The 50,982-nt window shown below is 49.3% G+C and overlaps 2 protein-coding genes across 7 annotated transcripts; one reads left to right on the top strand and one right to left on the bottom strand.

The window, feature by feature from the left end:
- Positions 1 to 11,094: 11,094 nt before the first annotated feature.
- On the top strand, positions 11,095 to 31,483 carry Adcy6 (adenylate cyclase 6). Of its 5 annotated transcripts, none has more exons than XM_041642555.1 (22): positions 11,095 to 11,118; positions 16,497 to 17,355; positions 20,099 to 20,248; positions 20,635 to 20,756; positions 20,852 to 20,963; positions 21,128 to 21,255; positions 21,864 to 22,021; positions 22,116 to 22,240; positions 22,352 to 22,480; positions 22,765 to 22,790; positions 23,001 to 23,148; positions 23,402 to 23,499; positions 23,613 to 23,700; positions 23,854 to 23,970; positions 24,195 to 24,353; positions 24,638 to 24,816; positions 26,198 to 26,233; positions 26,317 to 26,446; positions 26,766 to 27,029; positions 27,824 to 28,028; positions 28,742 to 28,866; positions 29,019 to 31,483. In XM_041642555.1, the coding sequence occupies exons 2-22, from the start codon at positions 16,498 to 16,500 to the stop codon at positions 29,142 to 29,144; spliced, it is 3,483 nt and encodes a 1,160-aa protein (XP_041498489.1). In that variant the 5' UTR covers positions 11,095 to 11,118; position 16,497; the 3' UTR covers positions 29,145 to 31,483. The 5 variants fall into 5 exon arrangements, with proteins under 5 accessions (XP_041498489.1, XP_041498488.1, XP_041498490.1 ...); XM_041642554.1 differs by having other exon boundaries at positions 11,096 to 11,118; positions 21,864 to 22,022; positions 22,099 to 22,240; XM_041642556.1 differs by lacking the exon at positions 11,095 to 11,118 and adding an exon at positions 11,541 to 11,933 and having other exon boundaries at positions 21,864 to 22,022; positions 22,099 to 22,240.
- A 1,048-nt stretch (positions 31,484 to 32,531) lies between these two features.
- Positions 32,532 to 50,024, bottom strand: Tex49 (testis expressed 49). Of its 2 annotated transcripts, none has more exons than XM_041642490.1 (4): positions 49,946 to 50,024; positions 36,151 to 36,273; positions 33,125 to 33,269; positions 32,532 to 32,580 (listed from the first exon to the last, which is right to left on the bottom strand). In XM_041642490.1, the coding sequence occupies exons 1-4, from the start codon at positions 50,022 to 50,024 to the stop codon at positions 32,532 to 32,534; spliced, it is 396 nt and encodes a 131-aa protein (XP_041498424.1). The 2 variants fall into 2 exon arrangements, with proteins under 2 accessions (XP_041498424.1, XP_041498425.1); XM_041642491.1 differs by lacking the exon at positions 49,946 to 50,024 and adding an exon at positions 41,075 to 41,122 and having other exon boundaries at positions 36,151 to 36,268.
- Positions 50,025 to 50,982: the final 958 nt, after the last annotated feature.

The raw sequence follows: 50,982 nt of genomic DNA, 5'->3' as shown, positions 1-50,982 counted from the left end.
CAGCAGTTAAGAGCATTGCGTGCTCTTCCAAAGGACCCAAGTTCGATTCCCAGCAATCACATGGTGGCTCACAACCATCTGTAATGAGGTCTGGTGTCCTCTTCTAGCCTGCAGGTATATATGCAAACAGAATATTGTATCCATAATAAATAAATATTAAAGTTCCAGGACAGGCTCCAAAACCACAGAGAAACCCTGTCTCGAAAAACCAAAAATAAATAAATAAATAAAATAGATAAATATTAAAAAAAACAAAGCCCATGCCAGGCCCCGTCTTTCTTCGTATTGCTCTCTGTTCTCTTTCTTTCTCTCTCTCTCTCTGCTTTCAAATCAGGATGTAAAGCTCTCAACTTCTCCCTTGCCACGCCTGTCTCCTTCCTGCCATGATAACCTCTGAAACTGTAAGCAAGGCCCCTAATTAAATGCTTCCTTTCCTAAGTTGCCTTGGTCATGGTGTCTCTTCACAGCAATAGAACACTTACTACAACAGGTTTAGATTTGGGAAGGACTTAAAAAGCTTCAAGGACTTCAGGGAGGAAATGAGATATTCATCTTTCCTCCTCCTCTTCCCTCTTCTTCTTAGATAAAGTCTTATATTTGTCTAGGCTACCCTCCAACCCCCAGTGATCCTCCTGTCTTAGCTTCCTGCGTACTAGGATCGCAGATGCCCCAACATGCTCATCTTGGAAAGAGCATTTTGAACAGGATCTGACCAGCGACTACAGTCCTTTCACTGGCAAGCAGACCAAGAGGCTGTAATGTCTCTCACATGCTGATGTCTTAGCCTTGTGTACTCATCTTTCCCTAGCAAGGCTGGCCTAGTGGCGAGCTTCAGACACGAGAATTCGTGGTGGCTCTTTGGTTAGTCTACAAGATTGTACTTTCTGTTTTGCTAGCATATGTCCCTTGCTGCCATGTTGGGGAGCCCTGTAGGGCAAGCACTACAGTCCAAACAGAATACAAAGAACTGAATCCTGGGCTCAGCAGTTAACAGTGATTAAGAGCACTGCCTGCTTTTCCAAAGGTCCTGAGTTCAATTCCCAGCAACCACATGGTGGTTCACAACCATCTGTAATGAGATCTGATGCCCTCTTCTGGCCTATAGGCAGAGTACTGAGAATTCTGTATACATAATAAATAAATAAATCTAAAAAAAAAAAAATTCTTAAAAAAAAAAAAGAGTGCTTGCTGTTCCTCCAGAGGCCCCAAGTTCAGTTCCCAGCGCTCATGTAGAGCCTGTACCTCGAGCTCCAAGGGACTTTGTGTCCTCCTTGGCCTCTGAGGGCCGAGCATTCATAACTAAAAAGGAGTCTCCATGTCATGATTTGGGAGCTGGTTGGTGGCCCAAAAGAAAAAGCCTGCTATGCACTCAGTCTAGCTTAGATTTGTTTCTGGCTAGCTCTTCTAATTTAAATTAACCCGTTTCTCTTGATCTACTTTAGGCCTTGGGCCTTTTTACTGCTCTTTCCTTCTGTTTATCTTACTTTCACTGCTTCTTGTGTCTGACTGGCTAGTGGCATCTTGCCCTGTGTGTCTCTGCATTCTCCCTCATTCTCTCCTCTTTCCTCTTGTTCTTCTCGAGCCTAGATTTCTCCTCCTATTTATTCTTTCTGCCTTCCAGCCCTGCCTATCCCTCTCCTGCCTAGATATTGGCTGTTGAGTTCTTATTAGACCAATCAGGTACCTTAGGCAGGCAAGGTGAAACCGCAACACGTCTTTTCACAATTAAACAAATGCAGCATAAACAAATGTAACACATCCTTGTTATGCTAAACAAACGCAACAGAAACAAACGTAACACACCTTTACACAGTTAAAATGATATTCCACCACCCTAAATCCTATCAGCCACCACCAGAGCATGATTGGACCTTCTAGTCACCGATGAGCTGGAACCCTCAACTCGCCCTTTGCTTTTAACTTTGTTTGTTTTAAAGATTTATTTATTTATTTATTTATTTATTTATTTATTTATTTATTATGTAGTCAGTGTTCTGCCTACATGTATCCCTACAGTAGAAGAGGGCACCAGATCTCATTACAGATGGTTGTGAGCCACCATGAGGAGGCTGGGAATTGAACTCAGGATCTCTGGAAGAGCAGCCAGTGCTCTTAACTGCTGAGCCATCTCTCTAGCCACTTTTAACTTTGTTACCCTAAAGCAGAGCATCCTAGTAAGTCATACTCTGTCTCCTGATGGGCAGAACCATTGAATTGTAGCTGTGTTTTCATACACTAAATTTGTGATTTTATGCACAGCGATACATAACTCACACCCTCATTTAACATCCTCGCACATGGAGGTCGCAGAGCCCCCTCTACGAAGGCACAGAGGCTTGCCTGATTGTCCAACATCCAGGCATCTTCTTGGCTGCAAAAATAGAAGCAGACTCCAACTAATGGGAGTACGGGGGACATTTGTCTGGATGATAGCCAGACACTCACCAAGCGCTTGGAAAAGCCAGAGGGTGCCAGGTTTTTGTTTTGTTTTGTTTTTTAGTGCCGTCGGCTTTGAAAACCAAGCAGGGACAGAATGATGGGAGCCTGTGACCAACGACACAGTGGGCTCTGACTGCCCTACTTGATGTCCTCAGCTCCACACTCATAGCCCTGGGTGGAAACATCCAAATAGCAGAGCTTGACTCTGAACATGTCCGTGACTGACTGAGACTAGCTGGCAACTGCTCAAAATGGTTTATGCAACTCATAGACAACAGGCGATTCTGACATCGCCTACTGAGTAGGTGGAGGGCTAGATCCTGCCTCCAGTTCTAGGAAACTGATGTAATCCTGTGCCCCAGTACAACGACATTCCAGCTCTTTGAGATTTTCCCTTACTGGCCTTCAAATGAACTTGTAACAGTGAAACTGAGTCAGCTCTGGGCAGCAGTGCCCACAATGTGCCACCAGGGGGCACAAGAGACCAACAGATCTACCAAGGAGATTGGTGGTGGAGGCGGGGGATGGGGAGAGGAAAAACCAATAGCGAAGATTGAGAAAATCTGGATTGAATGAGGCTCAGTCAGACTGTGGGAACTCAGAGAAGACAAAACAGCAGTGAGCAGCAAAAGGCTTCTCTGTTCTCTTGGTACTGACTGCATGCTCTCCTGATTGTGGGAGCTTGGGGCTCTCCTGCTGTGGGAATTTGGGGCTCTCCTGACTGTGGGAGCCTGGAGCTCTCCTGACTGACTGGGAGCTTGGGGCTCTCCTGACTGACTGTGGGAGTTTGGGGGCTCTCCTGATTGTGGGAGCTTGGGGCTCTCCTGCTGTGGGAGTTTGGGGCTCTCCTGACTGTGGGAGTTTGAGGCTCTCCTGATTGTGGGAGCTTGGGGCTCTCCTGATTGTGGAAGTTTGGGGCTCTCCTGACTGACTGTGGGAGCTTGGGGCTCTCCTGATCTTTGCTCTCAGATCTCTAGAGGACTTTGAACTCTCTTTTTATGGCATCAATTTTCGAACTGTAAACACCCCACTCCCCACCTCTGCCATCCAGCCCAGTTTAGTGCAGGAGTGCAGGGCAAGGATAGCAGGGTGAGGCAGGCTCCGCTCCTCCAGCCCTTGGGCAGAAGGAAATGGAGTACAGCTTCTCCTTTGCGACTGGTATTTCAGTTCTCTGTACGGTGCTTGGCACCGAGTAGGTGCCCGACAAGTGTCTGCTTGTTGATAATTATTTGACACGGATAAGTGTTACCAAAGGAAGCACAGCAGCTCTAGGGTGCTCCAATTCCACATTGCTTGCGTCTTTGTGCTTTCTCACAGCCACTATTGCTGTCCTTGTCGAAACCACTTTTTCCTGCTGGACCACTAGAATAGCTTTCTAAGTGGTCCACCTCCAATCCCTTCATCCCCCAGTTCATTTTGTGCCCAGCAGCCAGCACGATCTTTTAAAACCATAAATCAGAATGTGCCACTTCCAAGCTTAGCACCTCTGAAAGGCTTCTCATTACATCCTGAATGAAATCCAGACTCCTTTCCCTGGCCTGTGTGCTCCTGTACCAGCCAGGGCTCCCCTGCCTCTCTGACCTCAGCTACTTTCTTCGGCCTCACTGGCTTCCTTAGTCTTTCTAGAGCCCAACCAGTGGTCTCTTGCCTGAGGGCTTTTACATTAACTGTTCCTTCTGCCTGGAATGCTCTTTACAAAGACGCTCTGCAGGGAGGATTCCTGTTAATTTAGGTCGTCACGTAAATGTCACTTCCTCCAGGAGACAGCTCTTGACAATGCAACATAGGTTTCTTCCCAGTCACTTCATCAAAAACATTCCTTATTTACTGGTGGTCATAGCACTTAGTGCGTCTTCTTGTTTAGTTTTTGTTTACTTTTAAGATTTTTTCATTATGTATATGTGCGGGGGTTGTGCGTATAAATGCCGGTGTGCACGGAGGTCAAAGGCTTCGGAGTCCCTGGGAGTTGGAGTGGCAGGTGGTTGTGCCTCCTAACGTGTGAGTGCTGGGATCTGAACTCAGGTCCTCACGTGGACCTGCTGAGCCATCTCTCCAACCCCTTTGTTCGGTTTTGTTTGTTTGTTTTGTTTCGTTTAGGTTTTTTTTTTGTTTTGTTTTTTTTTTTTTGCTTTTTCGAGACAGGGTTTCTCTGTGGTTTTGGAGCCTGTCCTGGAACTAGCTCTTGTAGACCAGGCTGGTCTCGAACTCACAGAGATCCGCCTGCCTCTGCCTCCCGAGTGCTGGGATTAAAGGCGTGCGCCACCACTGCCAGGCTTTTTTTTTTTTTTTTCAAGACAGGACTAGGACACCTAGGACTCTGTTAACAGTCCTAGCTGCCTTGGAACTCACTCTGTAGACCAGGCTAGACTCAAATTCAGAGATCCGCCTGCCTCTGCCTTCCAAGTGCTGGGATAAAGGCGTGTGCCACCACGGCTCAGCTCCCTTTGTTGGGTTTTGACAGAGTCTTGCTTTACAGCCCAGGCTGATCTTCATCTTCCCACCCATTTGCCTCAGCCTCCTGTGTCCTGAGGTTACAGGAGTTTGTCAGTTCTCATTTGCTTCCAGAAAAGAAACTCCACAACAATCGTGACCTGGTCTGCTTAGTTCAATTACTCTATCCCCAGCATCTATTAGTAGAACAGTGCCCAGAGTTAGGTAGTGGTGGCGCACACCTTTAATCCCAGCACTTTGGAGGCAGAGGCAGGTGGATTTCTGTGAGTTCGAGGCCAGACTAGTCTACAGATGGAGTTCCAGGACGGCCAGGACTATGCAAAGAAACCGTGTCTTGAAAAACAAAAACAATACAAGACAAAAAAAAAAAATAAAACAAGTTTGCTTCAGACGCCTGCGTGGTGGGGTCTAGGTGGGTAAGGAAAAGACGCTCACATTTATTTAAAGCTGACAGCCGATCATTCTGTTCCCATGGATGTTGACTGTGGGACTGACTTTGGCCAAGATCTGCCCCAGTTCTGGGCACTAAAGGAAGCACTGAGCCTTTGACTGGTCATGGTTAGGGGTGGTGAAATGACCCCAGCACATCTGCTGGGTTGAATAAATGTGGTGTAGTTTATTTTTTCTCCTCCTCTTCCCCTCCTCTTCCACTTCCCACAGTGCCGGAGTGGAGCGCAAGGCCTGGTGCATGCTGGGAAATGCTCTACCACGGAGCCATTGTCCTGGCCCCTATATCTTTCGTACTTTCAAAAAATAAAGTGTGCAGAAACCTTAACTTCGATCCAGAACTGATAGAGAACAGCTGTTTACAGCGCCAGAGCTGGGCTGGCACCTGAATAAACCGGGGGAGTTGCAGAACAGCAGCCTTATCTGCGTTACTCTACCGAGTTTCCAACACTGTGTATTTAACGTTATCCAGGTACACTTGTAGCTGTACGGAGCTTCATTGGCATACAGGATACTCTCCAAGTAGGAGTTTCCTCTTTCAGAAAATTAGAGAGTAACTCCCTCTCATGTTATATGCCCAGAAGATGGCCGAGACTCAGCTGACCTGGGTGCATGAGTTACAGTTCAGCTAACCGCTCTCCTCTCCCAGGGTTAACTCTTCCCAGATGTTTTAGTTTTTGGCATGGTTTTTCTTACAAGACTCAGCAGAACCCGGGGTCCACAAGCTGTGTCACAGGGTTCTGCTGCGACTACGGAATAATAACAAATGAGTTCCAGTTCAGAGGAAAAGGAAGAGAACGTTCCCCATTTAAAACTTTCCCCACTATTTCCTAACATTGCTCTAGACTGCTGCCTGCTGTAGCACACATCTGTACTGGTTATTTCAGTATGTTAGTATTCTGTCATAGTCTACCTGAGGGTCCTGCATCTCAGAAGGGCTCAGGGTAAGCCTGGGAGCTAGGCTTAGAAGAGACCTTTTCTACCCAGCATTCTCCTGCAAACCTTTATAAACAGACTTTGTGCGTTTCAGAGACAGATAATTTGACCGAAACATGTCTGGAGCAGGCAGTCCTCTGTCATGGAAGGGCTTGGCAGAGGGCCCAGACTCTAACCTGCTGGTCTGAGGATTCTCTGCCTCTGAGGCTGGCTAACAGCAGCGGTTCCCACAGGGCTCTCTCTGGTCAGGGAGGCTGGCGGTCAGCAAGGGCCTTCTGCGGTACAACTCAATGTATTCCCCACAGCCAAATGGAGCCAATGCCACCTGACTTTCTGAGAAAACCTCAGAAAAGAGTTGGAATACTCCACGACTGTTGTATAGGGAAGAAACCATAGAAGGGAAGAAAGAAAAAAAAAGGCAGTGAGGGCTGGTGTCAGGGTGTGACTGACAGGCTCAGTGGTGAGGGCTGGTGACAGGCATGCTCAGTGGGAAAGGCCCTTGGTGTCAAGCTTGATGACCTGAGCCCAGTCCCTGGGATCCACATGATGGAGCTTGAGAACTGACTCCCAAAAACTGGCCTCTGCGTTTCACACAGGTGCCACGGCATGAGTGAACACCCTATACAGACACAGGTGCCACGGCATGAGTGAACACCCTGTACAGACACAGGTGCCACGGCATGAGTGAACACCCTGTACAGACACAGGTGCCACGGCATGAGTGAACACCCCGTACAGACACAGGTGCCATGGCATGAGTGAACACCCCGTACAGACACAGGTGCCATGGCATGAGTGAACACCCTGTACAGACACAGGTGCCACGGCATGAGTGAACACCCCGTACAGACACAGGTGCCATGGCATGAGTGAACACCCTATACAGACACACAGACTAACATAAAAAATTAAGAACCATTAAAAATAGCAACGAGCCGGGTGATGGTACACACCTTTAATCCCAGCACTCAGGAGGCAGAGACAGGCGGATCTCTGCGAGTTTGAGGCCAGTCTGGTCTACAGAGCAAGTTCCAGGACAGTCTCCAAAGCCACAGAGAAACCCTGTTTTGAAAAAACAAAAAACAAAACAAAACAAAAAGCAATGAATTGGAGCTAGTAGCTATGGGTTCTAGTCCTCCCTTCCCCAATGGGCCATGGCCTGGGCAAACTACCTTACCCCCGGGGCTTGGCTTTCTCTAACTAGTGTAGAACAGTAGTTGAGCCTTTCCCACATCCCTACTCCTAGCCTAGAGTCCTTATCTATGAAATGAGAGAATGGAATCAATCTGAAGGTCTCAGGGTTGTAGAATCCTAGAAATAGTCTTGGTGGTGGGAATCTGAGGAAGGTGTTCATGGTAGGCCCGCCCTTCAGACACAGAAAAGAGAGTTCAGGAGGCCATGTTAGCACACTGGCTGTCCTGCTAGGTAGAGACGCCAGTGGTGGCACTTATCCCAGAGAATCTTCAATTTTCTATTGGAGTCCAAATTCATTAATATATATATTATAGTTTCCTTTTATAACCACACAATTTTTCTTTCTCTTTAAAAAAAATATTGCCCAATGGTGGTGGTGCATGCTTTTAATCCCTGTACTCGGGAGGCAGAGGGAGGTAGATCGCTGAGTTAGAAGCCAGTCTGGTCTACAGAGTGAGTTTCACAACAGCCAGGGCTACACAGAGAAACCCTGTCTCAAAAAACAAAACCAAAAGAAATTCATTACATTTTATTCATTGTGTGTGTGTGTGTGTGTGTGTAAGAGAGAGAGAGAGAGAGAGAGAGAGAGAGAGAGAGAGATCGAGATCCTGTGGGCACCAGGGGACAACTTGAAGGAGTTGGCTCTTCTCCACTAGGAGGGTTTGGGGTGGAACTCAGGTCCTCAGACTCGGCAGCAGGTGCTTTTACTTGGTGAGCCAATCCTGTCTGTCTTCCTTCCTTCTCTCCCTCTTCTTTTTCTTTTTCTTTTGAGATAGGAGCCCACTAAGTTGTCTAGCCAAGGCTTGACCATGCAACATTTCTTCTCCAGTCTCCTGAGTAGCTGGGATTCACCAGTCCCAGTTCATACACTTTGCTTGTCTTATAGTATGTGTGTGTGTGAATGTCTGTGTGTCTGTGTATTATGTGTGTGTGTCTGTCTTTGTGAGTGTGTGTCTAAGTGTGAGTGTGTGTGTATGGGTTGTGTATACCACAGCACATGGTGTGTAAGTCAGGGGACAATCTGCAGTTGATTCTCTCTCTCTTCACCATGTGGGTTCTGGGGCTTGAACTCAGGTCATCAGGTCTGTTGGCCTCAGCCCCTCACTGCCTTTTTTGAGTCCAGCTTTCAATATATAGGCCTGGCTGGTTGGAACTCACTCTGCAGACAAGGTTGACTTAGAACTTGCTGTGATCTTCCTGCCTCTGCCTCCAGAGAGCTTGGGTTACAAGACTGCACCACCGTTCTAGATCACCTACCTTTCTTTCTGTTGAAAAACACTATTTTTTTATAATTTTATGTGTATGGCTGTTTTGCCTGCATGTATGTTCACATACCACATGTGTTCCTGGTGCCAAAAGTCAGAAGAAAGTGTTGGATCTCCTGGGACTGGAGTTAAAGATGGTTGTGAGCTGTCATACGGATGCTAGGAATCAATTTGGGTCCTCTGCAAGAGCAACAAATGCTCTTAGCCACTGAGGCGTCTCTTTAGCTTGTGACGTTTTTAATAATTAATTAATTAATTTTAATTATTTTGTGTGTGGTGACACACACCTTTAATTCTAGTACTTAGGAGGCAGAGGCAGGAGGATCTCTGTGAGTTCAAGGTTAGCCTATCTATATGGCAAGTTCCAGGGCAGTCTGGGCTGTATAGAGAGACCCTATCAAAACAAAGCAAAACAAAACATTATTTTATGTGTATGGGTGTTTTGCCTGCATGCCTGTCTCTAGCAAATGTGTGCCCGGTGCCCATCTGGCCCTCAGATCCTCTGGGAGAGGAGTTATGGTTGGTTGTGGCCTGCCATGTGGGTGCTAGGAAGCACGGCTGGAGCCTTTGGAAAAGCAGCAAGTGCTCTCTCAATTGCTCGTAAGTGCTGTCCAGCCTCCAGACCACCTTTCTCTATCTCAACTGCCTAGTGCATTTCCCCACATGATCCCAAACTACATTACTTTAAAAGGTGAGTAGTGGTTGCTCCTGACTAGGATGGAAAGGTCTCGACAGGGCTGGAAGAACCTGCTCCTTGAAGAGAGATGTCAGTCAGTTCAGTCCCTGACTGGATGGAAAGGGGTCTTGACAGTGCTGGAAGGACCTGCTCCTTGAAGAGAGATGTCAGTCAGTTCAGTCCCTGACTGGATGGAAAGGGGTCTTGACAGTGCTGGAAGGACCTGCTCCTTGAAGAGAGATGTCAGTCAGTTCAGTCCCTGACTGGATGGAAAGGGGTCTTGACAGTGCTGGAAGGACCTGCTCCTTGAAGAGAGATGTCAGTCAGTTCAGTCCCTGACTGGATGGAAAGGGGTCTTGACAGTGCTGGAAGGACCTGCTCCTTGAAGAGAGATGTCAGTCAGTTCAGTCCCTGACTGGCCAACTGAGAGCCACCTGTGGCAGAATAGACACCACTTTCTCATTAAAGTGTTCCAGGGCCTTGAAGCCAGAAGAGGGTGTGGGATCCCCTCGGAGCTGGAGTGAGTGCTGGGAACCAAATGCAGGAGGTATGAGAGGCAAGAGCTCTTAACTGACCCATCTCCAGCCAGGCCACTTTCTCATTTTCTCTTTCTTTCTTTCTTCTTGCTTTCATTTTTCTTTTCTTTTCTTTCTTTCTTTCTTTTCTTTTTTTTTTTTTTTTTTTTTTTTTTTTTGGTTTTTCGAGACAGGGTTTCTCTGTAGCTTTGGAGCCTGTCCTGGAACTAGCTCTTGTAGCCCAGGCTGGCCTCTAACTCACAGAGATCCATCTGCCTCTGCTTCCTGAGTTCTGGGATTAAAGGCCTGCGCCACCACCGCCCGGCTTCATTTTCATTTTCAAACATTACAACCGGCACTTTCCTATCTGAACCTGAGACTCCCGTGTGAAAGAGCAGAATTACACCCACTTATGGGTGAGGCGCCAAGATAGGAAGGGACGCTTTATCCACAGTAGTTTTTTTGTTTGTTTATTTTTTGAGACTGGGTTTCACTATGTAGCCCTGGCTGTCCTGGAACTCTCAATGTAGACCAGGCTAGCCTTGAACTCACAGTAATCCATCTGTCTCTGCCTCCTGCGCTGGGATTAAAGGTGTGTGTGTGTGTGTGTGTGTGTGTGTATGTGCTAATATGCCAGGCATCTGATAGATGTTGAATTAATGCAAGGACCTCTCCTTACCACAAATGTCTTTGGTTTAGGAAGCCCAGATAGGATCTGGAATGGTCCACAGTTAGGCCTTGAAGGATGAGAATGTAGGGAGAGATCGCCTGATTTTAGGGCAGCTACGGGTCTGGCTGAGGGATTGGTGAGGGGACTCAAAGGCAAGCTTAAACCAGATTCACCTACTGCCCAGGAATGGGCCGTTCTCTCCTTTCTGGTTCCACCACACCACGCCTCAAAGGGTTAAAGTGGCTTTCACATGATTTTCCCATCTCCCAGGTAACTTGGGCAGCTGCTTGCAAGGGAAATGAATAAACATCCCGGAACAATTTTTCAGTTCATGAACCTGGCAGTGCACCCCAGCTCCCCACATCAAAGAAGCACAACCCTTTGGGTAAAAGGTGTCGGGAGGGGGGGGGAGGGACTCTGCCAGTTGGCAGGTGCGGGGGAAGGGCTGCCCCAGAGAGCGTGGGGCCAGAGGGCGGCACCGAGAATGCCCCTGCCCGCGGCCCGGTCGGGTTCTGGGCACAGCAGGTTTGCGTCGGGCCCGGCGCCCCAGAGGGTTGGGGAAGCGGAAAGAAGTGGGGTGCGGGCGAGCGGGTGCCAGGCGCACACACCTGGCGCCTTGTGGAATGAAATCTTAATTAATTATTAAACTCAGCTCCCGCCGGAGGGAGCGGGGCCGCGGTGGGAAGGGAGGGCGAGCGGGCGCGGTGGGGGCTGGGGTTAGGAGGAAGGTGGGGTGAGGAGGGGGCGCAGGGAGGGAGTACAGGAAGGAAGGAAGCCGACCCTCTGGGCGGGGCGGGCATCTTCGCAGCCAGTGGGTGGCTTCGCCGGCCTCTGCGGACCCCCGGGTGAGGGCGGAGAGCACCCTGCAGGATGCCGCCCTGGGTGGAGGCGGGAGCGCGGGCGGGAGTACCGACCCTCCCGCGGGGTCTGAAGCCCAGAACAGTGGCTGCTTGTTCGGGGGAGACCCGGGGAAGACGCAGCGGACAGGGGCGGGGGCGCGCGGGACTCTGGCTTCGCTCACCCGACTCGGGTCCCGGGGAGGGGAGTGGGCAGCTGTGCCCCCGCCTCTGGGAGGGGGAGGGGGTGCCCAGACAAAAGGAGCTTGTGCCTTTAAGGCGGGGAGTCCGGGAGCCGGCGGGGAGGGGACTTCTGGATCCGGGGTAGAGGGCGGCTGCGCTGGACAACAAGGGAGGGGGCGAGGGCCGGAGGCTCTGCGGCGCGGCGGGCGGGACAGCACGGACGCGCGGGCACGGAGCAGGACGGCGGGACGGCCGGCCGGCCGGCCGGAGCCCGCGGGCGCGGCGGGGCGCCGACCCCGGGCGGGCGCCGACCCCGGGCAGGTGAGCGCGGGGGAGTGGGTTCCAGCGAGGACAGCGAAGCGAGGACAGGGTAGTCTGGACAGTTTGCGGGGCTCTGGGGAAGTGCTGGAGGAGCTGGGAACCCGGGGCTCCTCGGTCGGGCTGGAAGCTTCCACCCTCGTTCCACGCCACGAGCTTCTCTTCCTGCACTCCCGAGAGTTTCCAGGCTTGCCCAGAGAGGCTGGGAAGGCATGCACGAGGGGAGGAGATGCCCCTAGAGGTTGGCATCGGGGATGGGGGGTGGGTGGGTTTGGAGTGTTGAGACTACGCTGAGAGGCGAGGGAGGCCCCTTCCCTGCCCTCACCCTGAACCTTTGGAATGAAAGGGTAGTGTCAGTGCCTACTTCCCCAAGGCCTGTGGCGGGGTGGGCAGGGGTGGGGTGTGGTGTGGGCAGACTTTATTCAGAGTAGGCCCAGCGGCCTGACTGAAAAGCCAGAGATGGGATTAGGTGGTTGGAGAGCCTTTCCGTGTACCTGGGTCCCCAGAGTGTCTCTGTAACCAGAGGGGTGTTGTATGGTTGGAGCTGGCTATGGGAGCCTTTTTTTTTTTTTTTTTTTTTTTTGGTCCTTAAGGGAGAAGCAGGGCTGGGGTAGGCTGTGTTGAACCTACAGGCCCTGGGGAGGTTCTTCTACATCTGGAAGGGCCTGGAAATTGAGAGGGTTGGGTTCCAGCATGGTGAGTGTCGGGCCTCCCCCCTCGCCCTCCGCGGGCATCGTGAACTTTCTGAAATCCTTTAAGCCCTTTTGCCAACAAGGGCAGAGGCAGACAGACCCTGGGGATGAGGTGGCCGAGAGGTGGCCAGGAAGAGGGTTGGGCGAAAGTGTGGGCAGAGCCATTCTTGAGGCCAAGCCTTGGCTTCCAGACCCTGGGCTCAGGCTGAAGGAGCAGGATCTGGGAGGGACTTGAGGTCTGGGAGACACAGGGACTATGGGACTTGGCTCCGAATGGACATGACTTTGGCTGTGGGAGCTGATGGTGTGTGGAACATATCTGTGAGAGGGAGCCAAGGGACCAGGACTCAGGGGAGGAGGAGGTCAGACGCACAAGGCTCAAGAGCCTGAAGGCGGAAGAGGGACATGGTCTGCGCTTTTGGAATTCACGGTGAGGGGTCCCAGAACAGGGAGTTTGGGGGAACATATAGAGGAGTTTTGTGGCTTGTAACAATGCCTTCTGGTTTCCTGCTGTATACACTGAGCTGGCACCGAGGAGTGCCGCGAGCCCTACCAGCTCTCTAGGGTGGGATGGTTGCAATTGGCTGAACAGTTACAGAACTCTGAAGTGATCCCCTTGGGTAGTCAGCATGTTCTTCAAGGGTCATATGTTTCCCTGATAATGTCTGCCCCTTCCTCTGTGTGTATGAGCCAGATGCTGGGATGTGCTTCCAGGGGCTGGGAACATGGCCAGAAGCAGGTCCTTTGGGAACCTGGGCCAGTTGCGGGGAGGGAGATAAGAACGGGGAAGGGGACTGGGGAATGGGAGGAGGCGGAAGCAGAATGTCATGGCGTGTGGAGTCCAGGGGTGCATGGTGGGAACTGCACTCTGTGTTCTGTCTCCAGCAGCTCTGGAGACTGACAGCAGGGGACATAGGGCCTGATAGACGCAGGCATCTGATTGGCTGGAGGGATACATGTTCTTGCCTGACTGTTGTCTTTCCATCTCTTGGACTCTGGCAGAGTTTTGCATTCAAAGGTGTGTAAGGTGCAGAGAACTAATATCTGTAGTGTACAACATGGCAGGGACCTGTACACTCTCACTTTTCAGACGAAGAAACCGACAGTGGGGGCAGGTAGACAGCCTGTCCCAGCAGGATGGTAAATCACTTTAAGCTTTGAAATTTGGTCTTGTGCCAAAGATCGTGCTTCCAGTGAAGTGTTTGGAAGAGCCAGGGTTTCTTTGGTGACCTTTTCCAAATGCCAGCCTGACCAGAAGTCTTGTACTTCTGATTTGCCCTTCATGATGGTGCCATTGGCGTTAAGAAGCTGAAGGGCATGCTACCCTGTGGCTGTAGGAAGGACACTGGCAGAACTTTCTGAGGGAGACCCCCCCGATATGGAGTGCAGAGAAGTCCCTGGCTCATGTCTTGATTTGGGTCCCCCTGGCAGCTACTTGGAGAGTTGTTCTTCGAAGTGTCTGGTTGTGAGGCCTCCTGGGGCAGGTGGTGTGTTAGCTTCTGTCTAGTTCCCCAGTGAGTACAAATGTCAGTGCTGCCAGCTCAGTAGGTTTAAGTACAAGGGGCCCTTCAGGGTGCCCGGCAGGCATGGAGGACAGTGACCCTGGTGGTGGTGGCATCCATGGATGACCTGGCTCTGCCAGAACACATGGTAAGGTGGTTGTCATGGAGCCACCACTGCACTTCAAGGCTTGTCCTTCCCGCAAATCCCGGATCTAAGACTGATTTGGTTGTCCAGGGTCTCTACGTGGGTGAGTCATAGTCATCTGTCCTGGACATCACCTTTTGTTTTTCTCTTTCAAATGTGTCCTGTGTCCCCACTGCCTGTCCTCTGGGTCTTAGGACCAGCTTCACAGGCTTTTGGTGAAGAACAGATGAAATTAGGCCTGCGAAAGAATCTTGAAGGTTTACAGCGGAGAGAAACTACAGCTAACGGCCATCCATCACTCAGCCAGCATGTAGGAGTGGCAGACCCTACAGTATGAAAAATCCGCCCAAATCCTTGCCTTCATCAAGTTGGCATTCCAGTTAGGAGTGACAGACAATGAACAAATAAGAAAAGTTATAGAATGGCCGTTGCTGATAAGGGCCTCGGAGGGAGAAACATTATAAAGCTGGGAAGAGAGATAGGGAGCCCCAGGAAAGGGAGTTGCTATTTTAATAGGCTGGTGAGAGTCGCGCTGATAAGGGACTTGGGCTGTGACCTGAAGGAGCTCTTGTTCCACATGGGAACAGTGAGTCCCGGGTGCTAGTCTGCACTGTGCTCGGTGTACAGGGGAGCAGCAGACTAGCCAGTATGGCAGGTGTGCTGAGGAAGATGAGGACTGCCATTGTTAGCAGCACCTCATAGCGTCCATGCCTCCAGCTTCCTGCTGCCTCCCCGTCTGTCTGTCTGTCTGTCTGTCGTACTAAGCACGGACCCGGAGACTTTGTGCGTTCTAGACAAGCATTTTACTACCAAATTCTACTTCATGCCCATCCTCTTTTGTCTTTTTTTGTTGTACATTTATTGAGCACCTACTGTTAGCCAGACCCAGTACCTGGCTCTGGAGATAAAGTGCTGGCCAAAATATGTGTAATTTCTACTCTCGCAGAGCTTATAGTCCTAGGGGCAGAGGCACACATTAAACAAGGGATGCTTTAATTGAAAATTGTAGTAAGTACCATGGAGGAAATGAACAGAGGTGAAACTGGACCAGGCTTAGTCTAGGGGTGGGTCTGGGAGGTCTTCTGTGAGGAAGTAACACTCAGAGCTATGACCTGTGGGAGAAATCGAATTTAGCTTGCTGAAGTGTGTGTGTGTGTGTGTGTGTATGAGTGTATGTGTACATGTATATGCGTGTGTATGTATGTGTGCATGTATATATGTATTGCATGTATGTATGTGAATATGTGTGTACGTGCGTGATGAGGAAGGATGTGGAAAGAGAGTACCTTTTGTATAGAGGTCACCAATTGGCAGTTCACTTATTCTGTTGATAGGGTTTATTTGGCTTGTGTGTAGTATTGTAAAATATATATTAATTAATAACATTTAAAAATTGAGAGATGTTACATTGAAATGCAAGGTTTTCTTTGGCTTCTGCTGAAAAAAAAAATGGAAGTTCAGGCCTCAGTGGGGCACCAATGGCACTGGTCAACTGGTACTAGGTGTTCTTGGCCCCATGTCTCAGTCTGACATATGTGTTCTTCTCCTTTTCCTGTTTGTGGTGATGAAGAAACCTATACTAGCGGGTGGTGGTGGCTAACCCCTTTAATCCCAGATCTTGGGCAGCAGGGCTGGTGGATCTCTGGGAGTTTAGGGCTCAGCCTGGTCTACAGAGCAAGTTCCAGGACAGTCAGGCTACAGAAAGAAACACTGTCTCAAAAAACGAAACAAAACAAATAAGCAAGTTGGTATTAACATTAGGGAAGGATAATAGGGTAAATTATTAAGTGTACTGGTTTTGGGGCTCGGTCAAGCTTAGAATCTTTTTTTTTCTTAATTTTTAAAATTTACTTTTATGTGCATTGGTAGTGTGTCTATGTGAGGATGTCAGATCCTTTGGAACTCAGTTCTGACTGCCATGTGGGTGCTAGGAATTGAACCGGGGGTCCTTTGGAAGAGCAGCCACTGCTCTTAACCTCTGAACCATCTCTCCAGCCTTCAGACTCTTGGTTCTTTTCCTCGTATGGTTGCTGTGTCTTCTGTACCTCTCTACGTCCCAGATCCTTACCTGTTGAGTGGGGAAGCTACTGCCCCCCCCTCAGGGTAGTTTTATCAGATGTGGGAAGGAGAACAGAGCTGTAGGAAATGCTCAGGGAATAAGCGTCTATGGTGTGACTGTGGCCCCAGCAGTGGTATTAATACCACCCCATGCCCTTCCTCCCAGCAGCATGTCATGGTTTAGTGGCCTCCTGGTTCCCAAAGTGGATGAACGGAAGACAGCTTGGGGCGAACGCAATGGGCAGAAGCGCCCACGCCATGGGTCTCGGGCCAGTGGCTTCTGCGCACCTCGCTACATGAGCTGCCTTAAGGATGCCGAGCCACCCAGCCCCACTCCCGCGGCTCACACTCGGTGCCCCTGGCAGGATGAGGCCTTCATCAGGAGGGCTGGCCCAGGCAGGGGTATGGAGCTGGGGCTGCGGTCAGTGGCCTTGGGTTTCGAAGACACTGAAGTGACAAACCCAGTGGGGACAGCTGAAGTGGCACCTGATACGTCGCCCAGGAGCAGTCAGTCCTGCTGGCACCGTCTCGTGGAGGTTTTCCAGTCTAAGCAGTTCCGCTCCGCCAAGCTGGAGCGCCTGTACCAGCGGTACTTCTTCCAGATGAACCAGAGCAGCCTCACACTCCTCATGGCCGTGCTTGTGCTACTCGCGGCCGTGCTCTTGGCTTTCCATGCTGCACCCGCCCGGCCTCAGCCTGCTTATGTGGCCCTGCTCACCTGTGCCGCCACCCTTTTTGTGGCACTCATGGTAGTGTGTAACCGACATAGCTTCCGCCAGGACTCCATGTGGGTGGTAAGCTATGTGGTTCTGGGCATCCTAGCAGCCGTGCAAGTCGGAGGTGCCCTGGCAGCCAACCCACACAGCCCCTCGGCAGGCCTTTGGTGCCCGGTGTTCTTCGTCTACATCACCTACACGCTCCTTCCCATCCGCATGCGCGCAGCAGTACTCAGTGGCCTGGGCCTTTCCGCCTTGCATTTGATTTTGGCCTGGCAGCTCAACCGTGGTGACCCCTTCCTCTGGAAGCAGGTAGGTGCCGTGCGACTGCCGGGTGGGAGTGGGAAGGGGACTTGCTGAGTTGGGAGAGGGTATATGGATGTCTAGATCCATCAGGCTGGGGTCTCAGGGACTTGTATCAGTGGGTGAGTCCCAGGACCCAGTCTGTACTGTGTCAGAATCTCAGCTCTTTGGTCTAGGTCAGAAGAGGTGGTGTAGTCTGCAGACGTGCTCTGTGCAGGCCTTGCATCTCTGACCTCTTGTTGACCCCTGAGATTCAAGCTCTGTGTCAGCTCTGGGATGCCCCTGTAGGTGGTTATAAGAAGCTTCCTCAGGCAAGGCCCCTCCCTTCTCCTTGCCAGGGGCTGCAGCCCACCGTGGCCTCACCAACAGAAATTTGCCTGGGGCTCCAGGGTGAGAAGCTGGGTGCTTTGGCATGATGCCTTTCTTGGCCTGGAACAGAACATACCTTTTAAAAGTAACTTTATAGCTAGTTCGAGGTGCAGCAAGTGCCCACAGGGCAGTATCAGACCTCTTAAAGGGCCAGCCCTATCTGTGCTAGTTCCTAGGTTCTCTTCTTAGACTGTGAAGTGGGGGCTTGGAGAGAACTGCTCTTCTAGGGGAGAAGCTTAGGAGTGGGGCCTCCCTTCCCCCCTTCTGCCAGACTTGCCAGAAGGTGGGTGTGTGACTCTTCCCTGCTCTCTGCTGGCCTGGTGCCCAGGGCCCAGCCCAGTGCCTGATGGGGGAGGTTGAGCCTGGGAGGCCCGGGAACTGCCAGCCTCCTACCTCCCCGGGGTGCCTGGCTTCAGTTTCACCCCGTGGGGTCTCTGCAGATGCATTCCTGGGATGGTAGAGAAAATTGTGCTGCTTGTGTCCATCTGTGGGGCTGGGACTGCCCATTCAGCTTCTCGGAACTGACAACAATCTCACTTGCCCATTGAAGTTGTGTTTCTGCATGGAGTAGGGGCTTGTGGCCTCCTTGGGCGGCTCCTTCCCAGCTCTAGCCCCATTCACGGTCATAGGAAGAACTCTTCTCCCTGATCCACTCATTCAGACACACTGAGCAATGATGTTGGTTGGATTGGAGTGGCCCCCAGATCTCTGCTTCCATTTTTTTCTCACGGGAGATGGGATAAGTGTGTCGTGGGTTATTTCAGTCCCTCATCCCTCTTCCCCTTCCCTCCACTGTGACTCACGTTTTCCTCTGGGGCTCCTGGGGCCAGGAAGGGAAGTTGCCTGGATTGCCCCCCTCCTGTTCCCCCTCTGGGGGCTATTCTTAGAAGCCCCCAAGGGAGACGGAGTGCCCCCTCTTCACCCCTGCTCCTGAGAAGAGAGCTCTGCATGGGCCCTCTGGAAGCTGCCTGGACTGGGAAGGGCAGCGAAGGCCAGCGCTAGAGGGTCAGTGCTAGAGTCAGGAGCTGGGAGTTACAGGCCTCAGTTTTACACTGAGGAATCAAAGATTAAATGTCCTGTCCAAGTCTGCAGGGCTAGTTCTGGTTCAGGGCAGTTGGCGTGCATCCCCTCCCAGCTCCCTAACCATAGCCCTGCCCCAAGCAGCTCGGGTGGAGTCTCCAGCAGCTGTGAGGCAAGCTTCCCTTGCACTTGCCCTCAGTATCCAGTCCCAAATCACTGTCAGTACAACCACCATGTGCACTGACAGCGGAAACATAGGCTGGCTGTGCTGCGCGGCGTAGGCACGAGGCCTTGAAGAGGGGTGTGTGTGAGAGTTGGAGGGGGGAGAGGAAAGGGGGAGAATCACACTTTGTGGTAGGGGATTGCCGTGCGTTCTTTCTACTAGTAGAATTGATGGCTGCCGAGCCCGTGCTGAGACAGGCCTTCAAGAGCCGAGGATCAGTGGAGAAAGAACTTTCAGAAATCTGGGATATATTAGACAGCGGGGTTGGGACAAAGCTTTGGAGTCTGATTGTCCAGGATTCAAGTCTCACGCCAGCCATAACCAGCTGTGGGATCTCGGGCAAGTGACTGGGCCCCTTTGTGTTTGACTCACTCAGTTGTGAAGTGAGATGCTGTCACCTTCTCCGCAGACTCGTCAGTTAATGTCTGGAGTGCGTCCTTAGAGTCCTAGACATTGCAGGTGGCCAGCAAACGGGCTACTGTAGCAACAATCTATAATAGTAGCTTACATTATTTGGGAATCTGAGGCAGGAGGATCGCTGTGAGTTTGAGGCCAGCCTGGGTTACATAGTGAGACCCTATCTCAAAAATTCAGCCAACCAAACAACAGTAACAAACAAAACCCAATAGTGGTCGTTCTTGTTATTCAGTCTGCAGAGCCGTGTAGGGAAGGGGGAAGAACTGCCTTTAGAGATAGTATTCCTCCTGTATGAATAAAATGGAGGCCTAGAGAGAGGAAGTGACTTGTCCTGGTTCACCTGGTTTACCCAGAAGAGGATGGGAAGCTCAGACCTCCTTGGTGTTGCACTGTGAGGAGACCGCATGCAGAAGGAACACTTGTCTTTTGTTAGCATTGTTTGTGGGTGGGAGATTATAGGGTGCCGGGTCTGAGCCCATAACCTTTGTAGCTGTGGTCGGTGTTCCTGTTTCTGGTCACAGAATAATCCAGGCAGGCTGGGATCTAGAGTTCTGTGGGGAGGGACAGTGTATCACAGGAATGGCACAGCATGGGGTCCGACAGGGTGCAGGACTTTATTTCCTGCTCAAAGTATGTCGGAGAGCCCGGGAACTAGTGTGCGCGTGTGAGTGGATGTGCAGGTGCACAGGTGGTCACTCATCTGCCTGTGCCGCTCTCCTCCAGCTCGGTGCTAATGTGGTGCTCTTCCTCTGCACCAACGTCATCGGCATCTGCACACACTACCCTGCTGAAGTGTCTCAGCGCCAAGCCTTTCAGGAGACCCGAGGTTACATCCAGGCTCGCTTGCACCTGCAGCATGAGAATCGCCAGCAGGTGGGGGCCACTTCCCTTAGCTAGGACGTTCCTCTCTCTTCACCCCCAGTACCCCATGGATCAGACCTGCCGCCTTGCCCTTACCTATGCAACGCAGTGTGAGTGGTTACCGAGAACTGTGCATCGCAAAAGCTCTTGGGGGTCCCGTCCTGTTCAAGGGTGGGAGGGAGCATATAGGAGTACATGGCGGGGGGGGGGGGGGCGGGCTGTTGAATGGAGATTGGTCCGAGAGAGCTAGAAAGGGTGGCTTCCAAAAGCAGTGTCAGGCCGAGGTCCAGAAGGGACCCTCAGGTCACAGAGATATGGGAGGGCTCTGGGAATGTGGAAGAAACAAGAAGGATCAAAATGGAAAGCAAAGAGGATAGTGGTTGGAACCACTGGTCTAGGAACGGCTGCTGCTATCGGTGTTGCCCCAGCATGTTGCCATGGAAATGAAAGAAGACATCAACACGAAAAAAGAAGACATGATGTTCCATAAGATCTACATCCAGAAGCATGATAATGTCAGGTAGAATGGGACAGGGGACGATGCCAAGAGGGTCGCCGGTGTCAAGGAGTCCTTGAGGGCTAGGAGGCCCATCTCTCTTCTGCTGTTGTCCACAGCATCCTGTTTGCAGACATCGAGGGCTTCACCAGCCTGGCCTCCCAGTGCACTGCGCAGGAACTGGTCATGACCTTGAATGAGCTCTTTGCCCGGTTTGACAAGCTGGCTGCGGTGAGAGTGCTGGGGCTTAGGGATAGTGCCAACCGTGATGCCCACACAGCGTTGCTGGGAGCATTTGCGGGGGCCGTGGGGGAAGAGGTTGCATTGAAGGTGGTGGGCCAGGTGTGCCCAATGATCAGGAGGGTGATGGTGGTCCTCCACCTTCTCCCCTCCAGGAGAATCACTGTCTGAGGATCAAGATCCTAGGAGACTGTTACTACTGCGTGTCAGGGCTGCCCGAGGCCCGGGCAGACCACGCCCACTGCTGTGTGGAGATGGGAGTGGACATGATCGAGGCTATCTCGTGAGTAGTGTTCATCCCCAGGTCTTCTGGATCCATGGCTTCCCAGACTGTTCTTACTCGGTGTCTTTAGGAATTTCCCCCAGTCTTCATAGCTCTTTCTTGGATTTATCACTGGGGAGGGGAGTGAATCTTTCCCCAATCTGTGCGAAGACCTCTGTGCTCTTTCTGACCCTAGCCTGCTGGAGGGTGTAGAGAGCTGAAGCAGGAGGGGCTTGTGACTGCAGAGAATGCCAGCCAAGCTGGCTGGAGCTGGCAGTAGCTCAGCCCTACAGGACAGTGGCAGCCACTGTTGAACATAGTTCTCAAACCCTTGTCCTTGAGTCCTGGGTAGCTCCCTGCCCATGCGTAGTCAAAGCTGTGCCCATTTATTTATTTGCTCTATGTAAATGTGGATGGATGGATACACCCCCCATGGTGCATGTATGCTGGTCAGAGGATAACTTGGAGTTCATTTTCTCCTATTGTGTGGATCCCAGCGATCAAACTCAGGCAGTCAGGCTTGGTAGCAAGTGCCTTCACCACTGAGCCATCTTCCTGGCCTCAGCTTGGGTTCTTGACTAGAGGACGAGAAGACAGCTTGGAGCTGATCTGGAGTTACGTCTCCCCAGGCTGGTGCGTGAAGTGACAGGTGTAAATGTGAACATGCGTGTGGGCATCCACAGTGGACGCGTGCACTGCGGTGTCCTTGGCCTCCGGAAATGGCAGTTTGACGTGTGGTCCAATGATGTGACCCTGGCCAACCACATGGAGGCTGGGGGCCGGGCCGGGTGAGTGGAAGGCTCCGGTTGGTGGCTGGGGTGGGTGGCTGGGAGAGCCAGGGTCTTACCTCCTGGCCCCATACAGTCGTATCCACATCACTCGGGCCACACTGCAGTACCTGAATGGGGACTATGAAGTGGAACCAGGCCGTGGCGGTGAGCGCAACGCATACCTCAAGGAGCAATGCATCGAGACCTTCCTCATCCTTGGCGCCAGCCAGAAACGGGTCAGGGCAGGACTGCTGGGAGGGGCAGGGGGGAAGGAGCAAAGGGGGAGGTGCTAGCAAAGGCATTCTTGGGGTTCTACTTCTGAGCCTGCGTTTATGCTGCTTACGCAGAAAGAGGAGAAAGCCATGCTGGCCAAGCTGCAACGGACACGGGCCAACTCCATGGAAGGACTGATGCCACGATGGGCGCCTGACCGTGCCTTCTCCCGGACCAAGGACTCTAAGGCGTTCCGCCAGATGGTGAGGGCTCTCTGTACTATGACCTGGGTGGGTGGGGTGTCTCAGTTTTTGGTTTCCCTCAAAGTGAGGGAGTGTTCTGTCCCCCTTCTTCCTATAGCTGCCATCTCCATATATGTGTCCTAAAGTTGGAAGCAGGGGGAATAGTTTCACCCCAAGTCTCCCAAAGTGTGTGTGTGTGTGTGTGTGGAGGGGGACATCTTGGCCTAGAATTGGAATAGGGAAGGTACTGGAAGTGTTTGTGGTTAGCTCTTCTCCTCCTTCACACATTCTGTTTCTTTCTCCAGGGCATTGATGATTCCAGCAAAGACAAGTAAGTTGGTCTATGGGATGGGTGGGTCAGTGAGGGAGGGAGAAAGCATTTGCAGCCTGGGATGGGCTGTGGGAGCTGAGACCTCCCGTACCTTGGGTACCACATACATAGCTCACATAGCTTTCTTTGGCTGCTGCCCAAGCGGTGCCCTTCTCATTGCTTATCATGTCATTATTCATGCACATGGTGAAACCTGGGTCCTATTATCAGCCGTGGTGCCCAAGATGCTCTGAACCCTGAAGATGAGGTGGATGAGTTCCTGGGCCGTGCCATTGATGCCCGTAGCATCGACCAACTGCGTAAGGACCATGTGCGCCGGTTCCTGCTCACCTTCCAGAGACAGGATCTTGAGAAGAAGGTTTGGGGGATACAAGGGCAAAAGAATGAGGGCTGGGGGGAGGGAGGGCCTGACTGGGAGGCTAAACACAGCTGAAGGAGCAGGAGGACGTGTTGGGAATGGGAAGCAACCACTGCACAGGTGGGAGCTCGTCTAAATCAGGCCAACTGCGCCTGTTCTCCCGCAAGGCCCCGGGATTGCCCTGTTCTTGCTGTCCATGCCATTCGTGCCAGGGGAGGACCCAGCACCCAGCTCATTACCTTTCTTCCCACAGTATTCACGGAAGGTAGATCCTCGCTTTGGAGCCTATGTCGCCTGTGCCCTTTTGGTTTTTTGCTTCATCTGTTTCATCCACCTCCTCATATTTCCACAGTGAGTCCTGTCCCTTTCACTACATCCTGAACTTTCCCTAACTGCCTGTGCAAGCCATGGGGATGAGGCAAGTATGCTCAGATTTCCCTCACTTCCCCCTTATCCTGCTCCAGCTCCACCCTGATAATGGGGATCTATGCTGGTATCTTCCTGTTGTTGCTGGCCACCGTACTGATCTGTGCTGTATGCTCCTGTGGTTCTGTAAGTAGGGGGACTTCCCTGAGACTGTTGGGGAAGGAGGGGGTTCCCATGGAAAAGAGAGGAGGAGGACATGCCCCTTGTTAGATCCCTGTTCTTGGCCGCTCTTCCTTCTAGCAAATGTCACTTCCAACTCTTGGTCTCTTGCTGTCACAGCTCTTCCCCAAGGCCCTGCACCGTCTGTCCCGCAGTATCGTCCGCTCACGGGTGCACAGCACAGCGGTTGGCATCTTTTCAGTTCTGCTTGTGTTCGTCTCCGCCGTTGCCAACATGGTAATTCTCCTTTCTCTACCCTATGCCAGGCACTCTCTGAGAACTGAGTGTGTCCGGCTTTTGGAGAACCTGCTGTCCCGGTGGGTGGGGGTCACACTTGTCTTTGTTTCTCCTTCCTTTTGTCATCCCTGAGAATTTTAGTCTATGACGTGTAAGGCCCCTGGGTATGGCCCTTGTAACCACTTCCCTCATTGGTTACCCTAATATACACCCAACTTTTGCAGTTCACCTGTAATCACACCCCCATAAGGACCTGTGCAGCCCGGATGCTGAACTTAACACCAGCTGAAGTCACCGCCTGCCACCTACAACAGCTCAATTACTCTCTGGGACTGGATGCTCCCCTGTGTGAGGGCACCGCACCCACCTGCAGCTTCCCTGAGGTGTCCGAGCAGTGTTCAGACAGTGGGGGTTTTTTGGCACAGTTATCGGCCTCTCTGTGCCAGGCCTAGTGATGGCATCTTAGAGCCAGGAACTCAAGCATTCCCCAACTCTAGGAGCAGCCAGGGCCCTCCTAGGAAGCTGAGCAAGACTGGTAAAAGGCTCTGGGGCTGGAGAGTGGTGGAAGGGAGGTTAGTCAGGCAGGGGGATGCAGGGCTCTTCCTGCTCTGGGTACAGTGGTCTTTGATGTCACCCAACGCTGCCTCTGCTGTCACCCCTCCCCCAGTACTTCGTCGGGAACATGCTGCTGAGTCTCTTGGCCAGCTCTGTCTTCCTGCACATCAGCAGCATCGGCAAGCTGGCTATGACCTTTGTCCTGGGCTTCGTCTATCTGGTGCTGCTCTTGCTGGGTCCCCCAGCCACCATATTTGACAACTATGATCTGCTGCTGGGCGTCCATGGCTTGTAAGTCCATTCTCAGCCCCTTTCGTGCCTCCCTGATCCTTCTGGGCTGAGAGTCTCTGATGCTGAGGCCCTTGGGATGTAGGGCTCACTTGTGGAACAAAGGGAAGGGAGCGGGGAAGAGTTCCTGGCATGTGACCTCAGATAGTTACCCCCCAAAATTCCAGTTGTGACACATTTCTAGAGCTTTAGGCTAGACCAAAAAAAAAAAAAAATTCCCCAACACTTGCATGGTGCTTTCCTACCCACTGGGTTTTGTTTTGTTTTTTTGAGGCAAAGTTTCTTTGTATAGTTCCAAGAACTCACTCTGTAGACCAGGCTGGCCTCGAACTCACAGAGATCCACCTGACTCCGCCTCCCCAGTGCTGGGATTAAAGGTGTGCCCCACCATCACCTGGCTCTACCCACTGTCTTCCCATGAGTAGTTCATAGAGTTGCGTGGGGGCAGAGCTCTGGTCCCCTGTGATACGTGGCCACCGCCTGTGGTGGGGACAGTAAGAGTCTGCTGGGTTTGAGTCCCCTGTCTGCTTCTCATTGACTTTGTAACCTTGGAGAGTGAGTTAACTTCTCTAAGCCTGAGTTTTCTCTTCAGTAAATGTCAGTATGACCTGTGTCTCAGCGCAGTTGCGACTGTTAGAGTAAAGAATACTTCTGGAGCCTGACGCTACGCATCCTAGGCACATGCTAAACCTTAGGTACTTAGGTCTAACCCCCCCCCTTTTTTAATGAATAAGTGTGATTGAACCCATTCAATATACATATGATAACCTCATGTAAGTCCCTAATTTTAGGTTCTTTTTTTATTTTTTTATTTTTATTTTATTTTTTTATATTTATTTATTAATTATGCATACAATGTTCTGTCTGTGTGTATGCCCAAAGGCCAGAAGAAGGCACCAGACCCCATTACAGATGGTTGTGAGCCACCATGTGGTTGCTGGGAATTGAACTCAGGACCTTTGGAAGAGCAGGCAATGCTCTTAACCTCTGAGCCATCTCTCCAGCCCCTAGGTTCTTTTTTTTAAAAAAGATTTATTTATTTATTATGTTTACGGTATTCTGTCTGCATGTATGCCTGCAGGCCAGAGGAGGGCACCAGATCTCATTACAGATGGTTGTGAGCCACCATGTGGTTGCTGGGAATTGAACTCAGGACCTCTGGAAGAACAGCTAGTGCTCTTAACCTCTGAGCCATCTCTCCAGTCCTCCAACCCCTGTTTTACTGATGAGGGTTTGAAGCAACTTGTCCTGGCCCATTTAGCCGCTAATTTATATGAGCAGAGGCTCTCTACCCACAGACTTGATTAGTGATTGGACTCAGCGATATAGTCCCTGTCTCCTTCCCAGTAGCCAGTGTCCAATGACTTTTGTATCTTCCTGCCAGGGCTTCCTCCAATGAGACTTTTGACGGGCTGGACTGGTAAGTGGGGGCTCGGGGACAGCAATGGATGAGGTTGGTCAGTGTCTCCTTCAGACACCAAGCAGGTCTCTGGTTATTTCCAGCCCAGCCGTAGGGAGGGTGGCACTCAAATATATGACCCCTGTGATTCTGCTGGTCTTTGCCCTGGCACTGTATCTCCATGCACAGCAGGTGGAATCAACTGCCCGCCTGGACTTCCTCTGGAAACTGCAGGTGATTGGGTGGACCTATGCCGGAGGGAGAGGCTTCTGGGAATGGAGCCTGAGCCAAGCCAGAAATACATCTCTTGCTACCTGGCTAAGGCTGTGGCTGCCCGAGCCACCCTGGTTCCATGTCTTCTCTGTGTCCCAAATCCTGTCCCTTGTCCCATCTTGTACCTGCCCCCTTCACCCCTTTGCCTGTCATTTAGGCCTTCTCTGCCCATGCCTTTCTTCCTCTATGTGGTTCCCTCTGATGGCCATCTCCAGGCCTTGGCCACTGTGCCCACCCCTTGTGAATGTTTGGCAGTGGGTGATGGATCTGGTGCCCACAGGCAACAGGGGAGAAGGAGGAGATGGAGGAGCTCCAGGCGTACAACCGACGGTTGCTGCATAACATTCTGCCCAAGGACGTGGCCGCCCACTTCCTGGCCCGAGAACGCCGCAATGATGAGCTCTACTACCAGTCGTGTGAATGTGTGGCTGTCATGTTCGCCTCCATTGCCAACTTCTCTGAATTCTACGTGGAACTCGAGGCAAACAATGAGGGCGTCGAGTGCCTGCGGCTGCTCAATGAGATCATTGCCGACTTTGATGAGGTACTTGGTCATTGGCTAGTATTGGCTAGTACTGGCAGAGTGGGGGCGATTTGGGTTTGATGAGGTACTTGGCCATTGGCTAGTATTGGCAGAGTGGGGGCGATTTGGGTTTGATGAGGTACTTGGTCATTGGCTAGTATTGGCAGAGTGGGGGTGATTTGGGGACCAGAAAATGGAGCAGACTTGGTGTGGAAAAGCCATGCATTAGATAGAGTGAGTGTCCCTTGCCCTGTCAGAGCCAGTAAGGTTGTGACCCAGTGGGGCAGGGTCACTCTTGTGGAGAATCAACAGAGGACAGGAGGCTCTAGGAGTGTGATGGTAGAACGGGTATTGGGTGATGTAGTTGAAGGAGGAGGCAGGAATCTGTAGGCAAATCTTTATGAGATGAGCAAGCCAATGGTCTCGTGAAATTGAGAGCAGAAGGTGAGGAAGTGCCCTGAACACCCAGGTCAAGGATGGGCTGCCCACTGTTCTGGAGGAAAGTCCCGCCCTCACTCTGGGACACAGTTCCCCAAAGCTTGTCAGAGTGTTTCTGCCGCAGGGGACCATCACAGTCAACCTTCTGAAGCCAAACACCCAGTTCCTCGCCCAGGGTCATGAACGGCCTGTTTTCTTAGCTTCTCAGACCTTCACTGAGAATAGCAATTAGAAGGGGGCTCACCCCCTAAAGCAATGGGGCTATTGAGGGGAGGAGGGGGAAGAGAGCCAAGGAACAATAAGGAGTGATCTTTGAAAAGATCTGGGTCAAGTTTGACAGACACCCCCACCCCCTACCCCCCCCACCCCCCGTCCAGATCATCAGCGAGGAGAGGTTTAGGCAGCTGGAGAAGATCAAGACGATCGGCAGCACCTATATGGCTGCCTCCGGGCTGAATGCCAGCACCTATGATCAGGTGGGCCGCTCCCACATCACTGCCTTGGCAGACTACGCCATGCGGCTCATGGAGCAGATGAAACATATCAACGAACACTCTTTCAACAATTTCCAGATGAAGATTGGTGAGGGCCTGGGTCTTGCTGCGTTTCTCTGGGGTCAGTTTGTGGGTCACGGGTTTGCCATCAGGACTTCTTTGGATTTCTACCTCCCACCTTCATGTCAGGTTTGAGGCTAAGGACAAAGACCATTTGTTTTGAGTCTTTTTCTATATTCTGGGGTCTTGTCCTAGATATTTTGAGTGCGTTTTAATTCTCACATTAATCACCCCCCCCCCCCATAAGATGAGGCTGATGCTCAGAGATTAACTCGGCAAAGGCCGGAGGACGTCTAAAGGCCACTGCCTGGTATCTGTGTGTGGTCAGTCTGATAGAGGCACTTCTCGAATGCACTGGTGGAAGGCAGTGATTAGTAGCATAGGTCTGGAGTCTGGCTTGACTTCCCACAGGTCTCTTTACTGGCTCAGGAAGTTACCCCAATATCTTTCTGTAAGATGGGGCAGCAGCAATATGAGCCCTGAATGCACAGGCATGCACTCAGCGTGTACAGCATGACAGCGTGGACTGTCTGAACTCCCTACAGCCTGTACTCTGGGGAGCTACCTCAGCTGTCATGCCCAGACTGTTTTTTAAAACCACCAGAAGAATTGTCCCCTTTCCACATTTTTTCCCCGTTGGATCCTCCTCAAGGTGCGAGGAAAGATGAATTCCTGGAGTCGCCCTGGATCATCCTAGCCTCAATCTCTAGCTCTCTGCTTTTGCTATTATCTCTACTTCAGGGTTGAACATGGGTCCGGTTGTGGCAGGTGTCATTGGGGCCCGGAAGCCACAGTATGACATCTGGGGAAATACAGTGAATGTCTCCAGTAGAATGGACAGCACAGGGGTTCCTGACCGAATACAGGTGAGGAACGGGGGCAGGGTGGCTGTCTTCTATGGCTGTTGGGGCAGGGACTGGGGGAGGGGAGCTAGCTTGATAGAGAACTCTATTTGGGCTTCTTGCCAATACATCATTGAGGATTCCAGGCTAAGCAGACTCTTTTCCCACTTCCCCAGGTGACCACGGACCTATACCAGGTTCTAGCTGCCAAGGGCTACCAACTGGAGTGTCGAGGGGTGGTCAAGGTGAAGGGCAAGGGGGAGATGACCACCTACTTCCTCAATGGGGGCCCCAGCAGTTAGCAGAGTGCAGTGAGATTCAGCTAAAGGGACCAAGGTGGGCATTGAGTGGACTTCCTGCTCACTGGGTGGAGCTGCTGCAGGGGCCACTGGGCCTCCAGACCTTCCTGACAGCAAAAGGGACCACCCCAGCAGGCTGTGCTTGGACCATGTTCGTCTGCCTTCAAAATGGCAAAGGAGGGGACGCCAAGAGGATTATCCAAGTGACTTTCTCAGCTGGGGTAGGGCTGTTCGCTCTCCTCATTTTTGGAAGCAGATGGGAGGGCGGCAGAAGAAGCCAGGTAGCCCTCCTGTCTGAGAGAGTCAAATGGCAACTCGCTATGCCTACTGTTCCCCTGTTTGGGCAACAGGCTCAGGGCTGGGTCATTCCTTTCTCTATTTTTCCTGGGACTCTTTTGTACAAAGACTGGGGCGGGCATGAGGAATGCCTATTCCACGCTTGCCTTTGCCTGACTGTCCTCAGCACCGGTCCTGGGCACTCCCAACCCCAGCCAAGTTTCCTTCCTAGGCACAAAGCAGAGGAAGGAGGTACTGTGGGGACCTAGCTCTGACCACATTTCAGGGGAATGTTTCCATTTGCCAAACCCTAGTCCCATGATCTGTCCCCAAAGGGGAACAAAGGGACCTCTGATAGCGCAGATTTAGCTCCAGTTCCTGCACGCTCCAGGGAAAGGGGTATCTGGCCTCATTGGTACTGTGAAAATGACCAGCCAGAGAGCAAACCTATGTGTGGGGACATCAGAAGATCAGGAACTAGACATTCACCTGCAGTTGACGAAGAGTGCAGGCAGCCAGGGAGGAGGATGGCCACACTGACCTGAGGTTCCAGTGTGGCCAGGTCAGCGCCCTTGGCTGGAATGCTTCACTTGCTGTGTGCTGGCAAGGGGGCATGGAGCATCTCTACACCATGTATTGCCAAATAGAAAAGAGTCAGGGTTCCAAGAAAGATGACCCTGACCCCAAACTTGGCCTCCTAAGTCTGGCACTAGGGAGGGCCTGTGCATTTGTGTAACTGTGTGTGCATGTTGCTCTTCGTGTGTGTATGTTTTCTAGGTCTCTGTGTGTCCGTGTGCTGCAGCTCATCAGCTCCCTACTCGGGGCTGCCTCTCTTCTGGTGGCCTCTGCCTTCTGTTGTTAAGGCGGGGTTTTCTGTTTCAAGGGATGGAGAGAAAAGCCCAGGTTGCACAGGAGTGGGATGGGGTTTGGGAGCAAAATGAAGAGTGGTCTGGGGAGAGGAGTCCTTGTTGTGCCAAATCCCTAAGTGCCATTTGGGGGCCACTTGTGCAGTATGACTGTCTGTCTCCCTGCCCAGTGCAGGGGCCCCAAGTACCTGCTTAATCTCTAGTGTTCCTTGCACTTGAACTGTTGAAGGTTTGTGAGGCGGAGGCTCAGGCACTCCCTGGGTACCTCAGCTTGTCTCTTGGGGTATGCTATACTTTCTGACTGGGATAGTGTGGGATCGATCCCTCTGAGGACCCAGATTTTGGTACTAGAGGATGGAGCCTGGGAAATGTAAACTTGCCTTTCCCAAGCCTTCAGCCTGAATCTAGCATGGCTAGTCTCTAGTTCTGGCTCCCATCCCAATCCTCATGAAACCTACAAGGATTGTACTATGTTCTCTTCCTGTCCCTGCCTTCCTTTTACTCCCTGCAGCCTCCTTGACTCTGGGCTGATTTAGTTGGTGCCTTGGTTTGTCTGTCTGCACCTGTTTTAAGCCAGAGGCATACACCTCAGTTTCGATTGAAGATCACTTTGTCTTAGACACTGACAAGGAGAAAGGGTTCCTTGGGGGAATGGGAGGATCGGGCAGAACTCTGGCCCTGCCTCATGCTTCTGCCACTAGTTCTCTGCAGAGGCTTGGTTTCTGGCTTGGTACCGCCTTCCTGGAGATCTCCATATTTCAGTTGATGGATCACTGGGCGCTTGATTGGCCAAGGCAGGGAAGAGGAAAGATTAGCTGGTCTAGGCAGAAAATTCCTCCATCTCCCCCAGCTATATCCCTGGATAGGAAGGGACTACTTGATGCCATCTGGGTGGGAGTGAGTAAGCCAGTATGGGAAAACCTCAGCTTTGGGTGATCTGTCTGCTTCTTGCCAGGTGGGAGGGGCCTGTCCACACCCTGGCTCCCTGTACCACAGTGCCAGCCATGTCCTTCCCCTGAGTTACTGTTGCCTTTCTCCTCACTGGTTGGTGAAGGAGTTGGGATAACAGGAGGCCATGGGCTTTGGTTTTATAATGTAACCACTGTGGGAGTGGGGGAGGATGGTGTACCATGTATTTCAGTGAAATATTTAATATATTTAAATATCAATAAAATCAAACTCTTTGTAAAAAAAAATGCCCTGTTCTCTGCAGCTCTTTGGGCATTGGGTTGGGGTCAGAAGTGACAAAGCTTGGTACAGCTACCCAGGTTTTATCCCTGAGATCCCTAGGCCTCTCTCATCTGTGAAAACTTCCTGTGGTTTTCTGCCTGTCAGAATGAAGCTGCAATGTCTTCAGAGGGTGTGGCCACTTAAGGCTTTTCACAAGTGTGTCTTTCCAGATGTTGACTCTGACCCCGTCATGCATTAGATGCTTATTCCCAGATATTGTCTCTGACCCCTGTCATGCATTAGATGTGTCTTCTCAGATGTTGACTCTGACCCTGTCATGCATTAGATGTGTCTTCCCAGATGTTGACTCTGACCCTGTCATGCATTAGATGTGTCTTCCCAGATGTTGACTCTGACCCCTGTCATGCATTAGATGTGTCTTCCCAGATGTTGACTCTGACCTCCGTCATGCATTAGATGTGTCTTCCCAGATGTTGACTCTGACCCTGTCATGCATTAGATGTGTCTTCCCAGATGTTGACTCTGACCCCCATCATGCATTAGATGTGTCTTCCCAGATGTTGACTCTGACCCTCGTCATGCATTAGAGATGCATCTTCCCAGATGTTGACTCTGACCCCCGTCATGCATTAGATGTGTCTTCCCAGATGTTGACTCTGACCCCCATCATGTATTAGATGTGTCTTCCCAGATGTTGACTCTGATCCCTGTCATGCATTAGAGATACATCTTCCCAGATGTTGACTCTGACCCCCGTCATGCACTGGGTCAACACCTCTGTGGTTGTTCTCTCAGTGCTCCGGTCCCCTCACTCCTCTCATTCTGAGATCTGACCTCGTCAGGAATCTCACATACCTGCTCTCAAGGAGTCAGGGCCGTAGGATGACTCCACTGCCTCCCACAGCCAGTGCGAAGAAATGCCTTTTAGTTCGGTTTGTTTATTTCACTTCCCCTACCACCTCGATTCCCCCTTCTCGTCTCCACCTGAAGACTTGGCCACCCTGACCCCTCCTTGCCCTCCCTCCAGTTTTCATCTTGTCCTGCAGGCATGTCCTTCTCAATACTGAGTGAAGGTTTTGTCGTTGAGAATAGAGTGATCCATATATCTGGAAAAGAGAAAATGTCTCGAGATTCAGCCAGGTCAGGCTAAAGGGAAGGGAGCATCCTTAACAATGGTCCTCATGGCTGCCTCTGTACGAATGGGCAGGGGTGGTGAAGTAGAGCTGCCGTGAGGACGCTGGTTGGAGTAGACTTCAGGAACCCACAGGAATGCTAGAGACATTGATTCTGTGCCTGTTCAGAATCGCACCCATAAAACAAAGCGGACAGATCTCAAACTACTGTGTGGAGACCACACTGCCCAAGATCTGAGGCCCACTCTCCCTGATAGGACTTAAACCTCTTCTCTGATTCTGAGACAGAGTCTCTCTATGTAGTTCTGGCTTTCCTGGACCTCTATATAGACCAGGCTGGGCTTGAACTCCCAGCTCACAGAGATCCACTTGGCTTTGCCTCCTGAGTGCTAGGATTAAAGGTGTGCAACACTACACCCAGCTTATTCTTAGCTCTTAAGTGGAGCTTAACAATAGGTTTCATTGTGAGGAGAAAAAACTTCCCCAAGCCCCCTACCCTGACCTTTCTCAGCCTAACCTGGTCATCGGGCTTTTAATAAGACAATGGCGTCGACACTGGATCCATGGTATGGTTTTCTCTGGACGCACACTTGAATGGTCGGTCCACCAGAAGCTGAAGTTCTGAGAGTCGGTCACTGGAACTCGAAAGACCTGATTGGGGACTGGTTGAGTTGAAAGAAAGGCAGGTGATTGATTGAATTTCGCCAGATTCCCTTGTTTTTTCTGTCTCCAGATAAAAAGCACAGTCTAGAAACTTGCTGTGACCAGTGCGAGAGGTCCTGGGAGGGTGTTCACTATACCCTGTTTCCCTTCTGGATTCCAGCATCTCACACACTTCCTGGTCAGCTGGCTTAGTCTTGGTGTTTCCTGCTGCTAAGTAAACCTGTCTCTAAGATGTGCCAAGATGGAAAATAAAGTCAGCTCATTGGGAAGTGTACAAGAGAGGTCTACTGACTCAAGTGGTGAAGTTTTGGTATTTGGAGACAGGGTTTCTCTGTGTAACAGCCTTGGCTGTCCTGGAACTCACTCTGTAGACCAGGCAGGCCTTGAACTCAATAAGATCTGCCTGCCTCTGCCTCCTGAGTGTGCCACCACCGTGCGGTTCAAGGGCCTTTTCTGAATTGTCCTCTCCCATTTAATTTCCCTTGTCTGAAATAATGCTTTTCTTTGCTCACTCCAGGGAATTCCCTGAAACTAACCAATGGTACCACTCCACTTTGAGATGCTACACACAGGTGTTATCAAGTTCCTGTTGCTCAAAGTTTGGTGGAAGGTTTGTGTGTGTGGAGGTGTAGAAGGTGCTTGTGTGTGTGAAGGTGTACCTAAACAGCTACATGTGTATATGTACATGTGTACCTACAGGTATATATGGAGGGCAGAAGTTCCCAAGGAGCTATCCAGAAAAGTCCATCACTAGGACCTGGGGCTCAATGATTAGGCCAAGATGGCTGGGCAGCCAGCCGGCCCCCAGAGATACACCTGTCCCCTCCACAGCTCTGGAGTCGTGAGTGTACACTTCCGTGCCTGGCTTTTTACATAGCTGTTGGGGATTAAACGCAGGTCCTTATGCTTGCAATATAATCTGAGCTATCTCCTGAAGGTGTGTGTGCACGGGTGTGCAGGTGTGCTCATTCCTTCCTGTCTGTGCATGTGGAGATCAGAGGTCATGTTCAGCGTCTTCCTCTATTGCTTTCCATCTGATGTTTTTATAATTATTTAGTTACTTTGGTTTTTGAAACATGACCCTGGTTGTCCTGGAACTTACTATGTAGACCAGGCTGGCCTCAAACTCACAGAGATCTTCCTGCCTCTGCTCTGCCAACTTTTTTTTTTTTTTTGGTTTTCTGAGACAAGGTTTCTCTGTAGCTTTGGAGCCTGTCCTGGAACTAGCTCTTGTAGACCAGGGTGGCCTCGAACTCACAGAGATTCGCCTGGCTTTGTCTCCCAAGTGCTGGGATTAAAACTGTGTGCCACCGTTGCCAGGCCAATTTTCATATTTTTAAGATCGAATTGTGGCCTATTATTTTCTGATTTTCTCTATAGTTTTGAGAATTTTTTAAATCCTTAATTGACTAAATGTTACATTTTTACCTAGCTGTTTTTCTATTAGTTAATAATAAACTTTAAATTATTTTTGCTATTAGAAATAACTTAAGTAGCCGGGAGGTGGTGGCACACGCCTTTAATCCCAGCACTCGGGAGGCAGAAGCAGGTGGATCTCTGTGAGTTCGAGACCAGCCTGGTCTACAAGAGCTAGTTCCAGGACAGGCTCCAAAACCACAGAGAAACCCTGTCTCGAAAAACCAAAAAAAAAAAAAAAAAAAAAAAAAAAAGAAAAAGAAATAACTTAAGTGCCCCTTTCCTTATCTTGCCTATTTTGATCTCTAAAGTTTTTTTTACTTTAATTTTGGCCTAACCTGTGGTACAGGCCTCTAATCTCCATTACTTGGAAGGCTGAAAAAGGAGGACCAAAAGTTCAAGCCTGACCAATTTAGTGAAAGCCCATCTCAAAATAAAAATACAGAGAAAGAGTGGTGACAGAGCCAGTGGTGGAGTGAAATGTATCTAAAGACCCCGGTCAACCCCCACTTCCTGGGGGTACGAATTTCAAGTAATTACAGAGACCCGGAGATAGAAGAGACACTACTGGGAGATTCCCTGACTCTTACTGGTGACATCATAGTACCCTGCCGCAACTGGAACATTACTATACACGGACAATACAAGGCAATTCCAAGCTGTCTTGGAATTGTAAAGGATAGTCCCCAAGCATCCAGAGTTGCCATTCTGTAGCCTCTAGTAGTGATCTGTTCATTTCTGTACACTTGTCACGATAAGAGTGTTAGATAATGGTATACGGATTGTGAGCTTTCTTCTAATGAAGCAGAACTGGAATTGACTCGATGAGGAGGGAAACGTGAGGGAAAGAGGTTGAGCAGAGCTTGAGGAATGGCTTCGTGTGTGCATGTGTGTCTGTGGAGTGTTCGCCACACGTGGGAGTCTGTGGAGGCCAGAGGAGAGTGTTAGATCCCCTGGGGCTAGCATTCCAGGCAGTTGTGAGCTGTCGTGTGGGTGCTGGGAACTGCACTCTGGGCCTGTGGAAAAGCAGCAAGCGCTCTTCCCCATGGAGTCATCTCTCCAGCTCTGAGAACGGCTTTCTTTAGAGAACACAATTCCCCGAAGGGTCTCATATCATACTGTCTGCATCGAGTCTGTCCTACTTGCTCTTCTGGACAAAGTGAAAGAGCTCCCATTTTCAAGTGGCTGGGAGAGGTTGACAGCCAAAGGAATGTCCCCAAGGTCACCCAACTTGTTTGGTGTCTAAGCTCAGTTCGAATTACTAGTGCTGGCTCCACTCCTCAGCAGGTGCAGTGTGACAATACGCCAAATTCTTTCACCGTTGCAGTTTTTTTGTGTCCTTGTCGTGACATTTCTGGGAGTATATAAAACAGTACAACATCCTCTGTCCCCATAACCATGTGACGCCCTTGTCATTCTCTAGGTGCCCAGATTCATTCTTGTTTCCCTTGCCAAGGTACTCACATGTCTTTAACAACACCTTTCGTACGGCTTCCTGATAGCGCTTGTGGCTGTTCCGGTGTACGGAGTAATTACCATCTTCGGAGACAATCGGTGGAAACCTAGAGGACCCTGCATCCTTCTGGTCTGAAATGAGAAGGCTCATTTTGAGTACTTGGCAAATGGGGCTACTTTATTCTTTGATTTCCTGGTCTCCATGCCAACAGGGTACATAGCAGGGATCTTTCCTAGCTCCTGACATTCAATTCTCAGCATCCCAGGAGTCAAGTTATCAAGCCTGAGATAGAGGGGAAGGAGGAAGAACTCAGTGTTCACAAGAATCCCTCACCCCTCCTCTCTGACTCCCAGATTTTGACTGGCTTCCCACTAGCCTCGGGGTTCTGGATAGATATTTAGGACTAGCACAGGTGAAAATAAAATGGTCTCTAATCTGGGCGTAGACTCTCCCGAGACCGACATGCTTATAGAACTTCAAATGGATTGAAAGGGGGAATTATTGTTGAGTCCTAGTGGATAAGTAATTGCTGGGCCTAAGCAGAATCAGGAAGGTGCTTCAGGCTGCAGGATGGCAAATGCTTCAGAAGTGTTGGAGAACGAGGACGCTTTCAGTCAGCTGGGACCTGGATGTGGAGAAGGAGGGGTGGAGGGGTGGGGTCTGGGAAGGTCATTCAGGAATTAGCTCTTACCAAGCAAAGCTTGCACTTCACAGAAGACCGACTCCACCTCACCTGGCCTCCCAAGGCTAGGCGAAGCAGGCAAGGCTTAAACACATCTAAATTTTAATTTTCTTTTGAGCATCTCACTATTTAGCCCTGGCTGGGATGGAACTTGCTGTGTAGATCAGGCTGGTCTTGAACTCACAGAGCTCTGCCTGTTTCTGCTTTCTGAGTCCTGGGATTTAAGTCACGGTTTATGTTTTGAGGCAAGGACGAGGTTGCAAGGAGCATTTGCTGGTGTTGGTCACTGGGTCATTTCCTTTCTCCCAGCAGCACACAGAACTATGTCCTTGGCGACAGCACTGCCCCCCCCCCCCCCATGTCCAATGCAGTAGCCACTGTCTGCACCTCAGCACCTTGAAGAGGAGTGGGTTGTGACAACTTAGATGTAGAAAAGCATGACTTGGTCAGGGGCTGAGAAGAAGGCTGTTGTCTAGGAGGACGCCATGTTGTCACCCAAGGAATAAAGAGGAACTAGGCCCCTTGCCCCTTGCCCCTTGCCCCCTAGCTAGGCCCCTAATAAGTCTCGGCTCTTCATCTTATGTTCTAAGTGTCTCCGTTCTGTTTTTCCAGAGCCGTGGCTCTCACCCACTCGCTCAGATTTTTACTTTCCCTTCTTGTTAGTGTTCGTCGCAGACTAGATCAGTCTTTAGCATTCTCTCTGGAAACTGCTGAAGATCGCTGACTCATCTGAGGGGTGAGGGTGCTCCTTCTGTTGTGCAGTTCCTTTCCAACTTGGTCGTTTTCCCTCCTTTCTCTCCCTTGGCCTCACTCGTTCATCCTCTCTTCTCCTTTCTGTCCTCCAAAGGAAATCTTGAACGTTAAAAAACGGAGGCGATACCACCAGAATGAGGTGCAGTTTAAATGTGCCCTCTGTGAAGCTGAAGATCTAAGTGGGGATGGCAGTCCTGAATGCTTTGCCTGAGCTGGCGCTATCTGTACTTAATCGTAGGTTCCAGCAACGAGAGGCCACTTCCTGGAAATGGTATTATTTGAGCTGGTTGTTCAGCTTTAGGCAGGGTAAAAGTAGCAATATGGCCATGGACAGATAGCGGTGGATTGAGGAGCAATAGCAAGCGTGTTTCTAGTGGGTGTCGGGATCTGGGCTGAGAGTAAATTACGGTTCTAAACGCAGGTGACAAGCAAGAACGCCGCCTGGTCCTTAGGCGTCAGACTGTTCTTACTATACCACCAGACGAGGTTCTGTTATTTCTAAGAGCCCAAGCAGCAGGCTCCCAGCTTCCATATGGACGGCAGCTACGTCTGGAGTCTGCTCGACAGTCTCACCCACTTGGATGCCTGCCACTTGCTCCTCGGGTTGGTTTCTTCAATTTTTCGTTTTGTCAAACTGGGAGATATTCTTAGTAACTCATAGCTTCCCCCGCTAAATGCCCAGGTTTGATAAGGTTCCCAAGATGAAGGGTGGCAAGGGCGGGTAAGAAGCATGTCATGGTCACTGAGGAACGTTCTCAATAAAGGACATGATGAGTAAACTCCACTGCGATGGGGCGGCTGAATCAACATCTTGTTGGCAGGTGACCAACAGAGGTTCTTCACACAGCTAGTCGATGTCCTGTCCTAAACGATGCTCTAAAAGAAGCCATTTGCCACAAGTTAGGGCTGCCATGCGGCCATAGAGAATGCTTTGACTGCACCCTGAAGACATCCTTGGGAATGCAAGAGTACCTGGGTGGATCTGGTATTCATCGTAATTAAATGATGCAGAGTTTTCAGTTCTATACGCTGTCCTGGGAGCCAGGGATGCTCCCAGGATCTAGTTATCTATCCACACCGTGGCTCAGCGCCTCTGTTGGAACTGAGGCTGGTTGGCTCCAATGTTTTCAGTTGAGGAATACAGACTCAGTGACTCCTTGAAGCCTGGCTTCTAGACGATGGGTTGGTTTCAGGTTCTTGGGCCATAACGATGACAGTATCCAACACATTGTTTGCAGCTGTCTTGGTGTGCTGGTTACAAACCGTAATACCACGTACCATACAGGATCAGGATGAGAGAAAACGCTTTGGGATTGTACATAATATAGTGACTCCTGAAATGCTTGGCTGGCCCAGCAGTTATGAGTGCTAGCTTGCTGTGCTCTGTTTTTGGTTTTTCAAAACGGGGTTTCTCTATAGCTTTGGAGCCTGTCCTGGGACTAGCTCTTATAGTCCAGACTGGCCTCAAACTCCCGAGTGCTGGGATTAAAGGCGTGCGCCACCGCCACCACCACCGACTAGCTTGTTATGCTAACACGTGAGAACCAGAGTTCCTATCCTCACACCCACGAAAAGGGCTGCATGTAGCCCCATGCATGCCTGTAACTCCAACACTGAGGAGACAAAAATGGGGGCACTGATACTTGCTGACTACAATCCTAGATAAAAAGTGGGATCTCCAAGTTCAGCAAGACACCTGCCTCAAAGGAATAAGGTAAAGAGAGGACATCCAGTGTCCTCCTTCGGCTTCCATGTGAGCATGGGAATACTCATTCACACATACGTGTACACACATCATATACATATGGACCACATATATGTACACAAATAATTTTTTAACTTGAAAATTGAGGGGTCTTAATCAGTTAAGAGCACTGGCTGCTCTTCCCAGCACCCACATGGTAGCACACAGCTATCTATAACTCCATTTCTATGGGATCTGACACCCTCACACAGACATACGGACAGGCAGAATACTAATGCACATAAAATTAAAAATAAACAAATGATGCCATCTACAAGGTCATATCAAATGGTAGTTCAAATCCTTGAAATTGGCTTGAGCATATTAAGACAATGCTGAAGTATGTCCGGAGGGCTGTCTTGTACTTACTGTCTTTCCCGATGCAAGGTAATTATCTATGCTTTGGGAGGAAGTGGACATGAGCCCAGGGAACCAGGTCCTCAAGGTATGTTTGCCATATGGGGGCCAGTTCTTTGCCTTTGCATCTTTAGTGGCGAGCCTGCTGATTGTGAGTGTAGGGGAAGCAGATGGGGCATGAGCATCACAGGGACTTAGTGCTTCAGACTACGTAGGTAAAGTGGATTTTCTCGAGATAAAGACTGCTAATACGAATGCACTCTGCACGGCACTATTAAGTAGGAGATGGAGACACAGAGAAGTTTAGTCATTTGCCTGAGGTCACAAACTCACACGTGGCAGAAACATGAGTTTATCTGAGTAGTTCCCAGGGGCCTGACTGATCACACACAACCACTCCTTGAAATAGCTCCACCGAGGCTTCCAGAAGAGATGGAGAACTTGGGCTGGAAGCATCAGTCCCTTTATAGATGTGCACAGCTGGGTGGGAAGTTTCGGCAAGTGTGTGTGTTTGCTCACCTGGACCAGACTTGAGTTGGTAGGGGATATGACATCATTGCCTTGATTCAGAGGGAGAGCCCAAGGTCGCTGAGCTGTTCTGAATGTAGGATGTAATGTCCTGAAGTCAGCGTTGGAAACAGCAAGGACTGGGACTTGGTCACCCTCTCAGTGAGTTGGAGCAGCTGACTGGGGAAGAGCAGTGAGGAAAGACCCCTGTAGGAAAAGTGGTCCATCTGCTGTCAGTGTGGAAACGGGCCCACTCTGGAGGCTTCAACACTGCTTGTGAGTAGCGTGAACATCTCCCCAGCTAGTTTCCTGGGGTTGAAATATAGCGGCCCAAAGCAGTTACAAGTATGCATAGGTTTCACGATACAGTTCCATACAGTTAGTTGTTCTATACGTTACAAAAGCAGAGCGTCTCTGGCCAAGTTCATTGGCTGAACTGTGCCATATATGCTCCTGTTTGGAAAGCTAGACCTGCAGCGCCCTCTGCTGGAGCATACGGGTGGCATAGCTTGTCTCCAGGCGTATCTTGTCACCAACCTGGCGGCTCTGAGAGATCAAGAAACCTAGAGGGTTATGAGCAGAGGACATTGCAGGCAAGATTAAGAAAGCATCTTCCTCCCTCTGCGCTCTGCGCTCTCTCTCTCTCTCTCTCTCTCTCTCTCTCTCTCTCTCTCTGTTGGCTGTCAGTTCTTGCCTTACACCTTGTTAGAGACAAGGCATCTCTCGTTCACCTCTGCATACACAGGCTGACTGAACCATGTGCTGCCACAGATTCTCCTGTCTCTGTGCTATAGGAGTGTTCACGAGTTCAGGGGACTGAAATAATTAAGTTCCACGTGTCCTCGAACTCACTGCTTAGCCCGAGTTGCCCTTTTCACTCGAGGCAGGCTTCCTGCCTCGCCTGCCAGGTGCTGGGATTACAGGCATGAGTCATCATCACACATGGCTCACGTCTCCATTTACAGGTGAGGGAACAGAAGCGCTGCAAACCTGCATAGCATTAGCTTTCACACTACACTGTTCCGGTACCGCTAAGGCCAGTGCTCTGCCGTGAAAGATGAGAGATTGAAGACTGCTTCCCACCCACTTTCTTCTTTGCTTTTTTTTTTTTTTTAAAGATTTATTTACTTATCATGAATACAATATTCTGTCTGCGTGTGTGCCTGCAGACCACAAGAGGGCGCCAGAGCTCATTACAGACAGTTGTGAGCCACCATGTGGTGGCTGGGAATTGAACTCAGGACCTCTGGAAGAGCAGCCAGTGCTCTTAACCTCTGAGTCATCTCTCCAGCCCTGGTTTGTATATTTTTTTTTAAAAAAAATTTTTGTTTTATATGTATGTGTGTACCTTGGTGTATGAACACCATGCAATGTCCCTGGGGGACCAGAGGAAGACATCAGGATTTCCTGAAACTGGAGTTAGAGACAGTTGTGAGCTGCCATGTGGGAGCTGGAAACTGAACCCAGTCCTCAGGAAGAGCAGTCAATTCTCTTAACCACTAAGCCACCTCTCGAAGCCATATATATATGAAAGGGAGGATCCAGGGATTGGAGAATATCTTATTACATGGGCTGAATCAACTCTATGAGTTTTCCTTAAGACTGTAACAAGGGAATATTGAGGAAGCTCTTCTGAGCTGAATGTTTAATACACTCACACCCACTAGAGAGGAAAAAACCCATCCTTCAAAGAAAAAATTGTGATAAAAATATACCATGGTAGTAAGCCTGTTAGGGAAGAGAGCGACTATGACTAGATTCCCTTACTTTGTTGCTGGTGAAGAGCTGGCTGAGGGACCAGGCAGAAGGTGGCTGATCTGAGCTTGTAGAACCCCTTGAAGAGCCAGTGCAGGAGGTCAGGACAACGGTCAGGCTGCTTGGGTGGAAGCACATTCGTCCCTCTCTATGTGAGAAAGTCTATGCTAAGACTCAGTAGGTGCCTGAAGCTGCCGGCACTGCCGTATGCACCACGCTTTCTTTCTCTGGAGGTACATACCCGTACTAAAGCTTAACTTATAGAGTATGCACAGTAAGAATTAATAACTGACAATAAAATAATAATAACAATGCTTGCACATGTGTGGAGGCCAAAGGGCCATGGAGGGAGCCTGTTCTCTCTTCCACTGTGTGGCTTGTAGGCATCAAACTCATTGGGAGGCCTGGAGCCAAGCACCTTTACCTCATGGGCCATCTTTCTGGCTCCCATTTTTTATTCTTAATTTATAGATAGATCTGTCTGTTCACCCATTCATCCAAGGGAATTTTTTACATTTTTCTCCCTTTCTTCCATTCATCGCCCCAGGGCTCGAGATGTTGCTAAGCGCACGTGTGAGAGATCCCAGTACTATCCCCAAAGGAATCCATAGCTAAGTATCATTCTAGACAGTACTGTCACTCACAAAAGGATAGTAGTGACTTGACACAGTACAAAACCACTACACCCCTTAGTGGTCAAAGCTAACACCGCTAATAATGACATAAAATAACATCAACAGCCCCTCCCCCCGCCACTGGATGCGCTGATGTCACTTCTCAGCCCTCACCTTGTTATGCAATGGTTTGGGCTCCTTTGGGCACCCACCACCCACCCAGCTCCCAAATAAATCACACACAGAGCTTATTAGTTATGAATGCCTGGCCTTAGCTTGGCTTCTTTCTTGCCAGCTTTTTTTCTTTTTTTTTTAAAAAAATATTTATTTATTATGTCTACAATATTCTGTTTGCATGTATGCTTGCAGGCCAGAAGAGGGCGCCAGACCTCATTACAGATGGCTGTGAGCCACCATGTGGTTGGTGGGAATTGAACTCAGGACCTTTGGAAGAACAGGCAATGCTCTTAACCACTGAGCCATCTCTCCAGCCCCTTGCCGGCTTTTCTTAACTTAAACTATCACAGCTATCTTTTGCCTCTGGGCTTTTATCTTTTTCTATTTCTGTATACCTTTTTTTTTTCTTCTTTCTTCATGGTTTGCTGTGTGGCTGGGTGACTGGCTCCTAGCACCCTGCTCTTCTTGTTCTCTTGCTCTTCCTCTTCCTCAGGTCTCCTTCTATTTATCCTCTCTGCCTGCTAGCCCCGCCTATCCTTGCTCCTGACTTGCTACTGGCTGTTCAGTTCTTTATTAGACCATCAGGTGTTTTAGACAGGTAAAGAATCACAGCTTCACAGGGTTAAACAAATGCAGCATAAACAAAAGCAACTCAACTTGAAATCATATTGCCCAACACCACCCCAATGCTTAGAGCAGATCTAATTATGAGAAACATCAGACAAGTGCAAATAAAGAGCATTCTGCAAAATGTCCTGCGGTATTGTGCAGAAATGTGTGCCATGAAACAAAGGCAGTGGAGCCATTTCACATAAAGACACCAAAGAGACATGCCTGCCAAATGAGAACTCAGTCCTTTTTTTTTTTATTTATTATGTATACAATATTCTGTCTGTGTGCATGCCTGCAGGCCAGAAGAGGGCACCAGATCTCATTACAGATGGTTGTGAGCCACCATGTGGTTGCTGGGAATTGAACTCAGGACCTTACGAAGAGCAGGCAATGCTCTTAACCTCTGAGCCATCTCTCCAGCCCCCGAGAACTCAGTCCTTAATTAGACTCTTTCTTTCTTTCTTTCTTTCTTTCTTTTTTTTTTTTTTTTGGTTTTTCGAGACAGGGTTTCTCTGTGGTTTTGGTTCCTGTCCTGGAACTAGCTCTTGTAGACCAGGCTGGTCTCGAACTCACAGAGATCCGCCTGCCTCTGCCTCCCGAGTGCTGGAATTAAAGGCGTGCGCCACCACCGCCCGGCCTTAACTAGACTCTTGTAGGAAACTTTCCGCTGTAAAGGAAATTAATGTGACAACTGGAAAAATGGGAATATTGGACTATAGATAATTAGATGTTATAAGAATGCTAAAATTTGCAAAATATCTGTGCTGTGCATAGCTGTTCTTAAGAAATGCAAATAGACAGGGTGTAGTGGCCCACACTTTTAATCCTAGCACTTCTGAGGCAAAGACAAGAGGAGTTTGAAGCCAGCCTGGTTTATATAGCCAGTTCTAGGGCAGCCAGAAATATATATTAAGACCTTGCCTCAAGCCAGGCATGGTGGTGCACACCTTTAATCCTAGCACTCGGGAGGCAGAAGCAATCAGATCTCTGTGAGTTCGAGGCCAGCCTGGTCTGCAGAGTGAGTGCTAGGACAACCAAAGATACACAGAGAAATCCTGTCTCAAAAAACAAAACAAAACAAAACAAAAAGGCCTTGCCTCAAAAAGGAAGAAAACAGGAAGGAAGGAAGGAAGGAAGGAAGGAAAGAAGGAAGGAAGGAAGACAAACAGAAATGTTTCGGGTAAAGAGATAGAGTATAAGAATTTTTTTGTTGTTGCTGTTTTTGGTTGGCATCTTTTTTTTTGTTTGTTTGTTTTTGAAAGAGGGTTTTTCTATGTAGCCCTGGCTGTCCTGGAGCTCACTATATAGACCAAACTGCCTCAAATTTACAGATATCTGCCTGCTCTGTCTCCTCAGTGTTGGGATTAAAGTCCACCACTATGCCTGGTGAGAGTCTTTTTTTATTTTATGTGTTTGGGTGCTTTGCCTGAATGTATATTTGGGCATCCTGTGTGTCCAGTGCTTGAAGAAGCCAGAAGAGGGCGTCAGATTCCCCTGGGACTGAAATTACAAGTGGTTGTGGACCACCATGCTGGGAATTCAAGCCAGGTCCTCTGCAAGCGCAGCCAGTGCTCTTAGTGCTGAGCCATCTTTTCAGCCCCAAGACAAGAATCTTATTTTGTCACCTAGGATAGAGTAGAACACAGCATATAGCTAGGTCTTGTAATAACCCTGTGCCTCAGCCCCCTGAATATTGAGATTACAGTTGTGAAGCTGGGTGATAGTGGCTCAGGCTTTTAATCCTGGCACTTGGGAGGCAGAGGCAGGAAGGTCTCTGTGAGACAGAGCAAGTTCCAGGACAGCCACAGCTACGCAGAGAAATCCTATCTTAAAACCTACCCACCCCCAGAAAAAGAGGTTGTAATATTGAGCCCCCACATCCTCTTTTCTGTCCCCTCTTAAACAGAATGGAGAGCCAAGGATTGCCAGTGACTTGAAGATTAGTTAATGAATGAGAAAAACACAGACATCATGGCAAAAAGACTCAGAAATGGGCAAAACTCTCATACCCATAGAATAAAAACTAAAAAAATTACTAAGTGGAAATCATCTGTCTGTATATTTTTTGTGTGTTTGAGACATGGCAGTCTGTTGGCCAAACTTCACTTTGTAGGTTGGTCTTGAATTTGTGACCTCCAGCCCAGTCTCCTAAATTCTGAGATTAGAGGTATGAGCCACCACACCTGATTTCATATGTCTGTATATTTGTGTGTATATGGTATATGCATATGTATGAAAGTGTGTGTGCATATGTTCATACGTGTGTCTAGGTGTGAGCATTGCATTGGCACGCATTTGTATGCGTCTGTATACGTGTATATGTGTGTGTGTATGAGTGTGTGTGTGTGTGTGTGTGTGTGTGTGTGTGTGAGAGAGAGAGAGAGAGAGAGAGAGAGAGAGAGAGAGAAGGGCAGAGGCCAACTTCAGGTATCTTCTATTGCTCTCCACCTTGATTTTTTAAATTTAATTTTTATGTGTATGATTGCTGTGCCTGCATGTTTGTCTGTGCACTTTTTTGTGTGTCTGGTGCCTGCAGAGATCAGGAGAGAGTGATGGATCTGTTGGACTGACTGGAATTGCAGATGGTTGTGAGCTGCCATGTGGGTGCTGGGAATTGAACCATGTCCTCTGTAAGAGCATCTCTCTGAGCCTTCTCTCTAGTTCCCCCACCTTGATGTTTTAAAACATTCTCTCAGTGAACCTGACCTCACCCTTCTGGTTCGGGCTGACTAGTGAGCCCTGCAGGTCTGCCTGACTTCATATCCCTCAGTGCTGGGTTTACAGTTGTGTGGATGTTATGTGTTATGTGGATGCTGAGGATTCAAACTCAGGTCCTCGGGTTTCCACAACAAACACTTTATCATGGTCGATCATCTCAGCATAGTCTGTATCCTTTTTTAAATTATTTATTTATATTTTATATACGAGTGCACTGCATGTACACCTGCAGGCCAGGAGAGGGCGCCAAATCTCATGACAGATGGTTCTGAGCCACCATGGGAATCGAACTCAGATCCTCTGGAAGAGCAGCCAGTGCTCTTAACCGTTAAGCCATCTCTCCAGCCCCCCAGCATAGTCTGTATCTTAAACGAGTACCCAGAATGTATAAAACTGAAGCTAGGGGAAGTAAGCAGTGGGCAAGAATAGTATATTTGCAGTTCAGTCTTTCCTCTAGCCTTAAATTCTGTCTAGGTCACCAGTTTGAGCAAAGCTTTGGCCTCTGATGCTACCACACCACAGTGGGTAAGTAGGAGCATCTCACAGAGGACTGTCCTCACCAGGGTCGCTGTTGTTGTGATAAAACACCGCATGACCAAAGCAACTTTTTTTTTTTTTTTCTTTCTAGACAGGGTTTCTTCGTGTAACAGCCCTAGCTATCCTGGAACTAGCTCGGTAGACCAGGCTGGCCTGGGACTCAGAGAGGTCCACCTGCCTCTACCTCCTACCACGTGGGCACAACCAAAGCAACCTGGGGAGGAAAGGGTTAATTTGACTTACATTTTCATATCACAGTCCATCACTGCAGGAAGTTGGGTCAGGAACTCAAGCAGAGCAGGAACCTGGAGGCAGGAGCTGATGCAGAGGCCACGGAGGGGTGGGGCTTTCTGGCTTGCCCCTCAAGGCTTACTCAGCCTGCTTTCTTATAGGACCCAGGACCATCAGCACATGGGTGGCACCACTCACAGTGGGCCTGGCCCTCCCATCAGTTACTAATTAAGAAAACGTCCTACAGATCTTATGGAGGCATTTTCTCTATTGAGGTTCCCTCCTTCCAGATAAGTCTAGCTTGTGCCAAGTTTATGTGTTTTGTTGTTCAATGGCCCTAGCTTCCCTTTCCCACCATGTTTGCCACTGTAACTCGGACCAGGTTCCAATATTGCTGTTGCCAAATCTTTCCAGTCTTAGAGGATAATTCTCGTCCGAGTTGCCCATGAATTTAACGTCTGCTTTACACAGGGTGAATGAATATCCTAAGAAATGACTGCTTTCTTAAATCTCTTCAAAGAGAATGTTTCTATAGAATTCCATTTAACGTCTTCATAACTTTGGGGGTGCCTGTCCATCTGCTGGTCATTCTTGCATAGTAATTGGATAAACTAAAGTTGGTTTTCTAACAACATTAGGCTGCCCCTCTTCAGTTTTATAATGTAGTGGTGTGGTAGGTTCTTGTCTAATTCCTCTGTCTGTGTCTGAGTATTTCTCTTATTTTCATATAAGTCTTTCTAAGGCTTGTATCTTGTCAATCCACTTTTCATATTTAGCACAAAAAGCACCATGGCTATTAAGGATATAATATGAATTACCAGATTGGTAGTAATTATAATTGGTATTATGTCAACCTCAGTTATGTCATTGATTTTTTTTCATTTTCTGCTTTTATTTTCAAGTCATCTAAAGTAGCATTATACTGGGTTCTAATGCCCCATGCTATGATATTTCCCATCCTTAATGTGGGAAAGGTTTTTTCCTTTTAATATTATTTGACTCTCTCCTTGAGGACAACCTAGGTGTCTTACCAACTCTGATGGCTTCTCAGTTTGTCCAAGCTGGCATAATTTCTCTGTCTGTGTGGTTGTGCCACACCAAATTTATTTATTTATTTATATTTATTTATTTATATTTATTTATTGTTTTTTTTTTTTGAGACAGGGTTTCTCTGCAAACCTGTGTAACAGTCCTAGCTGAACTGGAACTAGTTCTGTAGACCAAGCTGGCCTCGAACTCACAGAGATCTACCTGCTTCTGCCTCCTGAGTGCTGGGATTAAAGGCTGCACCACCACTACTCTGCCCAAATGTTGTTTTTTAACAAAATCTCAATTGTTTGTTTTTAACAATAAAGACTCAGAGGCAGACGCTGGGGCAAAAGCCTGCTAGCTCAGAGAGGCAGAGAAAGCACCCAGCTGACCTTCCTCCTCAGCCATGTCCCAGAAGCCTTCTCCTATACTGTCTTCAACCACCCTCCCCAAACTGGATGTCCCTCTTTTCTACTTCCCGTGCATCTCTCTATCCATCCTCCTGACTCCCTCTTGCTCTCTATGTTTTTTTCTTCATAATCCTATGTCTACTTCCTGTCAACTGGTTGTTTGCTCTGCACTTAAATTATGATTGACTTTGATCTTGTTTACAATATTCAAGCAGAAAGCTCTTGGATTAAAGGTGTGTGCTAGGGCTGAGCCACATCATAACTAGAAACAGCTATTTTTCCAGTAACTAATGCAATCTTGGGGTTCACATTGTGATTAAAAAAAATCTTACAACATCTCTATGAGGCCTGACAGGCACTGTAAATATAATGCAATCAAATCATTAAATTTTTCAATGGTTCTCTATAAAATTAAAATACTTCTTAAGGTTGGTAGCACCCTCAATTAGCTGGCCTTGGCCTTGTTTTCAAGGTCTGCTTCCTAGTACCTACTTTACCCTTCATTGTGTCTAAGTTCTTGGGATTTACTTAATATGGATCTAAGTATTCTCTTTTCAGTGCTAATTCCCTTCTTATTTACCTGATTAACTTCAATCAACTTTCACACTTGTTTCTGGAGACATTTCCTATGAGAATGTCTCTTAAGTCTTCCTTTGTTGTTTTTGTTTGTTTTTCAAGACGTAGTTTCTCTGTAGCTTTGGGGCCTGTCCTGGAACTCACTCTGTAGACCAGGTTGGCATCGAACTCATGAAGATCTGCCTGCCTCTGCCTCCTGAGTGCTGGGATTAAAGGCGTGCGCCACCACCGCTCGGCTCTATATTACAAATTTTATATGACTACTTATCTTCCTCATTAGATAGTCAGCTACTCTATAGTTTTGATGGCTATTCTTGGTTGTCAGTTTAACTATATCTGTAATAAACGACAATCCAGAAATGGAGGGCACATTTGTACAAGGGTCTTGAGGCAAAAAGACAACAGACCTTTGTTCTGGATCCTGAGGCGGGAAGACATAGGCTTCTGGTCCAGATTTTGAGGCTGGATGACACATGCCTTTAATCCAGTTCTTGAGGCAGGAAGACACACCTTTAACCTGTGCCACACCTTCTACTGGAGACTTATATATGGGCACTGGAAGAAGGAAGGGTTCATCTGTTCTTTGTCTGCTTGCCCTTGCTTTCCCAATATGCCCATTCCTTTCCTGGCATTGGAGCCTACTTCAGTATTCCAGAATACACAGAAGACCAGCTGAGACACCCACCTTCGTGGGACTGAGCAGCTACTTGGACTTCCATTCACAGGTAGCCACTGTTGGGTTAGTTGGACTGTAACCTGTTAGTCATTCCAATAAATGTATTCATTCTATAAGAAAGCTCTGACTAATAACAGTAGCAGAGGCTTTCTTCTATCCATCTTTGTGCCCTTAGTCACCAACATAAACCACAGACCCATGATTAGTTGGTGTTAATCAATGCTGGCTAGATGAATTAGATTATTTGGTTGAACAAAGTATTTATCTTAATAAGAATATGAAGTAACAGAAAGTCAAGTCGAATGGCTTCTGTCCTGCTGTGTAATTTAACTGCGGTGACATCTCTCGGGAACCTGCCAGGAAAGGAAATGACTAGGAGGTGACTGGGCTTGGCCCTCCGTCCCGCCACACTAGATTCTCCTTACCTGTTTCTTCAGTTGTGGTTTTCTTTTTATCCCGAAGGGGATGCTGATATCCTAATAGATGTAAGTTGAAGAAAGCCATCTCAGTGCCTCCTTTTCAGAATGTCTACTCTGTAGTGCTGGGTTCTAGTAACCATAGTAATGCCTTGAAGAATTACCTTGACTGACATTTCCTTTGTCCAGTGAGGCTCAGGATTTATAGGTCATCATGGAGTTGGAATTGAGTGGGCTAAACAATTTCAGGAAACTTGAGGAATCAGGTATGATTACCTTCTAAAAAAAGGTGTTTCTGCCAGGCTGTGGTGGCTCATGTTTTTAATCCCAGAACTCAGGAAGAAGCAGCAGCAGATGGGTATTTGTGAGTTCGATGCCAACCTGGTGTACAATCAAGTTCCAGAACAGTCAGAATGGTTACACAGAGAAACCTTGTCCCCAAAATCCAAAAAATAAAAGCATAAAAAAAACCAAACCAGCCGGGCGATGGTGGCGCACACCTTTAATCCCAGCACTCGGGAGGCAGAGGTAGGCGGATCTCTGTGAGTTCGAGACCAGCCTGGTCTACAGAGCTAGTTCCAGGACAGGCTCCAAAGCCACAGAGAAACCCTGTCTCGAAAAACCAAAAAAAAAAAAAAACCAAACCAAACAATATTCTTTGAAAATTTCATACATTTGTACCATATACTTTGATCATATACACCCCCCCACTATTTCCATTCAACTCCTCCAAATACCCGCTATCTCCTTCCTTCCTTCCTTTCTTCCTTCCTCCCTTCCTTCATTGAGACAGAGTTTTTCTATAGCTTTGGAGCCTGTCCTGGAGCTCGCTCTGTAGACCAGAGCTGGCCTCGAACTCACAGAGATCCACCTGCCTCTGTCTCCCGAGTGCTGGGATTAAAGGCGTGCGCCACCACCGCCCAGTCAAATTTATTTATTTTTATGTGCATTGCTATTTTGCTTGCATGTATCTCTGTATGAAGATTCCAGATCCCCTGGAAATGGAGCTATATATATATATATATCTGTGAGCTGCCATGTGGGTG

The sequence above is a fragment of the Microtus oregoni genome, unplaced genomic scaffold (assembly GCF_018167655.1).
Source record: "Microtus oregoni isolate MIOR12 unplaced genomic scaffold, Mior012 000077F_ref0000221, whole genome shotgun sequence".
NCBI classification, from domain to species: Eukaryota; Metazoa; Chordata; class Mammalia; order Rodentia; family Cricetidae; genus Microtus; species Microtus oregoni.
The sequence above is the reverse complement of the archived record's forward strand: the minus strand, read 5'-3'. Positions and strand labels throughout refer to the sequence as shown.

Coding starts and splice junctions, on each gene's coding strand:
- Adcy6 (XM_041642554.1), top strand. CDS start 16,498: ATGTCATGGTTTAGTGGCCTCCTGGTTCCCAAAGTGGATGAACGGAAG. Junction 23,500..23,612: donor CACCTCCTCATATTTCCACA/GTGAGTCCTGTC, acceptor ATCCTGCTCCAG/CTCCACCCTGATAATGGGGA. Junction 23,701..23,853: donor CTGTATGCTCCTGTGGTTCT/GTAAGTAGGGGG, acceptor TTGCTGTCACAG/CTCTTCCCCAAGGCCCTGCA.
- Tex49 (XM_041642490.1), bottom strand. CDS start 50,024: ATGGCTTTCTTCAACTTACATCTATTAGGATATCAGCATCCCCTTCGG. Junction 36,274..49,945: donor AACCACAACTGAAGAAACAG/GTAAGGAGAATC, acceptor TTCTCATTTCAG/ACCAGAAGGATGCAGGGTCC. Junction 32,581..33,124: donor ATTAAAAGCCCGATGACCAG/GTTAGGCTGAGA, acceptor TCTCTTTTCCAG/ATATATGGATCACTCTATTC.